Source organism: Triticum urartu, chromosome 2A (genome assembly GCF_056163025.1).
Source record: "Triticum urartu cultivar PI428250 chromosome 2A, HENAU_Tu73, whole genome shotgun sequence".
NCBI classification, from domain to species: Eukaryota; Viridiplantae; Streptophyta; class Magnoliopsida; order Poales; family Poaceae; genus Triticum; species Triticum urartu.
This window is the reverse complement of record NC_141874.1, coordinates 638287768-638359856: the sequence shown is the minus strand read 5'-3', so window position 1 is coordinate 638359856 and position 72089 is coordinate 638287768. Positions and strand designations below refer to the sequence as shown.

The 72089-nt window shown below is 43.1% G+C and overlaps 2 protein-coding genes across 3 annotated transcripts; both read right to left on the bottom strand.

The window, feature by feature from the left end:
• Positions 1-13591: 13591 nt before the first annotated feature.
• On the bottom strand, positions 13592-20661 carry LOC125528400 (uncharacterized). Of its 2 annotated transcripts, XM_087544670.1 has the most exons (11): positions 20523-20661; positions 19425-19476; positions 19247-19324; positions 16925-17007; positions 15879-16131; positions 15204-15798; positions 14970-15092; positions 14809-14886; positions 14645-14710; positions 14169-14207; positions 13592-14073 (listed from the first exon to the last, which is right to left on the bottom strand). In XM_087544670.1, exons 5-11 carry the CDS (start codon positions 16115-16117, stop codon positions 13927-13929), a joined length of 1287 nt encoding a protein of 428 aa, XP_087400796.1. In that variant the 5' UTR covers positions 16118-16131; positions 16925-17007; positions 19247-19324; positions 19425-19476; positions 20523-20661; the 3' UTR covers positions 13592-13926. The 2 variants fall into 2 exon arrangements, with proteins under 2 accessions (XP_087400796.1, XP_087400795.1); XM_087544669.1 differs by having other exon boundaries at positions 15879-17007.
• Positions 20662-20667: 6 nt separating this feature from the next.
• On the bottom strand, positions 20668-22235 carry LOC147986347 (uncharacterized). The gene is made up of 2 exons (XM_087544671.1): positions 21813-22235; positions 20668-20953 (listed from the first exon to the last, which is right to left on the bottom strand). The coding sequence occupies exon 1, from the start codon at positions 22174-22176 to the stop codon at positions 21814-21816; it is 363 nt and encodes a 120-aa protein (XP_087400797.1). The 5' UTR covers positions 22177-22235; the 3' UTR covers positions 20668-20953; position 21813.
• Positions 22236-72089: the final 49854 nt, after the last annotated feature.

Below are 72089 nucleotides of genomic sequence, written 5' to 3'. Positions count from 1 at the left end.
ATCAGAGAGGCTATGATGATGTAGAAGCCCTCCGTGATGACGGCCCTCTTCCGGGCGAGCACCGGAACAGGCCCCAAGATGGGATCTCGTGGATACAGAAAGTTGCGGTGGTGGAATTAGGTTTTTGGCTCATGTTCTGATCGTTTGGGGGTACGTAGGTATATATAGGAGGAAGAAGTACGTCGGAGGAGCACCGAGGGGCCCACGAGGAAGGGGGCGCGCCCTACGGGGGGTGCCCCCCACCCTCATGACCGCCTCTCCGATGCCTTCGCGTAGGGTCCAAGTCTCCTGGATCATGTTCGGTGAGAAAATCACGTTCCCGAAGGTTTTATTCCGTTTGGACTCCGTTTGATATTCCGTTTCTTCGAAACACCGAAATAGGCAAAAAACAACAATTTTGGGTTGGGCCTCCGGTTAATAGGTTAGTCCCAAAAATAATATAAAAGTGGAAAATAAAACCCAATATAGTCCAAAATAGTAGATAATATAGCATGGAGCAATCAAAAATTATAGATACGTTGGAGACGTATCAAGGGCGCGCTTGGGGGGTAGGCGCGCCCCCTACCTCGTGCCTTCCTAATTGCTTTCTTGACATAGGGTCCAAGTCCTCTGGATCACGTTCGTTCCAAAAATCACGTTCCCGAAGGTTTCATTCCGTTTGGACTCCGTTTGATTTTTTTTCTGCGAAACTCTGAAATAGGCAAAAAACAGCAATTCTGGGCTGGGCCTCCGGTTAATAGGTTAGTCCCCAAAATAATATAAAAGTGTATAATAAAGCCCAATAATGTCCAAAACAGAATATAATATAGCATGGACACCATAAAAAATTATAGATACGTTGGAGACGTATCAAGCATCCCCAAGCTTAATTCCTGCTCGTCCTCGAGTAGGTAAATGTTTAAACGGAATTTTTGATGTGGAATGCTACTTGGCATAATTTCAATGTAATTCTCTTAATTGTGGTATGAATATTCAGATCCGAAAGATTCAAGAAAAAAGTTTAATATTGACATAGAAATAATAATACTTCAAGCATACTAACTAAGCAATTATGTCTTCTCAAAATAACATGGCCAAAGAAAGTTATCCCTAAAAAATCATATAGTCTGGCTATGCTCTTTCTTCACCACACAAAGTATTTAAATCATGCACAACCCCCGATGACAAGCCAAGCAATTGTTTCATACTTTTGGTGTTCTCAAACTTTTTCAATCTTCATGCGATACTTGAGCGTGAGCCATGGACATAGCACTATATGTGGAATAGAATGGTAGTTGTGGAGAAGACAAAAAGGGAGAAGATAGTCTCACATCAACTAGGCATATTAACGGACTATGGAGATGCCCATTAATAGATATCAATGTGAGTGAGTAGGGATTGCCATGCAACAGATGCACTAGAGCTATAAGTGTATGAAAGCTCAACAAAAGGAACTAAGTGGGTGTGCATCCAACTCGCTTGCTCACGAAGACCTTGGGCATTTTGAGGAAGCCCGTCATTGGAATATACAAGCCAAGTTCTATAATGAAAAATTCCCACTAGTATATGAAAGTGATATCATAGGAGACTCTCTATCATGAAGATCATGGTGCTACTTTGAAGCACAAGTGTGGTAAAAGGATAGTAGCATTGTCTCTTCTCTCTTTTTCTCTCATTTGTTTATTTGGGCCTTTCCTTTTTTATGGCCTCTTTTTTTTATTTAGTCCGGAGTCTCATCCCGACTTGTGACGGAATCATAGTCTCCATCATCCTTTCCTCACTTGGGACAATGCTCTAAAAAAGATGATCATCACACTTTTATTTACTTACAACTCAACAATTACAACTCAATACTTAGAACAAAATATGACTCTATGTGAATGCCTCCGGCGGTGTACCGGGATGTGCAATGATGCATGAGTGACATGTATGAAAGAATTATGAATGGTGGCTTTGCCACAAATACAATGTCAACTACATGATCATGCAAAGCAATATGACAATGATGGAGCGTGTCATAGTAAACGGAACGGTGGAAAGTTGCATGGCAATATATCTCGGAATGGATATGGAAATGCCATGATAGGTAGGTATGGTGGCTGTTTTGAGGAAGGTATATGGTGGGTGTATGATACCGGCGAAAGGTGCGCGGTATTAGAGAGGCTAGCAATGGTGGAAGGGTGAGAGTGCGTATAATCCATGGACTCAACATTAGTCATAAAGAACTCACATACTTATTGCAAAAATCTATTAGTTATCGAAACAAAGTATTACGCGCATGCTCCTAGGGGGATAGATTAGTAGGAAAAGACCATCGCTCGCCCCCGACCGCCACTCATAAGGAAGACAATCAATAAATAAATCATGCTCCGACTTCATCACATAACGGTTCACCATACGTGAATGATACAGGAATCACAAACTTCAACACAAGTATTTCTCAAATTCACAACTACTCAACTAGCATGACTCTAATATCACCATCTCCATATCTCAAAACAATTATCAAGTATCAAACTTGTCTTAGTATTTAGCACACTCATAAGATTTTTTTTTACTAATTTTGAATGCCTAGCATATTAGGATTAATTTCCCAGTTTAAGTAAATTACCATGCTGTTTAAGACTCAAAATAATATAAGTGAAGCATGAGAGAATAATAGTTTCTATAAAACAAATCCACCACCGTGCTCTAAAAGATATAAGTGAAGCACCAGAGCAAAAACTATATAACTCAAAAGATATAAGTGAAGCACATAGAGTATTCTAATAATTTTCAAATCATGCGAGTTTCTATCAAAAGGTGTTTACAAAAAATATGATTGTGTCAAACTAACAAATAAAGACTTAAATAATACAAGACGCTCCAAGCAAAACACATACCATGTGGTGAATAAAAATATAGCTCCAAGTAAAGTTACCGATGAAAGTAGACGAAAGAGGGGATGCCTTTCGGGGCATCCCCAAGCTTTGGCTTTTAGGTGTCCTTAGATTATATTGGGGTGCCATGGGCATCCCCAAGCTTAGGATCTTGCCACTCCTTATTCCATAATCCATCAAATCTTTTACCCAAAACTTGAAAACTTCACAACACAAAACTCAAAATAGAAAATCTCGTGAGCTCCGTTAGCGAAAGAAAACAAAACACCACTTCAAGGTACTATAATGAACTCATTCTTTATTTATATTGGTGTTAAACCTACTGTATTCCAACTTCTCTATGGTTTATAAACTATTTTACTAGCCATATATTCATCAAAATAAGCAAACAACACACGAAAAACAGAATCTGTCAAAAACAGAACAGTCTGTAGTAATCTGTAGCTAGCGCAATATCTGGAACCCCAAAAATTCTAAAATAAATTGATGGACCTGAGAAATTTATCTATTAATAATCTGCAAAAAGAATTAACTAAATATCACTTTCCAAATAAAAATGGCAGCAATTCTCGTGAGCGCTAAAGTTTCTGTTTTTTTACAGCAAGATCAAAAAGACTTTCCCCAAGTCTTCCCAACAGTTCTACTTGGCACAAACACTAATTAAACACAAAAAACACAACCAAAACAGAGGCTATATAAATTTATTTATTACTAAACAGGAGCAAAAAGCAAGGAATAAAAATAAAATTGGGTTTCCTCCCAACAAGCGTTATCGTTTAACGCCTCTAGCTAGGCATAAAAGCGAAGATAGATCTAGGTATTGCCATCTTTGGTAGGCAATCCATAAGTGGCCCTCATAATAGATTCATATGGTAATTTAATTTTCTTTCTAGGGAAGTGTTCCATACCTTTCCTTAACGGAAATTGTAATCTAATATTTCCTTCCTTCATATCAATAATTGCACCAATCATTCTAAGGAAAGGTCTACCAAGAATAATAGGACATGAAGTATTGCAATCTATGTCAAGAACAATAAAATCTACGGGAACATAATTCCTATTTGCAACAATAAGAATATCATTAATTCTTCCCATAGGTTTCTTAATAGTGAAATCCGCTAGGTGCAAGTTTAAAGAGCAATCATCAAAATCATGGGAACCTAGCAAATCACACAAAGTCTTTGGAATCGTGGAAACACTAGCACCCAAATCACACAAAGCATAGCATTCATGATCTTTAATTTTAATTTTAATAGTAGGTTCCCACTCATCATAAAGTTTTCTAGGGATAGAAACTTCCAACTCAAGTTTTTCTTCATAAGATTGCATGAAAGCATCAACGATATGTTTAGTAAAAGCTTTATTTTGACTATAAGCATGTGGAGAATTTAGCACGGATTGTAACAAGGAAATACAATCTATCAAAGAGCAATTATCATAATTAAATTCCTTGAAATCCAAAATAGTGGGTTCATTGGTATTCAAAGTTTTGACCTCTTCAGTCCCACTTTTAACAATTTTAGCATCAAGATCTAAAGACTCTGAATTTTTGGAACGCCTTCTAGGTAAAGGTGGATCATATTCAGTCCCATCATTATCAAGATTCATATTGCAAAACAAAGATTTAATAGGGGACACATCAATAACTTTTAGATCTTCATCTTTATTTTCCAAAAAAAATTCCGGCTTAGCGGCCATCTTATTAACTAAGGTGGCCTGCTTATCCGAAACTTCAGCTATTGACTTCTCAAGATGAGCAATCTAAGATTTCAGACCATCAAATTCTTTAGACATATCATCGAGCTCTTTATTCATATAACCCATAAAGCCTTTTTGTTCCTTAAGCTCGTTTCTAAAGAAATTATTATGCTCAAACTGTAAGACCATAAAACTCCTGACGTTGCTTTCGATCTCTTCTAACCTTTTAAGGTGAAGATCACCAAATCTAGGTAGAGCCATTGTGACAGCCAAGCAATCCAACACACAAGCAAATAAGAAACGGACAAAAAGAGGCAAATAGGGAAAGAGAAGGAGGACGGAGAGAGAGGGCAAATAGAACGGCAAGGGTGATGTGGGGGAGAGGAGAACGAGAGGCAAATGGAAAATAATGTAATGCGGGAGATAAGGGTTTGTGATGGGTACTTGGTATGTTGACTTTTGCGTAGACTCCCCGGCAACGGCGCCAGAAGTCCTTGCTACCTCTTGAGCACTGCGTTGGTTTTTCCTTAAAGAGGAAAGGGTGATGCAGCAAAGTAGCGTAAGTATTTCCCTCATTTTTTGAGAACCAAGGTATCAATCCAATAGGAGGCCACGCACGAGTCCCTCACACCTACACAAACAAATAAAATCCTCGCAACCAACGCAATAAAGGGGTTATCAATCCCTTCACGGTCACTTACGAAAGTGAGATCTGATAGATATGATAAGATAATATTTTTGGTATTTTTATGATAAATATGCAAAGCAAATAAAGCAAAATAAAAACGGTGCAAGAAATAGCTTGTTGATGGAAGATTAATATGATAGCAAATAGACCCGGGGGCCATATGTTTCACCAGTGGCTTCTCTCGAGAGCATAAGTATTCTACGGTGGGTGAACAAATTACTGTTGAGCAATTGATAGAATTGAGTATAGTTATGAGAATATCTAGGTATGATCATGTATATAGGCATCACGTCCGAGACAAGTAGACCGACTCGTGCCTGCATCTACTACTATTACTCCACATATCGACCGCTATCCAGCATGCATCTAGAGTATTAAGTTCAAAAGAACAGAGTAACGCTTTAAGCAAGATGACATGATATAGAGGGATAAACTCATGCAATATGATATAAACCCATCTTGTTATCCTCGATGGCAACAATACAATACGTGCCTTGCTGCCCCTACTGTCACTGGGAAAGGACACCGCAAGATTGAACCCAAAGCTAAGCACTTCTCCCATTGCAAGAAAGATCAATCTAGTAGGCCAAACCAAACTGATAATTCGAAGAGAGTTGCAAAGATAACCAATCATACATAAAAGAATTCAGAGAAGATTCAAATATTGTTCATAGATAAACTTGATCATAAACTCACAATTCATCGGTCTCAACAAACACACCCCAAAAGAATATTACGTCGAATAGATCTCCACAAGAGAGGGCGAGAACATTGTATTGAGATCCAAAAAGAGAGAAGAAGCAATCTAGCTAATAACTATGGACCTAAAGGTCTGAAGTAAACTACTCACACATCATCGGAGAGGCTATGGTGTTGATGTAGAAGCCCTCCGTGATCGATGCCCCCTCCGGCGGAGCTCCGGAAAAGGCCCCAAGATGGGATCTCACGGGTACAAAAGGTTGCGGCGGTGGAATTAGGGTTTTGGATCCGTATCTGGTAGTTTGGGGGTACGTAGGTATATATAGGAGGAAGAAGTACGTCGGTGGAGCAACGTGGGCCCCATGAGGGTGGAGGGTGCGCCTGGGGGGTAGGCGCGCCTCCCTACCTCGTGCCTTCCTGGTTGCTTTCTTGACGTAGGGTCCAAGTCCTCTGGATCACGTTCGTTCCAAAAATCACGTTCCCGAAGGTTTCATTCCATTTGGACTCCGTTTGATATTCTTTTTCTGCGAAACTCTGAAATAGGCAAAAAACAGCAATTCTGGGCTGGGCCTCCGGTTAATAGGTTAGTCCCAAAAATAATATAAAAATGTATAATAAAGCCCAATAATGTCAAAAACGGAATATAATATAGCATGGAAGAATAAAAAATTATAGATATGTTGGAGACGTATCAACGTCGCCTGCGGGCGTCGTTGACCTCCTTGAAGGCGTCGCAGAGGAACTCCTCCCTCGCTCGCGGTGGGCTGCCAGGGATGATCAGGATTGAGCAAAAGCTCTGCTCTGACTTGGTCAGCGCTGGTAACGGCGGCGCCTGTGGGCGTCGTTCTCTTCCTTGGAAGCGTTGCTGTGGTTTTTTCCCTTCCCCCTGCAGCATTGGTTCCCTCAGTGTGGCACGCTCGGTGGTGCGTTTGGTGGTGGTGGTGCGGCCAGCTTGGGGCCGATGGTTGTGTGTTCTTCTTCATGTGTTTCTCTCTGACCGTCCTTCGCGTGGTCTCCGTCCTGTTCCTGTGCATGCTCAAGACCCTTCCATGGTTGCCGTTGTGCTGCGGCGAGCTTTGGGCTCTTGGTGTTGTCTTGATTCACCTTTGCTCAATGACGACGCAATGATGCCTCCCCAATCAGCTAATCGTTTCGACTGCCCGTGGCGGATCTCCTAGTCAAGGTTCGTGTCAAGTTTGGCACTTGTTGATTGTGGTTGATCCTCTGTTGTGCCGTGGGGCTCGGTACGCACGCCGGTGCGGTGCGTTAGGTTGTTTGCAGAGTCTTGGTATTGTGATCCCTATCGTGGTGTTGGTCTTTCGGCTTGTTTAACTAGGTCATGCCTTCTCTTGGGTGGCATTTTTTCTCATCTTCTGTAACCTTGTTACCTGTGCGGTTTTTCGGCCCGGTTTCCCTCATAAAAGGGGTCAACTTGTTTAGGTTTTCGATCCGGTTTTCCTTATAAACTGGATCAGCCAAAGTTAAGGGGTGACTCTTGGCTTTGGCAGCTTTTTGAGCAATATATTCACGTGGGGATCCTCTCCCCCCATGACCATTCAAATTCCTTTTTTGTATTTGTCTTTACTTGATATTGTTCTTCATAAACTTGATCATTTTTAATATGAATTTAGCTTGCAATATTTTAGACCCGAGCGAATATGATTATCGAAATGCCATGTCCCGAGAACTACCCCCCCCCCCAAACCCCCCCAAAAAAGAGAACTAACAAAACTGCATTCCCGTGTAAATTACCGGCCACTAGTCGGCTGCAATAATGCAGCGGTCGTCAGTCCACAAAAAAAAACTCTAATGTTTCCCGACCAAATTAAGCAAATACGGTCCGTACTGAAGATGATTCGGACCCCGGCATCGATTCGGATCACGCCCTTCTTAAGGCTTTGTTCGATTAATCCCAACCCCAGGTGGATTGGAGGGGATTTGCAGGAATTTTGGCTTGCAGGGGATTAATTCCCCCTCAATCCCTTTCAAATCCACCTCAACCAAACAAGCCCTAAAAGAAACGAGCGCGTGTATTGCGTCCGTGCCAACTGCAACGAGCCACCCGGACAGCGACGTTGATGTCGAGATGGCCGGTCCATACGCAATCACCCAATTGCTGCATGCGGTTAACCTGCAATTTAGGCAGTTTTCCGCCAAGGAGCTGACATGCTGCCCCCCGTCTCGTGTTCCTTGAGTGGGATGTTGCTTTGCTGCCGGTCCGTGCTACCGTGCTACCGTGCTAGTAGTCAGGTCAGGTGCACTCCTGCAAGGCTGCAACAAGCTTCGAGCCTTCCTGCAAGCACATGCGCGGTGTGATACGTTTTTTTTGTTCGGAATTGCCTAAGCCATATATAGTAGTTCCTCCATTTTTAAATATAAGTTCTTTTAGGGATTTTAATGTAGACTAGATACGGGTGTATATAGATGGATTTTAGAGTGAGATTCATCCACTTTGCTTTGTATGTAGTCCATACTGAAATCTTCTAAAAAGACTTATATTTAGAACCGAGGAAGTACCAAGTATCACAGGTTTTTTATGTCAAAAAAGCATCACAGCTTTTTACAAACACATCCTTACAGAAAAAGGAAATTACATCTTAATCCTTATGGGTGGCAAAGTTTTCTTCCTCCTACATTCACCGGCGGCACACCGTGAGAAATGCTTGTTCCCGCCTTCGGGTATCTGTCTCGGCGGAGCAAACTTGTTTAAGCCTAGGAGTTTGTGAAAATGTCACTCGAGAAGTCATCGATGTAGACCAGAAGACGCCGACGACCGAGATCTTTGTAGCAAATCACTATCCCGGAGAACAAAATGTCTATATGGCTCGTAAAAACTCCAAAGACAGCGAGTGGCGGCCGAATCCAGACGGATTCACTGAAGACCAAAACTGATCTAATCCCAGAATGCCCATAGGAGACACATCTTTCACACACCCTCCGCCAGTGATAAACACAAACGAATCTGTATTATCTCTTGACTATTAAAATCGGATAAGTTTAGTACCTCGTGCTGTTTTAGGTGGTTTTTATGCCGAGGTGCTGGTGGTGTGGTATACACCGCCTCACGGACGCACAAGCAGAGGAGCAGCAGTGCGCGTTTGTCTGCGACATATGCCTGTCTTACTTTGCCGATGGCGAGATGGTCCGGGTGCCAGCCTGCTCGACGGCGGCAACGCGACTTTCCGGCGAGAGTAGGCTTGTAGCGATGGCTTTTTTTTTTTGTGTGTAGCGCTGGCTTGATGTGGTCCGCTCGTAGATTATACATCTATAAATGCTCAAAAAAAAGATTATACATCTATAAAGTTACCAAGCTCCCAGGAAATAGAGCCCTGGGAGAGCTCGAGGCTTTTTTTTACCTGGTGGACCCCGTCGGTCAGGGTCAGGACGCAACTAGGGCCCGTCGCCGCCGCCGTGGACCTCTAATGTGTCGCTTCAATGCGCGACCTCCGAATCTCGCAACCCTCGGCCAGATCAACGCCGCTCACCACCACTAGATCGTCATTGTCGCACGATTTCTCTCTCCCAAGGCGCTACCATCCTCGAGACGCACTGGATCTCATGCTGATGGAGGTGGCCGTCTTCATGATGTTGGCGGGCTTGCCTGCCGCTGCTGGAGCCCCATATCCCAGAGATCGACGAGCACGCTAGCCGTCGTCGTAGCCGCCTCTCCATGGTCCCCGAGCCCCGCAACTACCTCCCCAGGCGCCGCTGAAGCCGAGCGCGCAGGCGGGTGAGGACGAGGGCAGCGCGTACGGCTGAGGCATTCCACGGGACGGCGAGGAATTCCAACAAACGAATGCGGCGGTGGCGCCAAGTCCGCCGGGACGAGGCAGCACCGAGCACATGCTTTGCCGCGTTTGGCCGTTGACGTGTTCCACGAGCTCTGGAGCTGTCTTCAGGACAGCCTACGGCGTACCCTGCTGCCCAGCCGAGGGTCACCTGTTAACGTCTGTAACCTGTCCCTGTTATTTTCTCCAGGCAGAGCATCACACAGTGAACCTCTTCGTGCTGGGAGTCGCGTGGCCGCGGAACACCGATACAACAGTTAAACAAGGAGTGTACACGACATTGCATTGTGGTTTTCTACAACTTGCTTCTTTTATGCTGCGTGCTGTGACAATCTAACCTTTGCATGCTCATGAATTCTTGCAGGTTTGCTACTACAAAGAAGGCGAAGTATATCTTTACCAAATTGTTCACTTTGATGTGAAATTCCGAAAGCCAATGTGGGTTGCCAAGATGTTTTCAATCTCTCCATCTCCTTTCTTTTGGTTTAATATGTAGCTGATTAATTATTATGTAATTTTTGCTGAAGCTAAGTAGGATTTAGGATTATTGTTTATTCCATGATGACATTCTGAACTAGCCAATCCCTTGTTTTTTCTGTTATAGTATACAGCAATGTTATCCATTAATATCCGGTGAACAAGTTTCTTCTTTTAACCATGCTCACAATGCTGATTGATGTACTCTATGCTCAATCCATACCAACCGGTTACTCAAAGAATTATATGTGTAGTTCAATTAGCTTTGTATATTTTATTTACAGTCTGTACCAGTCTGAATTGGCATTCAGCTTATTCTGTAAGCTATTGTAAATTTTCTGAGCCAAATAGTGTTCTTGTGAACATTGCATGTCCCTACCATTTAGGTAAAAGATGGTAGCATGTAATTCTTGTCAGAACTGAATTCATCATTCATTAGTAATTATTATCCTTCAATAATTTTCTTTTTGGCCTTAACATGCTTCAGGTTTCAATAATGTTCCAATCTCAAGTTACCCTTCAGCTGTTCTCATGTTGATTCTGCAGATTTTCTAAATATAATTTTGTGTCTTATGATTCTTACAGCTAAACATTGTTGTGGATTTATGTTCTCGCATAGTATTTGACTTCTTTTACATGATATACTGATCAGTTTTTTTTTTTGATAAATCATATCAATGTAAATTTGTATTCAAACTAGCATATAACATTTCTGAAGTATTTAGAGGACATGCATCACGCCCATGCCAAGAAGAAGAAATCCTCAGTCTTTTTTTGGAAATCTTCTTTTCAGAACTCCTTTTAAACTTTTCTTTTTTAAATTGGACTGAGAAAGTATGCTCGCCAATATGATTTCTACAGTAGAATCGGTCTCGGTCTAGCTGTTTGGGCCTGTGAAATGGACAATGTGACACAAGTGTGAACAAGAGATTGATATATCGAGTGTTCCACATGCAGTTTATCTATTGAAATATTTTCATAAATCATGTATTGTTCATTGGGTGGAATATAAACTGTAGTGCTCCTTCCTCATATATTTCTCCGATGCATTAAATATTTGCATCACTTTCTCAATCATATGGAAGATCACTGAACATACAGTTCATGGCCCATGATGATTCAGTTTATGGGAAATAACTTGAGAAAAAAGAGGGTGCGCCAAAAGGAAAATGTGACATAAACCAAACCGATAAGACCCAACGGCGCAGCAACGCGCGCGTTTGCTTCTAGTGTTGATGCATGTACGCAGCAAAAGCACAGCAGACAGCTAGCTTGCTTATGCACGTTAATTGATCTAAGCTGATTCCTCTCGCGCCAAAAGCACCGGCCAGTGTTAGCTCTCAACTCACACGCTCAGGTGCACTCTGATGAACACTAGGACTCGACTGGTTTGTGCAGCGAAAAACTAGACGCGCAGGCGCAGGTGGACACTTGCAGCAACATGCAGGCAGCTGCCGGACTCGACGTGTACGGCCTCCACACAAAATAGTGAGCTCCTGTCCTGCTAACTGAGTGAGAAGAAAACGGGAAATAATCAACGGCCTAACTAATTATTCAACAGCCAGAAGCGCATCAGGGAGAGCTTGCTTTATACACGACTGGATTGATGAGCTAGTATTCCCTTCGTCTCAAAAAATTTGTCCTTCAAATGAGTGTATCTATCATCAAATTAGTGTTAAAAACATCCATTTAAGAGATAAGCTTGGGACAAATTTTTTCGAACAAAGGAAGGAAGTACGAGGCTAGCTTTGTACAACAGAATGACCATGAGTTGGGCGCTGCCTCGGCCGGGAGGAGCGGCATCATGCCGAAAACACTGTACTCGGCAAAAAACCACCCAAAGCGACATGAGGGACTAAACTTATCTGATTTTGAAAGTTAAGAAACTAAACTTATCCGGTTTTGAATGTTCAGGGACAAAGATTTGCTGGTTTTGCAGTTGAGAGACCATTTCTATACTTTCAAAAAAGTTGAGGGATAAAAAATATACTTATCCTTTAGAAAAAGAAAACAAAGCACATTTTCATAGTTTTTCCCCTTCAACATGTGGGCCTACCATTATCTAGATCTTACAGGTTGAGGCTCCATTTGGATTGAAGCTAATAAAAATGAAAAGGAACAGAGGTAAAAATAAATAAAAACATTGTGGCCATAGAGTTGGATAAGAAATCCGGGAAATAATCTCACGTGGATTCTATATAGTAGTTAAAAAAATAAGAACATATCGACACTAGCTTCTGTTTTTGTGTATGTGGGTTCAAACATGCACAGATGAATCCCAACTTGGGTCATGGGATGCATGATTTAGCAACTTTTTTTGCGCATGCGAGAAACTTTCCACGTGATTGGGAAGGACAAATTCCTTCATACCGAAAAGCACAAAGGACTCTTTGGTTTATAGGGAAAGTGGAGGAAATACAGACACCTGTTTTTATGACACTATTCATCCATTTGATTTTAAAGAATAGATTTTCCCTTTAAAGAATTGTACATATGAAAAGTAGAGGATTTTTTTCCTTTGGTTTGAGTTTAAAAGGGAAAATGAAAGAATTTTACAATTCACTCAAACCACTTTCTTGCATTTCTATGCAAAGAATAATGCAAAGGCCATAAGTTGTTGTTAACGATCTAACCTTACTTTTACTTGTGTTTTAACGTTCATTAGACTGTGTTTTTACTGTATTCTCACTATTCTTGCAAATCAACACCATTTTTGTCAATTTTTTGCTAGTGTTTCACAACCCTTTGTTTAGCACATACTCCCTCTAAAATTCTATTATATTCTTGTGTTTTATTATTACTACATTTTTAAAATCCTACAAATCAAAACAAGGGCTAAAAGGCGGTAATTCCTTAGAACCCCTCCCATTTGGGCTTTTTCCCCGGCGTTTCAAACAGGCTCACGACGTGGCCCAATGGTTATCGGAAGTCCAGATGTCACAAATGAAAATGGCTAGTTTAGACGCAGGTCTCATTTGGCCCATAATTTGCCTACACGTCGCTACATATATTTCATCTTCTACTAAAAAAACATATATTTCCTCTTTTTACAACAACAACAACAAAGCCTTTAGTTCCAAACAAGTTGGGGTAGGCTAGAGGTGAAACCCATATCCAATGTGGCGCGTCGCTGAGAAGGTTACGCCCCAATGAAAATCTTTCAGGTTTCATCTTCATAAGAGTGGCTGAGTTTTTATGTTAGCTCACCAAGCCTATCACAACCCTCCTCCTTTATCCGGTTTAGGACAGGCTATGTTGCGACAACATAGGCGGAGTTATATATTTCCTCTTTTTCTTCTAAAAAAAACATATATTTCCTCTCTTTTTTTGGACGTGCATACCTGCATATCTATGCTAACAGCCGTGCCATCAAGTAGCAAATCAAATCAAAGGGTAAAATGCCATCGAAATATCGAGTACAAGCAGTGCGGTTCAACCTTCAAAAGACGGAAATAGTTATACTGTTCTCCTAATAGCGAGTGCTAAGCCTGAATCGGCACCGTTTTCGCACAAAGCCAAAGATCTAAGACCCCCAACTTTGTTATTCTATACTACACATCGGCCACCATACAATACAGCGGAAACAAAACTAGTATAGTAAAGTAAAAACAAGGAGAACGCAAGCAAAATAACCGACTATCCGTAAAGTCGTAAACACCCCAACCAATTCATGAGCGTGACAAGTAGAGGTGATAAAGGAAACATGCGATCGCTGGGATCATTGGTACCGGGAGCTCTTGTACACCGGCGTCCAGCAGTCCGGCAGGCTATTATCCTGGAGAACTTGCGGGGTGCACGAAACAGGGACCAGGCAAAGCCCTCTGCCTCTCAAATCCTCCTCTTTACCTCCCCATTGAAAGGGCACCTGAAAAGAGTTTATGATAGCAAGTCATTACCAGGTACGTTTAAGACGGTTTAGAAAAGAGAAAAATACATATCTCTGAAATTCAATGCCACTACCTCGTTTGTGCTATTCTTCATGTAGGGTTCACTCAATAGCTGTCCAAATCAGAAAAGGGGCAAGCAGTCAGCATGGTACTAACAGTTGGCATTATTACCTAACTTTAGAAAAGGTGTAGTGCTGGTTGTGACTCGTGACTGTGTGAGTGACATTATTCTTTATGTTAATTATTCTATAGACGACGACAACATCATCTTTCTTTAGACAAGACTTGACATGGCATGGAAATCCTCATTCTCGAAAGAAAAAGAATGGCATGGAAATCCGCCAACAAACAGGCATAGCAAGTCAAGGCAGCAAATGCTTAGTGAAGTGCAACGATAATGTGAAACCGTCGGTGTGAGTATTCATTGTATCTTATGCTACAGGACGTATCTACATGGCTCAGCTGCAGAACATTTTTTTGAAACCTTGGCAGTAACATCTGCAAGTCAAAACATACGGCTTATCTGAAAAGGATTATGATGATATCAACCTGTATCTGCTCATGTAGATATTCGATGTGCTTGATGGTTTCATACAACACTGATGCTCTATCTGTCTGATAAAATACAAATTTTAGATGGAGTTAGCAATAAAAAGAGAAGAATGGAAGGTCATCTCACTATTTTCACTTAGCAATACTTGCAGAATTTGTACCTTCCCATACGGTGAGATGATCTGCTGCAATGCTATGATCTTGTCTCTCTCTCCCAACTTCATATCAGGCACTTCTGCCTGTGTTTGGCTCAAAATAAGTTGATCGGATGCTTCTCAGAGAGTTTAAACCAGTTCGTCAAATAATCTTCATTGTTAGTTACCTTGGGAGGTGATCTACTTGAAGTATCTTTCTTCGACCTCTTTCCGTTGCCTGCCAACTTTTCCTCTGATTTTCTCTTCTTAGGATCACGTGCAGCACCACTTTGATCTGTACCAGTCCTTGCCTGCAAATTCAAGAATCATATGTACACAGGTAGATTGTAGAGCACATTGTAAACAGCAATAACTTCTACTCTGCCGTTACTTAGCAATACAATTTAGCATTCCAATCTTACCGAAACAGTACGTTGCTCATGCTGATTGGTATCTGACAATTCTGTTTTTGATCTGTAACCACTAGCATAGATTGCATCTGGTGAAATCCTAGCACCAAATGAAACCTGCATTACTCGGCCCTCCTGAAAAACCCTTTCACTCCCAGAGCCAGAATAACCCAGAGGGCTTCCATGAATTGCAACACTAGTAGGAAGCGTTTTCTGCAGGAATGCATTCATGGGAGCTCCAAGCTCCTGCTGCTGGGAACCATCTTTTACCTCGTGATTGTGGCTTGGCATGCAACCCATCATGCTCTCTTGCACAAAGGTACTGTTCCCAAGGTACACTGGTGGAGAGCTCGCAATCCCATCACAGCTGACGGGCAGAGCACTGGGGCCAGCGTACGGACCGCCACTGTCAAAACCATAGGAAGCTGATCCGGAGATGCTGTTGTAGTCGCTGCCGTCCATCCCTTTGAGGTAGTCGCATGCCGCCGAGGAGAAATCATCGAGCATTTCTGGCATCACCGTCCTCGCTTCGAGCAAGGAAAGGAAGTCCTTTCCGTGGCCACTGCTCCCGCCAAGCTCGTTGCTGCTCCCATGAGCTCCCATGCTACTGAAAAGGTTGTTTCATGGTCTAACTTCTGTCAGATGTCACTGAACAAGCATCAACAAGTGTGAGACGTGCATACTCACAGGTCAGTCTGGTTCCATAGATGCCTGCTTGGAAGGTGTGTGCGGGCTGGTGAAGAGGGGTCCTCGCAGAAGGTTGCCGGGTCAGTGGCCGCAGAGGCAAGGAGTGTGCCAGTGTGGGGGCTCCATAAGGGGAAGGGTGCATGCTTCTGTATGATCTCGTGACTCTCCCAGACGCTGCTGGCTGGTGAAGTGGAGGAACTGCTATAACTAACTGGAATCTCAGGTGCATGTTCGTCCATGAAATATGCTTTGGCTGCAGAAGATGTGATGGATAGGGTCATTTTATAGGTGCATGAAGTTCCCTTCTCTTCTCACCTTCCCATGGTGGTCTTTTCAGAGTGTATGCCGACGTGTGCCTGATGAGATCCTTTCAAATTCTAAGAGGTTGTCAATTTTACTTTTACTTGGCACGAGTTCACCTGACCTCGAGTGATCTACTTCTAGTAATCAGTATGGTGGAACTTGTGGGATGCAGTGAGATGGAATTGATTATTAAACCCCATAACTTGGTAAGCTTGGAGGGAATTTCAGATCCTAATGAGTGGGAAGGAGAACAATATCAAGAACATTTTGGTGGAAAATCATTATGTTACAGATAGGAAGGTACTTGCTACAGGCAGTGAGTCTCTCATTCTCCCACTTGCACATTCCTCTGAAAGGATGTGTGTGCCATCGTGCACCACACAGTCGACTTGTATGTTCAGTAAGCAGTTCTACTTTAGAGAACTAATTTCAAGAAAAATGAGCACACAATGTCGAGTGACTCAAGTAATATATCCTCATTACGAATATAGTTACACTAATTTGGACTCATATTTCCTTGAAAAGGTTAAAGTGGCATGATTATTATTTATTAAAATGATGCCATGGCACCTAAACCATAGCATAAAGGGACACCATAGTTTTTGGAAGCTGTATACTGTGGAGTCTGGACTGTGGAGAGGAGAGAGACTTCAGTCAACACAAGTAGAAAGACCCTGCCATCTTGTGCTGAGAGTGGACGAGGGGTGTTGGTGTGCCAGGGTAGGTTTCAAGTTAGTTCGAACCTGTTGACAATCCAACTCCAAGGGAAGGAGCATCTGGACATGCTCTAACATTTGAAAAAACATGCAATTTGGAGATCTGCGACCTGAAAAATCAGTACCACAGCTTTTTAAGTTCCTAGTGACAAGAAACTACAAAGATTTAGTAATCCTGACATAACACTTTGTAAAAGAAAAAAAATCACATGACCCCCCTCCATTCCACCGCAAGTCTAACAAAAGCATGATACTCATAAACTCAAGTTAGCTATTCCAGAAGCTAACTGGGGTAGCACATTGCCACATGATAAGGGTTGTAATGGGCCATATATTTTTTTCATTTACAGGCAGCACCGTGACATAGAGTTGTGCCGACTAGTATTTTGAATGTCCAAACTATAACCATCGAGGCATCAACAGATAATAGAAGATACCTAGGAGGCTAGGACAGGGTGGCATCAGACAAACAAAGATACTTTGCAAAGCATACTCCAAGTACACTTGAAAGGCGATAACTCTGAGGCCCAAACTCAAATGACAGAATCACTTTCTCTGAAACTCCTAGCATTCTCTAAAATTCTCAAGATATGGAAAGTAAACACCACTTCACCTCTTAAGCAATAAACTTGCAGACCAGTGGCGTAAGCATCTGCTCCCATCCTACCCTTTATAGAACACCCCAATATTATCATCTAATCTGACAAATAAATACTGGTTCCCAGATTGAATTAAGAGGCTCAAGTTGAACCGTTGAGGGGAAATACGCTTAAATAACAATCACCATCAGCAGACTGGTATCTGTATTTGGTTAGGGAAATGTAATCCAGATAAAAAGGGATGTTCGTAGGGAAAGTCATAGCAGACTACTTTTCTTTACGTAATTGTTTAACAACTATTAAACCAAAGGCCCTTTCTGGAAAGCAACAAAAAGCTAATGATGACACAGCTTGTATTATACACGTAAAGAAGGTAGGTAAGGAAGGAATATTTCTTTCTTCCAGAATCAGCAATAGTTCTGGTACTAAATGATACTTGGTTGAAATATCAAATTCATTCTAGAGATAAAATTGTTGATTCCCTGATAACTTGATCTTCTAAATTTAAATTTTAGGTTGAGCTTCTAGAATAAGCTGGGTAGGGGGCAGCTTATTTCCACAGCCGGCCATTAGCCCCAAAAAACTGTCCCTTACTTATTTGCTACAACATCCTTTAGAAAACCAAGACCAGATACCAGGAGCTATAACACCTGCCAATAAATCACCCTGGATGCATACAAGGATGGGGGGCCTTCCAACTTTCAGAGAAGAGAAAGACATAAAGCATGGATATCCAGTGGGAAGCATGCGTACCATTCATTCTAATAGAGAATAAGAGGTAAAGCATACCAAGAATTCCTTGTGGGCTTTAATGACCGAATAGGAATGAGCCTTTCTCTCCTCTATGTTGACCTCTTTCGTGTCAAGCACTAGGGATAACCTCATTTCAAAACTTAATGCAAAGACTTCTTACTCACATGTGACGACCTCAGGTTAGTGGAGGCCGAAAATGAAGGATTAAAGTTGGATGTCTCAGCGTGAACATAAGAAGGATCTACAAGCAAATGCGTTAGATACGGGTCCTTTGAGAATACACATCCTCCCTGACCAATGATTAACGGCAGTTCTGTGGAGCGGTTTGGTGGGATAGTTAATATTGAGATCATCTGTTGTGACGTATGAAGCGTACGTTGCCCATTATGGTCCAGATGAGCGCATTAGATTCAAAGGGCGGTGCAATGCACTTCAATCACCATACAAATTGCTGATGAAGCCGGTTCCGTCAGAAATTTAATAAGAAAGCCATACAACGACATGATGGTGTATGAGGCAACCTGAAGCTAGAGTCTAGACTTGATATATGTTCCTTTCCTCATAGCACCTTTGATGAGGAGCACCCAGACATCTACGAGTTGGTCCAACAAATCAAATCGGAGGCACGCTCCTGGGCTATGGCAGGCGCAGGAAGCCTCAACCTGCTGCTGCCCTATGTGAGTGCCTCTGAGATATTAATGTGTCTGCGTGCTGGGGTTCAGCTTAACTTTAGGCTTGTAAATACCAACTTTTCCATTTTATCAATACACTGAAGCACCAAGCTTTTACATTTCCTTAAAGGGCAAAAAAATGGGATGTAACCACCACCTCCTAGGAGGATTGTATCTTCTCATCTTTTCAATGCAATGAAACGCAAAGAGTCCTTTGCGTTTTCTCGAAAAAAAGGGGATGGTTGAGGTATTACTGATATTGCTTTCTCAAGCACGTAAAAGCATGTTAAGGCCAGATATAGTCATAGAGAAATAGAGAAAGTTACCTGGAAATGGTAGGAACAGGATCAACAATCAATTTTTTCCCGGACCTTATTGCTAGCACGCATGCCCAAAAGGCACAGCTGTAAAAGAGAAATCATGAATGAATAAAAAAATTATGCAAAAGGATACAAGTCATGGCTCGTCAGAGAGCAACTCAGCAGTAGCTATAAACCATTGTACCTGTGAAATTAGAGTAAAAGCAACTTTGACTCCTGTAGAACGACCATTATCCCTGGGCATAGTAACAATTAGTAAAGACTGTAAAATTTCATAACCATAGTAAAAAACTAAAAGGTATTTGATATTTTGAGAGTAAGTCGAAGCAAAACAGGATAGTGATAAACTAATTCAAACAAGAATGTAACCATGTCAATTGCCAACTGAACTGGAAAATCAGAAGATTAATACAAAGATAGATGACAATGGAAAGATACATTAAGTGAGGTCATGTTTTGCCAGAAAAGGTTTGAACAAAGCGGACAAAAAGACACATTACGAACAAGTTGTTCAGAAGTACGAAACTACCAAATGCAAGTGGAGGAACCTCAAAGAACTACACACTTTCCGTCAAACTGAATGAATTGGAACAGTTCAACAGAAAAAGATGCAACAGATCAACATGAGGCTCACATGAGAAAATATTTCAATTCACGCTCCTCGCAGAAAGAAAAAAAACAGAAATGAAAACCACAATGCAACTAAGGCACCCAGCAATCCTGTAAAAACGATGAGCTTCCAAACACTCGGGCATGAATTTAATCAGAAGCAATCTATAAACTGGTCTAGCTGCCATGTGGCATTGCTCCCTCCAAATTTCCAGTTTAGTAATTCTGTTCACTTTTGTCAGCCAACATCATTCCTACTGTTCTTAAAAATGCATGGTAGTACAAGACGAGCAGAATAAAATAATTCGAGGAATTATTGATGGGAGTAGAATGAGCATCAAACTTCTAAAAGTCTACCAAAAGATTAAAGCATTCTTAGAATAGTTTTTCATATTATTATCCTTTACACACTCTTTTAGACCCATACCACCAGATGATGGCCATACTGAAAAGAGGGATGCATATCACTGTCAATAAGTTTTTAAGTGATGCAGAAAGGCATTTTCACATGCCTGCCCACTGCCACAGGAACCCTAATATAAACACAGCATAACTTGCCTCAAACAGTGAAGCTCAAACATATACTTCTGGCAAACCTTGTGCCAGCCGCACCAAATAATGTAGTAAAGTGCAGTCTAAATCCACAATAACCCAAACAGAGGGCAGGAAGTACCTGATGTTACTACGCCGTCTGATGTTGATCAAGTTTGTCAGACTGTTGCTAGCAGAAGGTAAGGAACATACATTCTCCTTAGCGAGCAACAACTTGGGGACAGAGAATATGAAACCAAAAATAGTAGAGAAATAAAGGATACAGCTGAATGGAAAACACAGTTATAAATTGGCATGTACCAAGCATACACCATTTATCCAATTGACCAAAACGGATAACCGAGAGTGAACATGAGATTTATACCACATGTGTTTACTAGTACAAAACATGCAAGATAAAGGAATTGCTTGATCGCTGCAGAGACTAGCTCTATTACATATGCCACCATTGGACTAACAGTTGTCCAAAGGTGCACCTTCTGATACATTGAGAACAACTGAAGTGAGCCTTCTGTCCATCACAGCAGCAAACAACTAAGATGAGTTAATCACCTGTCAAGTAAGGAAAAAAATCAAGCTACATTCGGTTTGAACATGAGCATCAATACAAACACACCATTTCATTGTCATGTCATGCCATGATTTCTATACACAATCAAAAAATAGATGAAATGAGCTCATGGCCAGCAAAAGGAGAACACGGGGCAGTGGGTCTTCCTTCTTCCCATCAATGAAGAAAGAACAACAGCATAGTTAGTTTTGTCCTAAGTGTAACGTTTATCTACCAGAAGAAGGGACCAGAACAATGCCAAAAATAATACGAAGATAACCCGATCATAACCCACAAGTATCACTACCAGCTGAAGTTCGTCAGTTATTATGACAGTGAGTATTCACCTCTCTGCCATTGCTAAGCACCTGTTTAAGACTAACAAAACAGTATATAACATTCACACCTCATGACAACTATTATTATAGAAATTAAGAATAATCTCACTGTGACTCAATCCCCTTGGATATAGCAGTAAGCCTGGTCAGTGGATTTCTACATTACCCTGTTTACCAACATTTTAAGGATCCAACCAACCCTCAGGTATTTTAGCAACTTCCACATCTACACTCAAAAGTTGGATAACAGCAGCATCCGAAATTGTGGATTATATAAATAGATTGTTACTCTGGTATTGCCAATGTGCATCAAACATTGAACAAAAGTAGCAACACATCACATATGGCTGTTTCATAATTCATATCGATACCAAATCAAACTAAACAATCGAACATAAATCAGTTCCCCGACAACTTAATCCATGTGTTTCAACACCAGAAACCAATCTAATTCGCCTCGAGCGCAACAATCTAAGGCGACCGATTCCGCCGAATCAACAAACCCTAGATTCTAGCGCCTGACCTCACTTGCAGTAGCGGTCGGCCTTCTTCCTCACGCGGTCGTCGAGGGCCTGCTCGACGGTGCGGTCGCGGGAGGTGCGGGCGGCGTTGGACGGGTCGTACCCGAACTTCCTCGTCTCCACGGGGAACAGCTCCTCGTACTTCATCCGCTTCGCCGCGTCGATGGTGTAGTCGCCGCCGGCTTCGGCGCCCTCCGTGGCCGCAGCGGCAGCAGCAGCGGCGGCGGCTTCAGCGTCGGCGTCGGCGGGGACATCGTCGGCGGGCTTCTTGTTCTTCTTTTGCTTCTTGGGCTTGCGGAGGGTGGCGGCCTCGCCGCCCTTGAAGACGAGGCGGCCGGGCTTGGCTTTCTTGTAAACGTCCGACATGGGGGAAAAGGGTGAGTCGCACGGCTGACGCCGAGGTGTGCCTTGTATGTATGATGTGGTCGATGTCGGGCTCGAGTCGCCGGGTCGGTTGGCTACAGCTCGAGGCGCGATGGAGAATTAGAGTTTCTTTACCCTAAATTTTGTGCTCTTGTATTTCTTTTTTTTATAGTACTAGAAAAAAAAGCCCGTGCGTTGCAACGGATACAAATAAATAAATTTATGCTTAAAAGGCTAAAATAATATTTTACCACTCAAACAGTTTCAAGTACCAAAACAATTTTCTTTTGATTTGAGCAAAACAAACATGACAATCACTAAGCTGCCTTATAGTCAGAGATTGAATCACTAAGCCGCCCCTTGTAAGCAATCATGATAGAGTTGCGTGCAAGTGTAAGGTCAGAAAGGTTAACTTTTAGATGGGCAGACAAAATTAATGATGATCTTAACAATAGCCTTGTTATAGTACCTGACGGTATATGGATGACGAAACTTAAAATCTAGTAAGAAGTATTGCTCACAGGTTCCAGAACGTTTATCAAATGATTGGAACGTTCACATTGAGGCGCTGTCATCAGCAGCATGCATTATAGGAATAAAGTCAAAAGCAATAGCAATGCAAGTACTCAAACATGGAGGAATAAAGGTAAAAGTAATACAAACAGAGTACCATAGAGAACTGCCAATATCAATGGCAAATACTGAAGTGTAAGAAGCACCCCCTAGATTTCCTCTTGCAACCAGATTAACCAAGTTGATAAATAGACTTTTATCCTCGACTGACCATATACAATATTTGTTATAACAAAGTTAAATAAGCTACCATGCTTGTTTTAGAAGGCTAGAAGTTTCCACATTATTCTTATTGTAAAAAAAGAGGCATATCTATGTACATGATTATCATGGTGCTGCAGATTTTCAAATACGCATGCAAAACTAACGCCACCTGTAATCTGCCTTTGCCACACCTCATCTTGAAGCTCTTAACCTCACTATTTGTGCGCCTCCAGTTGCTGTCGTCGCAGCCATACAATCTGCCATTGTGCCATGGTGGTGGTACTGTCATGCTGCCGGTGGCGACGATGGTGTGCATGATCCATCAGGTAACGTAAGCATAAGCCATGCCACCGCCCACCGCAGCCGCAATACATGAAAGGGTCGTGCGACCACTGCATCCCACCAAGAAAGGATCATAGCATCCCGAGGAAAATGCAGCGTTGTACCCATATTCATGATCTGCATGTCTAGCGCGCGCCTCTGCCATGCCCGTCTCCTGCCCCTTTCCTAGCTCATGCCGCAGGAGCCGGCGTCGACTATTCCATCGTTGTGCTCCTCCAAGGCCGTGCACTTCTTGGAAGAGACGTACATGGCTGATGCAGCTCTCCCACACGGCGGCCGGACTTTGAGTTTGAGGCGTGCCCACATTTCTTGAGACGAAGCTCCTCTAGTTTTTTGTTCTGCTCGGAGCGGCGCTGGCCCTGACGGCGAGGATGTTGGAGATGGTGGTGTGCAGTGTCGGGTTGGGATCAGTCCGTCCGCGCTTGCCTTCGCCCCACACGTGCAATTGGGTTTGACGACGATGTGAGCCCTGATGGACTGGGATTCACCATTAATTGCCAATAGTTATGACCAATATTTGAAGCCACTATTGTGGAGGTTGTAGCTCGAGATCAACAATTCTAGCAATGACAACACAATGTAGAAAACAATTGATTTCATGTCAAATCTAACTCTTAGAAGGTCCCTAAAAAGGTATGGACGACCAATACTCCCGTGATTCAATTCCATCAACCATCCCTTAAAGCATTTGTAAGCTTGACTTTTCCGGATTGAGTCAACACATGGAAAAATCACATTGCTTACCCGAGAATCAGTGAAACTGTTTCGGATGATGGCTCCAACAAATGCTACAGATGATGGTTGCACGAATGAGAAATGGATGGCACAAGCGCCCTACTGCCATTAATGGAGCCGCGGAGCCATAAAACATATATGATCTGGTCGAGAGGCCAGAGAGGTAGAAGCAGACCCTCCACCATGCTCTACCTGATTAACCAAAGGATGTTCAGAAAGCCACGGTCCAGAACAAAATTTGATAACAATGATAATAAAACATGTAAAGTTGAAAAGGATTTTGTGAGTGTCTAGGGCCAACCTGCTCCAGCTCTAGCTTTCAATCCAATTCGTATTCCACCTTTTCTTGAGAGGGAAATTCATTTCCGTCATCTCAAGAATTTTTCCTGGACACTAAAAACTAAAAACAGTTGGATTCAAGGGCAAGCCGAGTGGATCCATTAATTCCCCCCAAAACTAAAAATTGCAAACATAAAAACTCATACAGCTTTACATGTTTTCCATTTTTTTCCCAAGATGGCAATCATAATGCATAAAGAGAGAGGCCAAAAGATTGACCAAATGCTTATGTAACTGCTACTTTTGGCCCCAAATGTATATTTAATTGCTATTGTGATCTTGACTTTTCCAGAATAAATCAATACAATCTTTTTCGGTGCATCAACCATCTTTCAACTGACAATTGATTCACTAATTGTTCTGAAAGTACATGGCATTAGTTCAAACCGAGGGGATTCAAAGATTGGAGAGAAATCAGACCAGGGGAGGGTAAGCGGATAAACTTCATGAAGATTTTGACTGCCGCTGCTGCCGTCCTCATGCCTCAACCGCGACCTTCCAAGCGCTCCACACCCCCGTACTTCCACCACCAGCGTCGTCGAGGCCTTGTTCGTAGGATCGCCCATGCAGCTGTCTCCTATGATTTGTGTGGATGAAGGAGTGGCTGGTGACGAAGCCGGCGGGGTTGGGGGAACCATTGTTGAGGTGGAAGCAACAGGGAGGAATCCCGGCGGTGGTAGGCAGGGGGAGCCGTCAACGGCCGCATCGTCGATTGTTGCCGGCGGTGGGAGGCCGCGGGTGTAGGGGCACTTTGGATAAAAGTAGGCGCCCCGACGGGGTAGTGATACGTCCATTTTGCATCATGCTTTTATATCGATATTTATTGCATTATGGGTTGTTATTACACATTATGTCACAATACTTATGCCTATTCTCTCTTATTTTACAAGGTTTTAGATAAAGAGGGAGAATGCCGGCAGCTGGGATTCTGGGCTGGAAAAGGAGCAAATATTAGAGACCTATTCTGCACAGCTCCAAAAGTCCTGAAACTTCACGGAAGACGTTTTCGGAATATATCAAAAATACTGAGCGCAAGAAGTTCACCAGGGGGCTACACCCTGCCCACGAGGGTGGGGGCGTGCCCTACCCCCTGGGCGCGCCCCCTACCTCATGGGCCCCCTGGTGGCCCTCCAATGGCCATCTTCTTCTGTATGGAGTCTTTCGATGAGAAAAAAATCATAAGCCATCTTCTCGGACGAAACTCCGCCGCCACGAGGCGGAACCTTGGCGGATCCAATCTAGGGCTCCGGCAGAGCTGTTCTGCCGGGGAAACTTCCCTCCAGGAGGGGGAAATCATTGCCATCGTCATCACCAACGCTCCTCTCATCGGGAGAGGGCAATCTCCATCAACATCTTCACCAGCACCATCTCCTCTCAAAACCCTAGTTCATCTCTTGTATCCAATTCTTGTCTCCAAGTCCGGGATTGGTACTAGTAGGTTGCTAGTAGTGTTAATTACTCCTTGTAGTTGATGCTAGTTGGTTTATTTGGTGGAAGATCATATGTTTAGATCCTATATGCATATTAATACCCCTCTGATTATGAACATGATTATGCTTTGTGAGTAGTTACGTTTGTTCCTGAGGACATGTGAGAAGTCTTGCTATTAGTAGTCATGTGAATTTGGTATTCGTTCGATATTTTGATGAGATATATGTTGTCTCTCTTCTAGTGGTGTTATGTGAACGTCGACTACATAACACTTCACCATTATTTGGGCCTAGAGGAAGGCATTGGGAAGTAATAAGTAGATGATGGGTAGCTAGAGTGACAGAAGCTTAAACCCTAGTTTATGCGTTGCTTCGTAAGGGGCTGATTTGGATCCATATGTTTCATGCTATGGTTAGGTTTACCTTAATACTTTTGTTGTAGTTGCGGATGCTTGCAATAGAGGTTAATCATAAGTGGGATGCTTGTCCAAGTAAGGACAGTACCCAAGCACAGGTCCACCCACATACCAAATTATCAAAGTACCACTTATTTCAGTACTTGCAGAGAATACCTTGCTGGAAACCGCTTATCATTTCCTTCTGCTCCTCGTTGGGTTCGATACTCTTACTTATCGAAAGGACTACGATAGATCCCCTATACTTGTGGGTCATCAAGACTCTTTTCTGGCGCCGTTGCCGGGGAGTGAAGCACCTTTGGTAGGTGGAATTTGGTAAGGAAAATTTATATAGTGTGCTGAATACTGTCACTTGTTACTATGGAAAGTAATCCTCTGAGGGGCTTGCTCGGGGTATCTGATACGTCCATTTTGCATCATGCTTTTATATCAATATTTATTGCATTATGGGCTGTTATTACACATTATGTCACAATACTTATGCCTATTCTCTCTTATTTTACAAGGTTTACATAAAGAGGGAGAATGCCGACAGCTGGGATTCTAGCTGGAAAAGGAGCAAATATTAGAGACCTATTCTGCACAGCTCCAAAAGTCCTCAAACTTCACGGATGATGTTTTCCAAATATATAAAAAACATTGAGCGCAAGAACTTCACTAGGGGGCCCACACCCTGCCCACGAGGGTGCGGGCGCGCCCTACCCCCCTGGGCGTGCCCCCTACCTCGTGGGCCCCCTGGTGGCCCTCCGATGACCATCTTCTGCTATATGGACTCTTTCGATGGGAAAAAATCATAAGCCATCTTCTCGGACGAAACTCCGCCGCCACGAGGCGGAACCTTGGCGAAGCCAATCTAGGGTTCTGGCGGGGCTGTTCTGCCGGGGAAACTTCCCTCCCAGAGGGGGAAATCACCGCCATCGTCATCACCAACGCTCCTCTAATCGGGAGAGGGCAATCTCCATCAACATCTTCATCAGCACCATCTCATCTCAAAACCATAGTTCATCTCTTGTATCCAATTCTTGTCCCCAAGTCCGGGATTGGTGCTAGTAGGTTGCTAGTAGTGTTAATTACTCCTTATAGTTGATGCTAGTTGGTTTAATTGGTGGAAGATCATATGTTCAGATTCTATATGCACATTAATACCCCTCTGATTATGAACATGTTTATGCTTTGTGAGTAGTTACTTTTGTTCCTGAGGACATGGGAGAAGTCTCGCTATTAGTAGTCATGTGAATTTGGTATTCATTCAATATTTTGATGAGATGTATGTTGTCTCTCCTCTAGTGGTGTTATGTGAACGTCGACTACATGACACTTCACCATTTTTTGGGCCTAGAGGAAGTCATTGGGAAGTAATAAGTAGATGATGGGTTGCTAGAGTGACAGAAGCTAAACCCTAGTTTATGCGTTGCTTCGTAAGGGGCTGATTTGGATCCATATGTTTCATGCTATGGTTAGGTTTACCTTAATACTTTTGTTGTATTTGCGGATGCTTGCAATAGAGGTTAATCATAAGTGGGGTGTTTGTCCAAGTAAGGGCAGTATCCAAGCACCGGTCCACCCACATACCAAATTATCAAAGTACCGAACGCGAGTCATATGAGCGTGATGAAAACTAGCTTGACGATATTCCCATGTGTCCTCGAGAGCGCTTTACACCATATAAGAGTTTGTCCAGGCTTGTCCTTTGCTACAAAAAGGATTGGGCCACCTTGCTGCACCTTATTTACTTTTGTTACTTGTTGCTCGTTACAATTATCTTATCACAAAACTATCTGTTACCACTTATTTGAGTACTTGCAGAGAATACCTTGCTGAAAACTGCTTATCATTTCCTTCTGCTCCTCGTTGGGTTCGACACTCTTACTTATCAAAAGGACTACGATAGATCCCCTATACTTGTGGGTCATCAAGACTCTTTTCTGGCGCCGTTGCCGGGGAGTGAAACGCCTTTGGTAGGTGGAATTTGGTAAGGAAAACTTTATATAGTGTGCTGAAATTTACTGTCACTTGTTACTATGGAAAGTAATCCTCTGAGGGGCTTGTTCGGGGTATCTTCACCCCGACCAGTAGAGCAAAGAGTTGCTCCTCAACCTACTGAACCTACCGAAAATGAAAATGCTTGCTTTGAAATTCCTTTTGGTATGGTAGAAAAACTGCTAGCTGATCCTTTTTTAGGAGATGGAACGAAACATCCTGATGAACATCTAATATATGTGGATGAAGTTTGTGGATTATTTAAGCTTGCAGGTGTACCCGGAGATGTTGTTAAGAAGAAGGTCTTCCCTTTATCTTTGAGGGGAGATGCATCGACATGGTATAGGCCATGTGACGATATGGAGTCTTGGAACTACAAACGATTGAAGTTGGAATTTCATCAAAAGTTTTATCCTATGCATCTTGTTCATCGTGATCGCAATTATATATATAATTTTTGGCCTCGCGAAGGAGAAAGCATCGCTCAGGCTTGGGGGAGGCTTAAACCAATGTTATATTCATGCCCCAATCATGAGCTCTCAAGAGAAATGATTATTCAAAAAATTTATGCTCGGCTTTCTGATAATAATCACACCATGCTCGATACTTCTTGTGCTGGCTCTTTTATGATGAAGACTATTGAATTCAAATGGGATTTATTGGAAATAATTAAATGCAACTCCGAAGATTGGGACCTCGACAATGGTAAGGAGTCAGGTATGACACCTAGTTTTGATTGTGTTAAATCTTTTATGGATACCGATATTTTTCGTAAATTTAGCACTAAATATGGACTTGACTCTGAGATAGTAGCTTCTTTCTGTGAATCTTTTGCTGCTTATGTTGATCTCCCCAAGGAGAAGTGGTTTAAATATCATCCTCCCATAGAAGTAAAAGTAGCTGCACCTATTAAAGTTGAATAAAAGTACTTATAATGGTCCTATTGTTCCTACTTCTTATGTTGAGAAACCACCTTTCCCTGTTAGGATAAAGGATCATGCTAAAGCTTCAACTGTGGTTCGTAAAAGCAATATTAAAACATATACACCTCCTGAGCAAGTTAAAGTTGAACCTAATATTGCTATTGTTAAAGATCTCTTGTTTGATAATATAGATGGGCATGTTATTTATTTCTGTGATGAAACTGCTAGAATTGCTAAACCCCGTGATACAGATAATCCAAGACCTGTGGTAGGTATGCCTGTTATTTCTGTTAAAATAGGAGATCATTGTTATCATGGCTTATGTGATATGGGGGCTAGTGCTAGTGCAATACCTATTGAATTATTCAACAAAATTATGCATGACATTGCACCTATTGAGTTAGAAGATATTGATGTCACAATTAAACTTGCTAATAGAGATACTATTTCACCAATGGGAATTGTTAGAGATGTTGAAGTCTTGTGTGGGAAAACTAAATATCATGCTAATTTTCTTGTTCTTGGTTCCCCACAAGATAGCTTCTGTCCCATTATATTTGGTTGACCCTTCTTAAATACTTTTAATGCTACCATAGATTGTAAAAGAGATGTTGTTACTGTCGATTTAGATGATATGACTCATGAATTTAATTTTTCTAAATTTTGTAGACAACGTCGTGAAGAAGAATTACCTAGTAAACATGAAATTATTGGTTTTGCCTCTATTGCCGTACCTCCTAGTGATCCTTTAGAACAATATTTGCTAGACCATGAAAATGATATGTTTATGAATGAAAAAGGGAATTAGATGAAGTATTCTTTAAACATGAACCTATTCTGAAACATAATTTACCTGTTTCAATCCTAGGAGATCCTCCTCCACCCAAGGGTGATCCCGTGTTTGAGCTTAAACCGTTACCGGATACTCTTAAATATGCTTATCTTGATGAGAAAAAGATATATCATGTTATTATTAGTGCTAACCTTTCAAAACATGAAGAAGAGAGATTATTGAAAATTCTGAAGAAGCACCGTGCTGCTATTGGGTATACTCTTGATGATCTTAAGGGCATTAGTCCCACTCTATGCCAACATAAAATTAATTTGGAAGAAGATGCTAAACCAGTTCGTGATCATCAACGTCGGCTGAATCCTAAAATGAAAGAAGTGGTAAGAAAGGAGATACTAAAGCTCCTTGAGGCAGGTATAATTTATCCCGTTGCTGATAGTCAGTGGGTAAGCCCTGTCCATTGTGTCCCTAAAAAGGGAGGTATTACTGTTGTTCCTAATGATAAAGATGAATTGATTCCTCAAAGAATTATTACTGGGTATAGGATGGTAATTAATTTCCGCAAATTAAATAAGGCTACTAAAAAAGATCATTACCCCTTACCTTTTATCGATCAAATGCTAGAAAGATTATCCAAACATACACATTTTTTCTTTCTAGATGGTTATTCTAGTTTCTCTCAAATACCTATGTCAGCCAAAGATCAATCAAAGACTACTTTTACATGCCCTTTTGGTACTTTTGCTTATAGACGTATGCCTTTTGGTTTATGGAATGCACCTGCTACCTTTCAAAGATGCATGATGGCTATATTCTCTGACTTTTATGAAAAGATTTGTGAGGTTTTCATGGATGACTTTTCCGTCTATGGATCTTCTTTTGATGATTGTTTGAGCAACCTTGATCGAGTTTTGCAGAGATGTGAAGAAACTAATCTTGTCCTGAATTGGGAAAAGTGCCACTTTATGGTTAATGAAGGTATTGTTGGGGAACGTAGCATAAATTCAAAATTTTCCTACGTGTCACCAAGATCTATCTATGGAGAGACTAGCAACGAGGGGAAGGAGAGTGCATCTACATACCCTTGTAGATCGCTAAGCGGAAGCGTTCAAGAGAACGGGGTTGATGGAGTCGTACTCGTCGTGATTCAAATCACCGATGATCCTAGCGCCGAACGGACGGCACCTCCGCGTTCAACACACGTACGAAACGGAGACGTCTCCCACGCCTTGATCCAGCAAGGAGGAGGGAGAGGTTGATGGAGATCCAGCAGCACGACGGCGTGGTGGAAGTAGCGGGATTCCAACAGGGCTTCGCTAAGCGCTGCGGGAGGAGGGAGATGTGTCACGGGAGGGAGAGGGAGGCGCTAGGCCTTAGATTGGTTTGCTCCTCCTTTTCCCCACTATATATAGGGCCAAGGGAGAGGGGGAGGCGCAGCCCTTGCCCCTTCCTCCAAGGAAGGGTGCGGCCAAGGGGGGGAGGAGTCCATCCTCCCCAAGGCACCTCGGAGGTGCCTTCCCCTTTTAGGACTCTCCCCTTTTTTTCTCTCTTGGCGCATGGGCCTCTTGGGGCTGGTGCCCTTGGCCCATATAGGCCAAGGCACACCCCCTACAGCCCATGTGGCCCCCGGGGCAGGTGGCCCCACCCGGTGGACCCCCGGGACTCTTCCGGTGGTCCCGGTACAATACCGATGACCCCGAAACTTGTCCCGATGGCCGAAATAGCACTTCCTATATATAATTCTTTACCTCCGGACCATTCCGGAACTCCTCGTGACATCCGGGATCTCATCCGGGACTCCGAACAACTTTCGGGTTACCGCATACTAATATCTCTATAACCCTAGCGTCACCGAACCTTAAGTGTGTAGACCCTACGGGTTCGGGAGACATGCAGACATGACCGAGACGTTCTCCGGTCAATAACCAACAGCGGGATCTGGATACCCATGATGGCTCCCACATGTTCCACGATGATCTCATCGGATGAACCACGATGTCAAGGACTTAATCAATCCCGTATACAATTCCCTTTGTCTAGCGGTATGTTACTTGCCCGAGATTCGATCGTCGGTATCCTTATACCTTGTTCAATCTCGTTACCGGCAAGTCTCTTTACTCGTTCCATAACACATCATCCCGTGATCAACTCTTTGGTCACATTGCGCATATGATGATGTCCTACCGAGTGGGCCCAGAGATACCTCTCCGCTTACACGGAGTGACAAATCCCAGTCTCGATTCGTGCCAACCCAACAGACACTTTCGGAGATACCTGTAATGCACCTTTATAGTCACCCAGTTACATTGTGAAGTTTGATACACCCAAAGCACTCCTACGGTATCCGGGAGTTGCACAATCTCATGGTCTAAGGAAATGATACTTGACATTAGAAAAGCTTTAGCATACGAACTACACGATCTTTGTGCTAGGCTTAGGATTGGGTCTTGTCCATCACATCATTCTCCTAATGATGTGATCCCGTTATCAACGACATCCAATGTCCATGGTTAGGAAACCGTAACCATCTATTGATCAACGAGCTAGTCAACTAGAGGCTCACTAGGGACATGGTGTTGTCTATGTATCCACACGTGTATTACGATTTTCGGATAATACAGTTATAGCATGAATAAAGACAATTATCATGAACAAGGAAATATAATAATAACTAATTTATTATTGCCTCTAGGGCATATTTCCAACAGTCTCCCACTTGCACTAGAGTCAATAATCTAGTTCACATCGCCATGTGATTAACACTCACAGGTCACATCGCCATGTGACTAACACCCAAGAGTTTACTAGAGTCAGTAGTCTAGTTCACATCACTATGTGATTAGCACTCAACGAGTTTTAGGTTTGATCATGTTGCTTGTGAGAGAGGTTTTAGTCAACGGGTCCGAACCTTTCAGATCCGTGTGTGCTTTACAAATCTCTATGTCATCTCCTAGATGTAGCTACCACGCTCTATTTGGAGCTATTCCAAATAACTGTTCTACTTGGAACTATTCTAAATTGTTGTTCCATTATATGCATCCGGTATCTCTACTCAGAGCTATCCGGATAGGTGTTAAGCTTGCATCGACGTAACCCTTTACGTCGAACTCTTTATCACCTCCATAATCGAGAAAATTCCTTAGTCCACTAGTTACTAAGGATAACTTTGACCGCTGTCCTGTGATCCATTCTTGGATCACACTTGTACCCCTTGACTGATTCATGGCAAGGCACACTTCAGGTGCGGTACACAGCATAGCATACTGTAGAGCCTATGTCTTAAGCATAGGGGACGACCTTCGTCCTATCTCTCTATTCTGCCGTGGTCGAGCTTTAAGTCTTTACTTCATACCTTACAACTCAGGCAAGAATTCCTTCTTTGACTGATCCATCTTGAACACCTTTAAGATCACGTCAAGGCATGTGCTCATTTGAAAGTACTATTAAGCGTTTTGATCTATCCTTATAGATCTTGATGCTCAATACTCAAGTAGCTTAATCCAGGTTTTCCATTGAAAAACACTTTCCAAATAACCCTATATGCTTTCCAGAAATTCTACATCATTTCTGATCAACAATGTGTCAACAACATATACTCATCAGAAATTCTATAGTGCTCCCACTCACTTCTTTGGAAATACAAGTTTCTCATAAACTTTGTGTACACCCAAAATCTTTGATCATCATCAAAGCATACATTCCAACTCCGAGATGCCTACTCCAGTCCTTAGAAGGATTGCTGGAGCTTTGCATACTTATTAGCATCTTTCAGGATTGACAAAACCTTCCGGTTGTATCACATACAACCTTTCCTCAAGAAAATCGTCGAGGAAACAATGTTTTGACATCCTATCTGCAAGATTTCATAAATAATGCAGTGACTGCTAATATAATTCCAACAGACTCTTAGCATCGCTACGAGTGAGAAAATCTCACCGTAGTCAACTCCTTGAACTTGTCAGAAAACATCTTAACGACAAGTCGAGCTTTCTTAATGGTGACACTTACCATCATTGTCCGTCTTCCCTTTAAAATCCATCTGTACTCAACAGCCTTACGACTATCAAGTAGTTCTTCCAAAGTCTACACTTTGTTTTCATATATGGATCCTCTCTCGGATTATATGGTCTCGAGCCATTTATCGGAATCCGGGCCCACCATCGCTTCTCCATAGCTCGTAGGTTTATTGTTGTCTAGCAACATGACTTCCAAGACAGGATTACGTACCACTCTGAAGTAGTACGCATCCTTGTCATCCCACGAGGTTTGGGAGTGACTTGATCCGAAGTCTCATGATCAATATCATAAGCTTCCACTTCAATTGGTGTAGGTGCCACAGGAACGACTCTTTGTGCCCTGATATACACTAGTTGAAGTGACGGTTCAATAACCTCATCAAGTCTCCACCATCCTCCCACTCAATTCTTTTGAGAGAAACTTTTCCTCGAGAAAGGACCCGATTCAGAAACAATCCCTTATTGCTTTCGGATCTGAGACAGGAGGTATACCCAACAGTTTTGGGTGTCCTATGAAGATGCATTTATCCGCTTTAGGTTCGAGCTTATCAGCCTGAAACTTTTTCACATAAGCGTCGCAGTCCCAAACTTTTAAGAAATGACAGCTTAGGTTTCTCTAAACCATAGTTCATACGGTGTCATATCATCGGAATTACGAGGTGCCCTATTTAAAGTGAATGTGATTGTCTCTAATGCTTAACCCATAAACTATTGTGGTAATTCGATAAGAGACATCATGGTATGCATCATATCCAATAGGGTGCAGTTATGATGTTCGGACACACCATCACACTATGGTGTTCCAGGCTGTATTAGTTGTGAAACAATTTACACAATGTCTTAATTCTGTGCCAAACTCGTAATTCAGATATTCATCTCTATGATCATATCATAGATATTTTATCCTCTTGTCACGACGATCTTTCAACTTCACCCTGAAATTACTTGAACCTTTCAATAATTCAGACTCGTGATTCATCAAGTAAATATACTCAACATCTACTCAAATCATCTGTGAAGTAAGAACATAACGATATCCACTACATGCCTCAGCACTCATTGGACTGCACACATCAAAAATCTATTACTTCCAACAAGTTGCTTTCTAGTTCCATTTTACTGAAAACGAGGCTTTCAGTCATCTTGCCCATGTGGTATGATTTGCATGTCTCAAGTGATTCAAAATCAAGTGAGTAGAAAACGGTCCATTTGCATGGAGTTTCTTCATGCATATATACCAATAGACATGGTTCGCATGTCTCAAACTTTTCAAAAACGAGTGAGTCCAAAGATCCATCAATATGGAGCTTCTTCATGCGTTTTATACCGATATGACTTAAGTGGCAGTGCCACAAGTATGTGGTACTATCATTGCTATCTTATATCTTTTGGCATGAACATGTGTGTCACTATGATCGAGATTCAATGAACCATTCATTTTAGGTGCAAGACCATTGAAGGTATTATTCAAATAAACAGAGTAACCATTATTCTCCTTAAGTGAATAACCGTATTGCGATAGACATAATCCAATCATGTCTATGCTCAACGCAAACACCAATCTCGATGGTAGAGGGAGCGTGCGATGCTTGATCATATCAACATTGGAAACACTTCCAACACATATCGTCAGCTTACCTTTAGCTAGTCTCCGTTTATTCCGTAGCTTTTATTTCGAGTTACTAACACTTAGCAACCGAACCGGTATCTAATACCCTGGTGCTACTAGGAGTACTAGTAAAGTACACATCAACACAATGTATATCCAATATACTTCTATCGACCTTGCCAACCTTCTTATCTACCAAGTATCTAGGGTAATTATGCTCCAGTGGCTGTTCCCCTTATTACAGAAGCACTTAGTCTCGGGTTTGGGTTTAACCTTGGGTTTCTTCACTAGAGCAGCAGCTGAATTGCCGTTTTATGAAGTATCCCTTCGTGCCCTTGCCCTTCTTGAAACTAGTGGTTTCACCAACCATCAACAATTGATGCTCCTTCTTGATTTCTACTTTTGTGGTGTCAAACATCACGAACATCTCAAGGATCATCATATATGTCCCTGATATATTATAGTTCATCACGAAGCTCTAGCAGCTTGGTGGTAATGACTTCGGAGAAACATCACTATCTTATCTGGAAGATCAACTCCCACTTGATTCAAATGATTGTTGTACTCAGACAATCTGAGCACAAGCTCAACAATTGAGCTCTTCTCCTTAGTTTGCAGGCTAAGAAAATCGTCGGAGGTCTTATACCTCTTGACGTGGGCACGAGCCTGAAATTCCAATTTCATCCCTCAAAACATCTCATATGTTTCGTGATGTTTCAAAAAAAACGTCTTTGGTGCCTCAACTCTAAACCGTTTAACTGAACTATCACGTAGTTATCAAAACGTGTATGTCAGATGTTTGCAACATCCACAGACAACGTTCGAGGTTCAGCACACTGAGCAGTGCATTAAGGACATAAGCCTTCTAAGAAGCATTGAGGACAATCCTCAGTTTACGGACCTTGTCCGCATAATTGCTACTATCAACTTTCAACTAAATTTTCTCTAGGAACATATCTAAATAGTAGAACTGAAGCGCGAGCTACGACATAATTTGCAAAGATCTTTTGACTATGTTCAGGATAATTAAGTTCATCTTATGAACTCCCACTCAGATAGACATCCCTCTAGTCATCTAAGTGATTACATGATCCGAGTGAGCTAGGCCGTGTCCGATTAACACGTGAGACGGACTAGTCAACGTCGGTGAACATCTTCATGTTGATCGTATCTTCTATACGACTCATGCTCGACCTTTCGGTCTCTGTGTTCCGAGGCCATGTCTTCACATGCTAGGCTCGTCAAGTTAACCCTAAGTGTTTTTGCATGTGTAAATCTTGCTTACACCCGTTGTATGTGAACGAAAGGATCTATCACACCCGATTAACACGTGATGCTTCGAAGCGACGAACTGTAGCAACGGTGCACAGTTAGGGGAGAACACTTCTTGAAATTTTAATGAGGGATCATCTTATTTACTACCGTCGTACTAAGTAAATAAGATGTATAAACATGATAAACATCATATGCAATCAAATAGTGACATGATATGGCCAATATCATGTAGCTCCTTTGATCTCCATCTTGGGGCTCCATGATCATCTATTACAAGAACATGATCAATCTCATACATTACATATATCATTCATCACATCCTTTTGGCCATATCACATCACATAGCATACCTTGCAAAAACAAGTTAGACGTCCTCTAATTGTTGTTTGCATGTTTTACGTGGCTGCTATGGGTTTCTAGCAAGAACGTTTCTTACCTACGCAAAGACCACAACGTGATATGCCAATTGCTATTTACCCTTCATAAGGACCCTTTTCATCGAATCCGATCCGACTAAAGTGGGAGAGACAGACACCCGCCAGCCACCTTATGCAACTAGTGCATGTTTGTCGGTGGAACCGGTCTCACGTAAGAGTACGTGTAAGGTTGGTCCAGGCCGCTTCATCCCACGATGCCGCCGAATCAAGATAAGACTAGTAACGGCAAGCATATTGAACAAAATCAACGCCCACAACTACTTTGTGTTCTACTCGTGCATAGAATCTACGCAATAGACCTAGCTCATGATGCCACTGTTGGGGAACGTAGCATAAATTCAAAATTTTCCTACGTGTCACCAAGATCTATCTATGGAGAGACTAGCAACGAGGGGAAGGAGAGTGCATCTACATACCCTTGTAGATCGCTAAGCGGAAGCGTTCAAGAGAACGGGGTTGATGGAGTCGTACTCGTCGTGATTCAAATCACCGATGATCCTAGCGCCGAACGGACGGCACCTCCGCGTTCAACACACGTACGGAATGGAGACGTCTCCCACGCCTTGATCCAGCAAGGAGGAGGGAGACGTTGATGGAGATCCAGCAGCACGACGGCGTGGTGGAAGTAGCGGGATTCCAACAGGGCTTCGCTAAGCGCTGCGGGAGGAGGGAGATGTGTCACGGGAGGGAGAGGGAGGCGCCAGGCCTTAGATTGGTTTGCTCCTCCTTTTCCCCACTATATATAGGGCCAAGGGAGAGGGGGAGGCGCATCCCTTGCCCCTTCCTCCAAGGAAGGGTGCGGCCAAGGGGGGGAGGAGTCCATCCTCCCCAAGGCACCTCGGAGGTGCCTTCCCCTTTTAGGACTCTCCCCTTTTTTTCTCTCTTGGCGCATGGGCCTCTTGGGGCTGGTGCCCTTGGACCATATAGGCCAAGGCACACCCCCTACAGACCATGTGCCCCCCCGGGGCAGGTGGCCCCACCCGGTGGACCCCCGGGACTCTTCCGGTGGTCCCGGTACAATACCTATGACCCCGAAACTTGTCCCGATGGCCGAAATAGCACTTCCTATATATAATTCTTTACCTCCGGACCATTCCGGAACTCCTCGTGACGTCCGGGATCTCATCCGGGACTCCGAACAACTTTTGGGTTACCGCATACTAATATCTCTATAACCCTAGCGTCACCGAACCTTAAGTGTGTAGACCCTACGGGTTCGGGAGACATGCAGACATGACCGAGACGTTCTCCGGTCAATAACCAACAGCGGGATCTGGATACCCATGATGGCTCCCACATGTTCCACGATGATCTCATCGGATGAACCACGATGTCAAGGACTTAATCAATCCCGTATACAATTCCCTTTGTCTAGCGGTATGTTACTTGCCCGAGATTCGATCGTCGGTATCCTTATACCTTGTTCAATCTCGTTACCGGCAAGTCTCTTTACTCGTTCCATAACACATCATCCCGTGATCAACTCTTTGGTCACATTGCGCATATGATGATGTCCTACCGAGTGGGCCCAGAGATACCTCTCCGCTTACACGGAGTGACAAATCCCAGTCTCGATTCGTGCCAACCCAACAGACACTTTCGGAGATACCTGTAATGCACCTTTATAGTCACCCAGTTACGTTGTGACGTTTGATACACCCAAAGCACTCCTACGGTATCCGGGAGTTGCACAATCTCATGGTCTAAGGAAATGATACTTGACATTAGAAAAGCTTTAGCATACGAACTACACGATCTTTGTGCTAGGCTTAGGATTGGGTCTTGTCCATCACATCATTCTCCTAATGATGTGATCCCGTTATCAACGACATCCAATGTCCATGGTTAGGAAACCGTAACCATCTATTGATCAACGAGCTAGTCAACTAGAGGCTCACTAGGGACATGGTGTTGTCTATGTATCCACACGTGTATTACGATTTTCGGATAATACAGTTATAGCATGAATAAAGAAAATTATCATGAACAAGGAAATATAATAATAACTAATTTATTATTGCCTCTAGGGCATATTTCCAACAGGTATTGTCTTGGGGCATAAAGTTTCTGAAAGAGGTATTGAAGTTGATAAAGCCAGCGTTGATGCTATTGAAAAGATGCCATGTCCCAAGGACATCAAAGGTATAAGAAGTTTCCTTGGTCATGCCGGGTTTTATAGGAGGTTCATTAAGGACTTCTCGAAAATTTCTCGGCCCCTGACTAATTTATTACAAAAAGATATACCATTTGTCTTTGATGATTATTGTGTAGAAGCATTTGAAATACTTAAGAAAGCATTGATCTCTGCACCTATTGTTCAGCCACCTGATTGGAATTTACCCTTTGAGATTATGTGTGATGCTAGTGATTATGTTGTAGGTGTTGTTCTAGGACAAAGAGTTGATAAGAAACTAAGTGTTATTCAATATGCTAGTAAAACTCTAGACAATGCTCAAAGAAATTATGCTACTACTGAAAAAGAATTCTTAGCAGTTGTATTTGCTTGTGATAAGTTTAGACCCTATATTGTTGATTCTAAAGTAACTATTCACACTGATCATGCTGCTATTAAATATCTTATGGAAAAGAAAGATGCTAAACCTAGACTTATTAGATGGGTTCTCTTGCTTCAAAAATTTGATTTACATATTGTTGATAGAAAAGGAGCTGAGAACCCCGTTGCAGACAACTTGTCTAGGTTAGAAAATGTGCTTGATGACCCACTACCTATTAAAGATAGCTTTCCTGACGAGCAAATAAATGTCATAAATGCTTCTCATACTACTCTATGGTATGCTGATTATGCTAATTACATTGTTGCTAAGTTTATACCACATAGTTTCACATACCAGCAAAAGAAAAAGTTCTTTTATGATTTGAGGCATTACTTTTGGGATGACCCACATCTTTATAAAGAAGGAGTAGATGGTGTTATTAGATGTTGTGTACCTGAGCATGAATAGGAACAGATCCTACGCAAGTGTCACTCCGAAGCTTATGGAGGGCACCATGCTGGAGATAGAACTGCACATAAGGTACTACAATCTGATTTTTATTGGTCTACTCTCTTCAAGGATGCCCGTAAGTTTGTCTTATCTTGTGATGAATGTCAAAGAATTGGTAATATTAGTAGACGTCAAGAAATGCCTATGAATTATTCACTTGTTATTGAACCATTTGATATTTGGGGCTTTGACTATATGGGACCTTTCCCTTCCTCTAATGGTTATACACATATTTTAGTTGCTGTTGATTACGTTACTAAGTGGGTAGAAGCTATTCCAACTAGTAGTGCTGATCATAACACTTCTATTAAAATGCTTAAAGAAGTTATCTTTCCAAGGTTTGGAGTCCCTAGATATTTAATGACTGATGGTGGTTCACATTTTATTCATGGTGCTTTCCGTAAAATGCTTGCTAAATATGATGTTAATCATAGAATTGCATCTCCTTATCATCCTCAGTCTAGTGGTCAAATAGAATTGAGTAATAGAGAACTCAAATTAATTTTGCAAAAGACTTTTAATAGGTCTAGAAAGAATTGGTCCAAGAAACTTGATGATGCATTATGGGCCTATAGAACTGCATATAAAAATCCTATGGGCATGTCTCCGTATAAAATGGTCTATGGAAAAGCATGTCACTTACCTCTCGAACTAGAACACAAGGCTTATTGGGCTATTAAAGAACTAAATTATGATTTTAAACTTGCCGGTGAGAAGAGGTTATTTGATATTAACTCACTTGATGAATGGAGAACCCAAGCCTACGAAAATGCCAAGTTGTTTAAAGAAAAGTTAAAAGGTGGCATGATAAAAGAATACAAAAGCGTGAGTTTAATGTAGGTGATTATGTATTGCTATACAACTCTCGTTTAAGATTTTTTGCAGGAAAACTTCTTTCTAAATGGGAAGGTCCCTACGTTATCGAGGAGGTCTACCGTTCTGGTGCCATAAAAATCAACAACTTCGAAGGCACAAATCCGAAGGTGGTAAATGGTCAAAGAATCAAACATTATATCTCAGGTAATCCCATAAATGTTGAAACCAATATTATTGAAATCGTAACCCCGGAGGAATACATAAGGGACACTTTTCGGAACGCTTCAGACTCCGAAAAGGAATAGGTATGTGGTACGGTAAGTAAACCGACTCCAAAACAGCTTTTAAGGCAATATTCTCCGTTTTGGAATATTTAGAAAAATAGAAAAATAAGTAGCAGTCCGGAAAGGACACGAGGGCTCCACGAGGGTGGAGGGCGCGCCCCTACCTTGTGGGCACCTCATGTGCTCTCCAGACTCCGTTTTCTTACAGGACACGTATTTTGGTCGGTAAAAATTCATTATATAACCTCCCGGGAGTTTTGATTCACGTATCACGCAAAAATCTCTTGTCTTTGTTTCGAGTTGTTTTTCTGACAGATCTAGATTATCATGACGTCTCCAAGTGCACCCAAGGACAAGTTCTTCGAGAAGGTCATCAACCCTTACCTAGCGGAGGTGCAGCGACATCCTCAAACCATTGAGATGCGTGATGGGTTGTTGCACATCCGTGATGCTGAGGGACCGAAGGGGACCGGAGGCGTGGTGGCGAGGCTCGAAGCAATGGAGCAACAAGTTTTCAAGTTTTAGGGGATGGTGGAGCGTGGACTCAACTCCAACTACATGATGATCGCAGAGTTCACCAACAAACACAAGCTGGATGCCGACAACATCGGGGAGACAATCTTCAAGCTTCACGAGAAAATTGAGCACCTCCAATCTCAAATCTATGACCTGCAAAACCAAAACTGTGAGTATGAATATAGATTCAAAAGGATGAGTTTGGCTGCAGATTTGAGGACCCCGGAGACTCGGTCATCCTTCTATGATGGTGAGCCTATGCCTTGGAAGAAGGACGATAAGCCTACGCCATCAACAAATCCACCTTCTTCACCAACAAAGAAGAATTGAGTATCTGGTATGGGCACTCCACTTGGCAACTGCCAAGCTTGGGGGAGTGCCCCGGTATCATATCACCATCACTTTTATCCTTACCGTTTTTCTTAGTTCGATCCTTTTGGTAATATTTTGATCTAGTGGAATAAAAGTTCTTAGTATGATCTACTTGTGAGTTTTGCTTTATTATCCTTCTATGTAATCGATCCCGTGAGCTGTATAATAAAGATTAGTGTTGAGTCAAGGGCTTGATTATTTTGCCATGATCCTAAGTGAATAAAGGAAAAGAGAAAGAAATAAAAAGAAACAAAGAGATCATGTGACTCTTATGGAGAGTAATGAGCTCACATAGAAAGAGTATGATGAATAAAAGTTATTGAGGGTTGACAAACATAGTTTTGGTCATCGTTGCAATTAATAGGAAGTAATAAAGAAAGAGAGGTCTTCACATATAAATATACTATCTTGGACATCTTTTATGATTGTGAGCACTCATTAAAATATGACATGCTAAAGAGTTGACGTTGGACAAGGAAGACAACATAATGGGTTATGTTTTCTTACATCTGAGATAAATTATATTGTCTTGGATCCTTCAACATGTCGAGCTTGCCTTTCTCCCTCATGCTAGCCAAATTCATTGCACCAAGTAGAGATACTACTTGTGCTTCCAAATACCCTTAAACCAGTTTTGCCATGAGAGTCCACCATATCTACCTATGGATTGAGTAAGATCCATCAAGTAAGTTGTCATCGGTGCAAGCAATAAAAATTGCTCTCTAAGTATGTATGATTGATTGGTGTGGTAGAAATAAGCTTTATACGATCGTGTGATATGGAAGTAATAAAAGCGACATACTGCATAATAAAGGTCCATATCACAAGTGGCAATATAAAGTGATGTTCTTTCACATTAGGATTTTGTGCATCCAACCATAAAAGCGCATGACAACCTCTGCTTCCCTCTGCGAAGGGCCTATCTTTTATTTTTAACTCCTATACTGCAAAAGAGTCATGGTGATCTTCACCCTTCCTTTTTACATTTTATCCTTTGGCAAGCACAATATGTTGGAAAGATCCCGGTATATATGGCTAATTGGATGTGGGTTTTCCTGAACTATTATTGTTGACATTACCCTTGAGGTAAAACGTTGGGAGGCAAAACTATAAGCCCCTATCTTCCTATGTGTCTGATTAAAACTCCATACCCATAAGTATTGCGTGAGTGTTAGCAATTGTGAAATACTATATGATAGTTGAGTATGTGGACTTGCGGAAAAGCTCTTGTACATTGACTCTTTCCTATGTTATGATAAATTGCAATTGCTTCAATGACTGAGATTATAGTTTGTTAGTTTTCAATGAAGTTTACATTCATACTTGATATTGTGATTGAATTATTACTCTAGCATAAGATATCATATGACAAGAATTATATAAGTTGCTGCTCTAAGAATAATCATGATGCCCTCATGTAACACCCCGGATGTAACTTACCCAATATGTACTCCAACTCTTGTCGTTTCCGGCCTTAAGTTATTTTATTTTCTCGGGTTCGGGTTTTTGTCTCCGTGTGTTGTTGTCGTTGTCATGCATCTCATATCATGTCATCATGTGCATTGCATTTGCATACGTGTTCATCTCATGCATTCGAGCATTTTCCCCGTTGTCCGTTTTGCATTCCGGCACTTCGTTCTCCTCCAGTGGTCATTTCTACCTTTCTTTCGTGTGTGGGGATTAAACATTTCCGGTTTGGACCGAGACTTGCCAAGCGGCCTTGTTTTACTACCGGTAGACCTCCTGTCAAGTTTCGTACCATTTGGACTTCGTTTGATACTCCAACGGTTAACCGAGGGACCGAAAAGGCCTCGTGTGTGTTGCAGCCCAACACCCCTCCAAGTTGGCCCAAAACCCACCAAAACCCTCTCCATCATCTAGAGCGTTCGATCACGATCGCGTGGCTGAAAACCGCACCTCATTTGGACTCTCCTAGCTCCCTCTATGCCTATATAAAGACCCCCTCCGAAAAGTCTCGTTCCCCTCTAATCAAACCCTAAAAATCCCCGTCGCCGCCGGACATGTCCGTGTCCTAGTAGACGAAATTCTGCCGCCGCGCCCGGCCTGTCAGGGAGCGCCACGTGTCCCGCCGGGGGCTCCCGCCGCGCCGGCCCGCTCGGCCCAGGGAGGGCCCCCGCGAGCCCGCGCCTGCCGCCGCCCTCGTACCTTGTCGCGCCGCCCGGGGCTTCTTCTCCCCGCGCTCCGGCGGCCGAGCCACCTCGCCGCCCTTCGACGCCGGCCGCCATGGTCGCCGTTGCCGGCCGCCGCCGCCTCGCCCGGTCGCCGCGCCGCCCGGCCGCCGTGCCGCCTCCACAGCGCCGCCCCACTCCGACGCCCTTCGTCCTCTCCTCGCCGGCGCCAAGTTCAGCTCCGGCCGGATCAGGCGACACCAACTCCGGAACAGCTCCGGCGATCTCCTCGGTTCGTGGACCGATCCGATCTGGAACCGGACAAACCCTAGATCCGTTCTCGGTTGACTTTTCCCTCTCTCCCCTAATTATTTTGCCATGTTCGTTGTGCTATAACTTTGCATCCGTAGCTCCGTTTTTGGCATATAGCATATCAAAATGTTCGTCTCAGAGAGCACATCATTTCATCTCATTGCATAATTTTCATTTGAGTTCATCTTGATGCCCGAAATGCTGTTAGAAGAGTGCTACTTGAGATAATTGTCAGATCTGTTGCTCCATTTAGATATTTGTCATTTTTGTCATGATTAATGTGTGCATGATATGCCCTGGTGCTCTACATATGTTTTGTTAAGGGTTTTTCCATCTTTCCAGAGGTGCAACCCATGTATTTTTGTGATGTGTGTGGTGACTAGCACAAGCTTGCAAAGTGAGGCACTTGGTAATGCTGATTTCAGGGACTTAGCATTTCCACTAAGTCCTTGATCTGTTTATCTCATATGGCCATATGTTCATGTTGTTTCCTAGTGATCCGTGCCTCTTTTGAGGATGATCAGTAAGGATGTTTTGTTAATCTTGTAGTGCTCTATCCATCCATGTCTTTGTTTGTAATTATGGAGCACCCTAGCTTGAGTCAATCGAGCTCTACTTTTGTCATTTTGTGAATCTGGGCAGATTGTCTACTTGTTAGCGATTTTGCCGAGGATGTTGTAGTTGATCCGTGCATGCTATGTCATTGTTCTTGCCATGTCTAGCTTGCATTTTGTGTATTCTTGATGGGTGTATGCTTAGATTGCCATGACTTGCTCTGTAGTGAGTGCATCGAGCTCGTAAACATGCCTACTTGATATCTGTTTTCAGCATGCTCCAGTTTTCACTAAGTCTGAGAACTGATTGTGTTTTTGCCATGTTCACATGCTTGCAAATGTATTTTCTGATCCCTTTTGGCTCAAGGTCACTATGTTAAGCTCTTTGAGTAGCTCCATGCCATGCTTTACTTTGCCATGTTCAGGTCCTGTAGCATATAGTTTTGTTGCTCCGAAGAGTGCTATCTGATCTGAAATTCCAGACAAGTGTTAATTTCACTAAGTCTGAGAACTGTTTACCATATGCATTTTTGCCATGCTTGTTTGAACCTGTTAAGGGATGATTTGGCCGTAGCTCAGTGCTAGACTTTTGTTAAGCATCACGAATGCATCCCTGCCATGTATTTTGTTGCCATGTTTGGGTGCTGTAGCATGTTCATCTCATTGCATTTAGATGGCTACTTGCTGTAAATCGCAGAACGTGGTCATATTTGAATTGCTTGCCATTTCCAAACCGTAACTCCGATTCCGGCGTTCTTTATATCGTTTTCAAGAGATTTCATCTCATCTTTCCAGTGGCACACTTGGATTTCCAATTTGAGGCCAGGTTCATGCTTTCCTTGTCACATCTTGCATATGCATCCCGCATCGCATCCCGCATATCATACCATCCTTGCATCATATTGTTTGATCCTTGCACGTGGTTGATTGTGTTTCCGTTTGCTTGTTTGTCTTGTTTGGGTAGAGCCGGGAGACGAGTTTGATAACGAGGAGCCCGTTGAGTTTGCTTTCGAGGATCCAGTCAACTCTGACAACTTTGCAGGCAAGATGATCATACCCTCGAAATCACTACTATCTTTGCTTTGCTAGATGCTCGCTTTTTGCTATGCCATGCTACGATGCCTACCACTTGCTTTCAAGCCTCCCAAATTGTCATGTCAAACCTCTAACCCACCATGTCCTAGCAAACCGTTTATTGGCTATGTTACCGCTTTGCTCAGCCCTCTTATAGCGTTGCTAGTTGCAGGTGAAGATTGGAGACCGTTCCTTGTTGGAACATTTATTTACTTGTTGGGATATCATTATAGTATCTTGTTATCTTAATGCATCTATATACTTGGTAAAGGGTGGAAGGCTCGGCCTCTCGCCTAGTGTTTTGTTCCACTCTTGCCGCCCTAGTTTCCGTCATATCGGTGTTATGTTCCCGGATTTTGCATTCCTTATGCGGTTGGGTTATAATGGGAACCCCTTGATAGTTCGCCTTGATTAAAGCTTTTCCAGCAATGCCCAACCTTGGTTTTACCATTTGCCACCTAGCCTCTTTTTCCCTTGGGTTTCCGGAGTCCGAGGGTCATCTTATTTAAACCCCCCCGGGCCAGTGCTCCTCTGAGTGTTGGTCCAACCGAGCGATGTCCGGGGCTACCAGGGGCAACACTGGGCTGGCCTACCCGACGTCTGGCTCATCTGAGTGTGCCCTGAGAACAAGATATGTGCAGCTCCTATCGGGATTTGTCGGCACATTCAGGCGGTGTTGCTGGTCTTGTTTTAACCCGTCGAAGTGTCTTGAAGAACCAAGATACCGAGTCTGATCGGAACGTCTCGGGAGGAGGTCTATTCCTTCGTTGACCGTGAGAGCTTGTCATGGGCTAAGTTGGGACTCCCCTGCAGGGATTTGAACTTTCGAAAGCCGTGCCCGCGGTTATGGGCAGATGGGAATTTGTTAATGTCCGGTTGTAGATAACTTGAACCTTAACTTAATTAAAATGAAACAACCGTGTGAGTTACCGTGATGGTCTCTTCTCGGCGGAGTCCGGGAAGTGAACACGGTGTTGGAGTAATGTTTGCGCAGGTTCTCCTCTAGTTTCTCGCTCGCGCTTTGCCTCCTCTTCTCGCTCTCTTTTGCGAACAGGATAGCCACCATACATGCTAGTCGCTTGCTGCAGCTCCACTTATATTTGCCTTGCCTTACCTATTAAGCTTAAATAGTCTTGATCGTGAGGGTGCGAGATTGCTGAGTCCCTGTGGCTCACAGATTACAATTAAATCAGATGAAGGGCCTGATGATTCCGCTCCAGGTGACACGCTTGAGCTCAAGTGGGAGTTCGATGAGGACTCTCAACGATACTACGTGTCTTTCCCTGATGATCAGTAGTGGTGCCCAGTTGGGGGTGATCGGGACCGTGTCGCATGTTGGGTTATCTTTTATTTTGGCGCCGTAGTCGGGCCATGAGTGTTTGAATGATGTAATGTTATTTATGTACTTGATTGACGTGGCGAGTGTAAGCCAACTATGTTATCTCCCCTTTATTATTTATATTACATGGGATGTTGTGAAGATTGCCTAACTTGCGACATTGCTTTCAATGCGGTTATGTCTCTAAGTCGTGCCTCGACACGTGGGAGCAATAGCCGCATCGAGGGCGTTACAAGTTGGTAATCGGAGCCTTCCCCGACCTTAGGAGCCCCATTGCTTGATCGTTTTTAGCGGCCGAGTTGTGTCTAGAAAAATGTTTTGAGTCATTTAGGAATTATATATCGGAGAGTTTAGGAATTCTTTTTACTTCCCAGTCTCCTCATCGGTCTGGTAAGGCATCCTGACGTAGAGTTTTGACTCTTCTCTTCTCAAATTTCACTAAAAAAAATTAGGATCACGCGGGTATCTTGGAATCGTTCCGATGGTTTTGTGACGAGAACATTGTCTTGGTGCCTCCTGTCAGGGGTTTTGTGGAGGTGTCCCGGGGACTTGAGCTCCGAGGTGTTGTCGCCATAATTTTATCATTGCAATTCTGGAATACCTGAGTTTAGTATGCCGACATCAAAAATCTCTTTTATGCAGTTCGTTGGTGAGATAACCTCGACGCCACCCAGTACTGGGGCGGGAGTTCGGGAGTATCGCCATAACTTGTATAACGGATGCTTTTCGAAGGTTGAGGTAGATGGTTTCAGAAGTTTTTCTCAGTTATGTGTTGAAGGATGGATACAGCTGGATGTAGGATTTGCTAGATTTGGGTGAGATATTATGCTTCCCCTGTATCCCCAACACCTGATTGCATAACCGGAAAGGTTCGGGAGTTTCATAGGTGGGAATTCTCGTAGCTCTAGTTCTTCTTCCACGGGTATTTGGTTTGAGATTGGGATTTCTTACCGAGTATTCGTTCTTGATCCGTACCTTGTTGATTTGTTTCTCTACCTAATTCTAAGTGGCTTCTCAATTTATGGATATGTGACCATTTCAAGAGGAATGCATTCGTTCATTTTGTTCGGATGTGAAGACTTTATGTTGCAATTTTCATTCCGTTGGATTCAGCTTGTTTTATCTGTCTATGTGCTAATGGATGTCAACCTCTTCAGGATGGCTCCTCCAACGCGCACGACTCCGAATCCTGATCCGCCACCACCTCCACCTCCTCCGGAGGCATGGCAAGCTGTGATGGCTACAACCAATGCAAACACACAGTTGATCATGCAAATTCTTCAAGAGCGCAATCAAGGTAACCAAGGGAACCAAGGCAACAATCAGAATCACTTTGCTACACTCAACCAGTTCCTTGCTAACGGGCCTAAGACTTTCAGCAATTGTGTTGAGGCAACCGATGCTGACGATTGGCTCGTGGATCTGTGCAAGCATTTCGAGTGCATAACGTCAGGCCTGAGGACTTCGTCAAGTTTGCTTCTTTCCAACTCAAAGATCAAGCTGCAGAATGGTTCCAACAGTACAAGGATTCCAGAGGTGGACGTGTGATCACTTGGGATGAATTCCGTCAAGATTTCCGAGCTCATCATATTCCTCAGAGCGTGGTTGAAAGTAAGCGTGAGGAATTCCGCAACCTGAAGCAAGGCTCTTTGTCTGTCTATGACTACAACAAGTTGTTTCAGAAGCTCGCCCGCTTTGCTAAGCAGGACGTCCCTGATGAGAAGAGCATGATATACCAGTTCAGGGGTGGTCTCAGAGAAGAAATTCAGCTAGCTCTTGTTCTCTTTGAGCCCTTGAGGTACGATGAGTTCTACAACATGGCATTGAAGCAAGAGGCCGCTCAACTGAGGTGTGATGCTTCCAAGAAGCGAGTCAGAGACACTACTCCGTCTTCCTCTACTCAAGTGGCCAAGCAGTAGAAGTATTGGCTTCCTCCTCCTCCGTTTTGTCAGCCGTATCAGCAAAAGAGCAAAGGTGGTAGTGGATCTTCTCACCCACCCAACCCTGGCTTTCAGAACAAGACTTCGTCTCAAGCTCCAAGATAAGCGGTCACGTGCAACAAGTGCCAACAGAAGGGTCACTATGCCAACAAGTGTCTCAACCAGAGGCGTCTTCCTCCTCCTCCTGTCAGATCGGCAAGTACAGCTATGGTCAAGCATAACACCAAGTCCTCCAAGGTCAACTTGATGAATGCAGCTCAGGCAGAGGACTCGTCAGATGTCATCATGGGTAACCTTCCTGTTAACGATGTTCCTGCAAAAGTTCTTTTTGACACTGGTGCATCGCATTGTTTCATCTCGAGACCATTTGTTTCTAAGCATGAGTTGCCTTTACAAGATTTGCCTAGACAGTTATCTGTTGTTTCTCCGGGTAAATTCATGAATGCAAGCGCTATGGCCCCGGATGTTACTATCACGTTGGGCGATTACAAGTTTCTCTCTTCTCTGGTGGTTCTTGGTAACTCGGATATTGATCTTATTCTCGGAATGGATTGGCTTTCTAAGCACAAGGCGTATCTTGATTGTGCAGCCAGGCAGATTCAATTGACTCATTCGTCTGAGGATGTAATTGTCTTTGCCGCTCGTGATGATACCATCCGTCTGTTTTCTCTCAATGAGAAGGGTGAACTGGATGCTATCTCGCAAATTCCAGTCGTTTGCGAATATCAAGACGTCTTTCGAGAAGAGCTTCCAGGAATGCCTCCGCACCGGCCAGTTGAATTCATCATCGATCTTGAGCCTGGCATGGAACCTGTGTGTAAGCGTCCTTACAAGCTCGGACCTGAAGAGTTGAAGGAGCTGAAGAAGCAACTCGATATTCAAGAAAGAATGGGTCTCATCCGGCCTAGTTCTTCTCCGTGGGGTTGTGGTGTTCTTTTTGTGAAGAAGAAGGATGGAACGGACTGACTTTGTGTTGATTACCGTCCATTGAACAAGAAGACCATCAAGAACAAATACCAACTTCCCAACATCAACGAGCTGTTCGAACAACTCAAAGGTGCCCAAGTATTCTCCAAGCTTGATCTCCGTATGGGTTATCATCAGATTCGAATCCGTGAACAAGATATTCCCAAGATGGCTTTCAGGACAAGCTATGGGTCATATGAATACACTTTCATGTCTTTTGGCCTCGTCAACGCTCCTCCGACTTTCTCTCGCATGATGAACTTCATCTTCAACGCCTACACCAATGACTTCGTTTTGGTCTATCTCGACGACATTTTGGTTTTCTCGAAGAACAAGGAAGATCATGCCAAGCACTTGCGTTTGGTACTCGATAAGTTGAGGGAACACAAGTTCTACGCCAAGTTCTCCAAGTGCGAATTTTGGCTCGATGAGGTTCTTTATCTTGGTCATATCATCTCTGCCAAGGGCATTGCGGTGAATCCTGAGAAGGTGTCTGCAATTGTGAATTGGGAACCTCCTCAGAACGTGAAGCAACTCCGTAGCTTCCTCGGTCTCGCAAACTACTGTCGAAGATTCGTTGAAAACTTTTCTAAGATCGCGAAGCCTCTCTCAAATCTTCTCCAGAATCACGTCAAGTACGTTTGGTCTCTGGAGTGTGACATTTCTTTCAACACTTTGAAAGAGAAATTGATCACTGCTCTAGTTCTCACTCCGCCTGATGAATCCAAACCGTACGAGGTCTTTTGTGATGCCTCTCTCCAAGGTCTTGGCGCAGTGTTGATGCAAGAGAAGAAAGTTGTTGCTTATACCTCTCGCCAGTTGAAGCCCAATGAGAAGAACTACCCCACTCATGATCTTGAGTTGGCGGCAGTTGTGCATGCTCTTTTGACTTGGAGACATCTCTTATTTGGAAGAAAAGTGGACATCTTCACTGACCACAAGAGTCTCAAGTACATCTTCACTCAGCCTAATCTCAACCTCAGGCAAACTCGATGGGTCGAAATGATTCAAGAGTATAATCCGAGTATCGAGTATACTCCAGGCAAGGCCAATGTGATTGCTGACGCATTGAGCAGAAAGGCTTACTGCAACAGTCTGATTCTCAAGCCTTATCAACCCGAGCTGTGTGAAGCTTTCCGCAAACTTAATCTGCAAGTTGTTCCTGAAGGTTTCCTCGCCAACCTTCAAGTCTCTCCTACCTTGGAAGATTAGATTCGCCAAGCCCAGCTTCTTGATGCTATGGTGAAGAAGGTGAAGATTGGGATTGCCAAGAGTCAACCCAAGTACAAGTGCTACCGCCTTGATGACAAGGATACTCTCTTCTTCGAGGATCGTATTGTTGTTCCCAAAGGTGACCTTCATAAAGTGATCATGAATGAGGCTCATAATTCTCTCCTCTCCATCCACCCTGGGAGCACAAAGATGTATCAGGACCTCAAGCAGGCTTATTGGTGGACTCGAATGAAGCAAGAGATTGCTCAATTCGTGAACGAATGTGATGTCTGCAGAAGAGTAAAGGCAGAACACCAAAGGCCAGCTGGTCTCCTCCAACCTCTTGCCATTCCAGAATGGAAGTTTGACCACATTGAGATGGACTTCGTGACTGGGTTTCCAAAGTCCAAACGTGGCAATGATGCTATATTCATTGTCATCGACAAACTCACCAAAGTGGCTCACTTTCTGCCTATCAAAGAGTCAATCACTGCAGCTCAATTGGCGGAACTCTATACCTCCCGAATTGTCTCTCTACACGGTATCCCACAAGTGATCTCTTCAGACCGTGGCAGCATCTTTACCTCCAAGTTTTGGGATTCTTTTCAGAAGGCCATGGGCACCAACATCCGTTTCAGCACAACTTTCCATCCTCAAACTAGTGGTCAAAGCGTGTCAACCAGATTCTTGAAGATATGCTCAGGGCTTGTGTGATCTCCTTCGGCATGAAGTGGGAGGATTGTCTTCCTTATGCTGAATTCTCCTACAACAACAGTTTTCAAGCAAGTTCGGGCAAGGCCCCATTTGAAATTCTGTATGGCAGGAAATGCCGTACCCCTCTCAACTGGTCTGAAACCGGTGAACGTCAGCTTCTCGGAAATGACTTAATCACAGAGGCAGAGGAAATGTGCAAAGTCATTCGAGATAACCTCAAAGGAGCCCAATCCCGTCAGAAGAGCTACTATGATAGTAAGCACTGTGATTTGGCTTTCGAGATCGGAGATCATGTTTACCTCCGTGTCTCTCCTATGAAAGGCACTCGTCGCTTCGGTATCAAAGGGAAGCTTGCCCCTAGATACGTGGGACCTTTCAAGATCGTCAGCAAGAGAGGCGATCTCGCCTATCAACTCGAGCTTCCTTCAAACTTTTCAAATGTTCATGACGTGTTCCATGTCTCTCAGCTCCGAAGTGCTTCAAGACTCCTGACCGCATCGTCAACTTCGAGGACATTGAGCTCCAAGAAGATCTCTCTTATCGTGAGCACCCCATTGCTATTCTTGAAGAGACTGAACGCAAGACTCGCAACAAGTCAATCAAATTCCTCAAAGTCAAGTGGTCACACCATTCCGACCGTGAAGCTACCTGGGAACGCGAGGATCACCTCCGTTCTGAGTACCCGGCGTTCTTTCAGTCCTAGATCTCAGGACGAGATCCTTTTGTAGTGGTGGAGTGTTGTAACACCCCGGATGTAACTTACCCAATATGTACTCCAACTCTTGTCGTTTCCGGCCTTAAGTTATTTTATTTTCTCGGGTTCGGGTTTTTGTCTCCGTGTGTTGTTGTCGTTGTCATGCATCTCATATCATGTCATCATGTGCATTGCATTTGCATACGTGTTCATCTCATGCATTCGAGCATTTTCCCCGTTGTCCGTTTTGCATTCCGGCACTTCGTTCTCCTCCAGTGGTCATTTCTACCTTTCTTTCGTGTGTGGGGATTAAACATTTCCGGTTTGGACCGAGACTTGCCAAGCGGCCTTGTTTTACTACCGGTAGACCGCCTGTCAAGTTTCGTACCATTTGGACTTCGTTTGATACTCCAACGGTTAACCAAGGGACCGAAAAGGCCTCGTGTGTGTTGCAGCCCAACACCACTCCAAGTTGGCCCAAAACCCACCAAAACCCTCTCCATCATCTAGAGCGTTCGATCACGATCGCGTGGCTGAAAACCGCACCTCATTTGGACTCTCCTAGCTCCCTCTATGCCTATATAAAGACCCCCTCCGAAAAGTCTCGTTCCCCTCTAATCAAACCCTAAAAATCCCCGTCGCCGCCGGACATGTCCGTGTCCTAGTAGACGAAATTCTGCCGCCGCGCCCGGCCTGTCAGGGAGCGCCACGTGTCCCGCCGGGGGCTCCCGCCGCGCCGGCCCGCTCGGCCCAGGGAGGGCCCCCGCGAGCCCGCGCCTGCCGCCGCCCTCGTACCTTGTCGCGCCGCCCGGGGCTTCTTCTCCCCGCGCTCCGGCGGCCGAGCCACCTCGCCGCCCTTCGACGCCGGCCGCCGTGGTCGCCGTTGCCGGCCGCCGCCGCCTCGCCCGGTCGCCGCGCCGCCCGGCCGCCGTGCCGCCTCCACAGCGCCGCCCCACTCCGACGCCCTTCGTCCTCTCCTCGCCGGCGCCAAGTTCAGCTCCGGCCGGATCAGGCGACACCAACTCCGGAACAGCTCCGGCGATCTCCTCGGTTCGCGGACCGATCCGATCTGGAACCGGACAAACCCTAGATCCGTTCTCGGTTGACTTTTCCCTCTCTCCCCTAATTATTTTGCCATGTTCGTCGTGCTATAACTTTGCATCCGTAGCTCCGTTTTTGGCATATAGCATATCAAAATGTTCGTCTCAGAGAGCACATCATTTCATCTCATTGCATAATTTTCATTTGAGTTCATCTTGATGCCCGAAATGCTGTTAGAAGAGTGCTACTTGAGATAATTGTCAGATCTGTTGCTCCATTTAGATATTTGTCATTTTTGTCATGATTAATGTGTGCATGATATGCCCTGGTGCTCTACATATGTTTTGTTAAGGGTTTTTCCATCTTTCCAGAGGTGCAACCCATGTATTTTTGTGATGTGTGTGGTGACTAGCACAAGCTTGCAAAGTGAGGCACTTGGTAATGCTGATTTCAGGGACTTAGCATTTCCACTAAGTCCTTGATCTGTTTATCTCATATGGCCATATGTTCATGTTGTTTCCTAGTGATCCGTGCCTCTTTTGAGGATGATCAGTAAGGATGTTTTGTTAATCTTGTAGTGCTCTATCCATCCATGTCTTTGTTTGTAATTATGGAGCACCCTAGCTTGAGTCAATCGAGCTCTACTTTTATCATTTTGTGAATCTGGGCAGATTGTCTACTTGTTAGCGATTTTGCCGAGGATGTTGTAGTTGATCCGTGCATGCTATGTCATTGTTCTTGCCATGTCTAGCTTGCATTTTGTGTATTCTTGATGGGTGTATGCTTAGATTGCCATGACTTGCTCTGTAGTGAGTGCATCGAGCTCGTAAACATGCCTACTTGATATCTGTTTTCAGCATGCTCCAGTTTTCACTAAGTCTGAGAACTGATTGTGTTTTTGCCATGTTCACATGCTTGCAAATGTATTTTCTGATCCCTTTTGGCTCAAGGTCACTATGTTAAGCTCTTTGAGTAGCTCCATGCCATGCTTTACTTTGCCATGTTCAGGTCCTGTAGCATATAGTTTTGTTGCTCCGAAGAGTGCTATCTGATCTGAAATTCCAGACAAGTGTTAATTTCACTAAGTCTGAGAACTGTTTACCATATGCATTTTTGCCATGCTTGTTTGAACCTGTTAAGGGATGATTTGGCCGTAGCTCAGTGCTAGACTTTTGTTAAGCATCACGAATGCATCCCTGCCATGTATTTTGTTGCCATGTTTGGGTGCTGTAGCATGTTCATCTCATTGCATTTAGATGGCTACTTGCTGTAAATCGCAGAACGTGGTCATATTTGAATTGCTTGCCATTTCCAAACCGTAACTCCGATTCCGGCGTTCTTTATATCGTTTTCAAGAGATTTCATCTCATCTTTCCAGTGGCACACTTGGATTTCCAATTTGAGGCCAGGTTCATGCTTTCCTTGTCACATCTTGCATATGCATCCCGCATCGCATCCCGCATATCATACCATCCTTGCATCATATTGTTTGATCCTTGCACGTGGTTGATTGTGTTTCCGTTTGCTTGTTTGTCTTGTTTGGGTAGAGCCGGGAGACGAGTTTGATAACGAGGAGCCCGTTGAGTTTGCTTTCGAGGATCCAGTCAACTCTGACAACTTTGCAGGCAAGATGATCATACCCTCGAAATCACTACTATCTTTGCTTTGCTAGATGCTCGCTTTTTGCTATGCCATGCTACGATGCCTACCACTTGCTTTCAAGCCTCCCAAATTGCCATGTCAAACCTCTAACCTACCATGTCCTAGCAAACCGTTTATTGGCTATGTTACCGCTTTGCTCAGCCCTCTTATAGCGTTGCTAGTTGCAGGTGAAGATTGGAGACCGTTCCTTGTTGGAACATTTATTTACTTGTTGGGATATCATTATAGTATCTTGTTATCTTAATGCATCTATATACTTGGTAAAGGGTGGAAGGCTCGGCCTCTCGCCTAGTGTTTTGTTCCACTCTTGCCGCCCTAGTTTCCGTCATATCGGTGTTATGTTCCCGGATTTTGCATTCCTTACGCGGTTGGGTTATAATGGGAACCCCTTGATAGTTCGCCTTGATTAAAGCTTTTCCAGCAATGCCCAACCTTGGTTTTACCATTTGCCACCTAGCCTCTTTTTCCCTTGGGTTTCCGGAGTCCGAGGGTCATCTTATTTAAACCCCCCCGGGCCAGTGCTCCTCTGAGTGTTGGTCCAACCGAGCGATGTCCGGGGCTACCAGGGGCAACTTTGGGCTGGCCTACCCGACGTCTGGCTCATCTGAGTGTGCCCTGAGAACAAGATATGTGCAGCTCCTATCGGGATTTGTCAGCACATTCGGGCGGTGTTGCTGGTCTTGTTTTAACCCGTCGAAGTGTCTTGAAGAACCAAGATACCGAGTCTGATCGGAACGTCTCGGGAGGAGGTCTATTCCTTCGTTGACCGTGAGAGCTTGTCATGGGCTAAGTTGGGACTCCCCTGCAGGGATTTGAACTTTCGAAAGCCGTGCCCGCGGTTATGGGCAGATGGGAATTTGTTAACGTCCGGTTGTAGATAACTTGAACCTTAACTTAATTAAAATGAAACAACCGTGTGTGTTACCGTGATGGTCTCTTCTCGGCGGAGTCCGGGAAGTGAACACGGTGTTGGAGTAATGTTTGCGCAGGTTCTCCTCTAGTTTCTCGCTCGCGCTTTGCCTCCTCTTCTCGCTCTCTTTTGCGAACAGGATAGCCACCATACATGCTAGTCGCTTGCTGCAGCTCCACTTATATTTGCCTTGCCTTACCTATTAAGCTTAAATAGTCTTGATCGCGAGGGTGCGAGATTGCTGAGTCCCTGTGGCTCACAGATTACTATTAAATCAGATGAAGGGCCTGATGATTCCGCTCCAGGTGACACGCTTGAGCTCAAGTGGGAGTTCGATGAGGACTCTCAACGATACTACGTGTCTTTCCCTGATGATCAGTAGTGGTGCCCAGTTGGGGGTGATCGGGACCGTGTCGCATGTTGGGTTATCTTTTATTTTGGCGCCATAGTCGGGCCATGAGTGTTTGAATGATGTAATGTTATTTATGTACTTGATTGACGTGGCGAGTGTAAGTCCGGGATTGGTGCTAGTAGGTTGCTAGTAGTGTTAATTACTCCTTATAGTTGATGCTAGTTGGTTTAATTGGTGGAAGATCATATGTTCAAATCCTATATGCACATTAATACCCCTCTAATGATGAACATGTTTATGCTTTGTGAGTAGTTACTTTTTTTCCTGAGGACATGGGAGAAGTCTCGCTATTAGTAGTCATGTGAATTTGGTATTCGTTCGATATTTTGATAAGATGTATGTTGTCTCTCCTCTAGTGGTGTTATGTGAACGTCGACTACATGACACTTCACCATTGTTTGGGCCTAGTGGAAGGCATTGGGAAGTAATAAGTAGATGATGGGTTGCTAGAGTGACAGAAACTTAAACCCTAGTTTATGCGTTGCTTCGTAAGGGGCTGATTTGGATCCATATGTTTCATGCTATGGTTAGGTTTACCTTAATACTTTTGTTGTATTTGCGGATGCTTGCAATAGAGGTTAATCATAAGTGGGATGTTTGTCCAAGTAAGGGCAGTACCCAAGCACCGGTCCACCCACATACCAAATTATCAAAGTACCGAACGCGAATCATATGAGCGTGATGAAAAGTAGCTTGACAATATTCCCATGTGTCCTCGGGAGCGCTTTACACCATATAAGAGTTTGTCCAGGCTTGTCTTTTGCTACAAAAAGGATTGGGCCACCTTGCTGCACCTTATTTACTTTTGTTACTTGTTGCTCGTTACAATTATCTTATCACAAAACTATCTGTTACCACTTATTTCAGTACTTGCAGAGAATACCTTGCTGGAAACCGCTTATCATTTCCTTCTGCTCCTCATTGGGTTCGACACTCTTACTTATCGAAAGGACTACGATAGATCCCCTATACTTGTGGGTCATCAATATCTTCACCCCGACCAGTAGAGCAAAGAGTTGCTCCTCAACCTACTGAACCTACTGCAAATGAAAATGTCTGCTTTGAAATTCCTTCGGGTATGATAGAAAAACTGGTAGCTAATCCTTTTGCAGGAGACGGAACAACGCATCCTGATGAGCACCTAATATATATGGATGAAGTTTGTGGATTATTTAAGCTTGCAGGTGTACCCGGAGATGTTATTAAGAAGAAGGTCTTCCCTTTATCTTTGAAGTAAGATGCATTGACATGGTATAGGCTATGTGATGATATGGGGTCATGGAACTACAAATAATTGAAATTGGAATTTCATCAGAAGTTTTATCCTATGCATCTTGTTCATCGTGATCGCAATTATATATATAATTGTTGGCCTCACGAAGGAGAAAGCATCGCTCAAGCTTGGAGGAGGCTTAAATCAATGTTATATTCATGCCCCAATCATGAGCTCTCAAGAGAGATGATTATTCAAAATTTATATGCTCGGCTTTCTGATAACAACCGCACCATACTCGATACTTCTTGTGCTGGCTCTTTTATGACGAAGACTATTGAATTCAAATGGGATTTATTGGAAAGAATTAAACGCAACACTGAAGATTGGGACCTCGACGAAGGTAAGGAGTCAGGTATGACACCTAAGTTTGATTGTGTTAAATCTTTTATGGATACCGATGTTTTCCGTAAATTTTGCACTAAATATGGACTTGACTCTGAGATAGTAGCTTCTTTCTGTGAATCTTTTGCTACTTATGTTGATCACCCCAAGGAGAAGTGGTTTAAATATCATCCTCCCATAGAAGTAAAAGTAGCTGCAGGTATTAAAGTTGAAGAAAAAACAATCACTTATAATGATCCTATTGTTCCTACTTCTTATGTTGAGAAACCACCTTTCCCTGTTAGGATAAAGGATCATGCTAAAGCTTCAACTATGGTTCGTAAAAGCAATATTAGAACATATACACCTCCTGAGCAAGTTAAAGTTGAACCTAATATTGCTATTGTTTAAGATCTTTTGGCTGAGAATATTGATGGGCATGTTATTTATTTCTGTGATGAAACTGCTAGAATTGCTAAAACTTGTGCTAAAGATAAACCTAGACCTGTGGTAGGCATGACTGTTATTTCTGTTAAAATAGGAGATCATTGTTATCATGGCTTATGTGATATGGGTGCCAGTGCTAGTGCAATACCTATTGACCTATATAGAGAAATTATGCATGATATTTTCACCTGTTGAGTTAGAATATATTGAAGTCACAATTTAACTTGCCTATAGAGATACTATTTAACCAATTGGAATTGTTAGATATGTTGAAGTCTTGTGTGGGAAAACTAAATATCCTTCTGATTTTCTTATTCTTGGTTCCCCACAAGGTAGCTTTTGTCCCATTATATTTGGTAGACCCTTCTTAAACACTGTTAATGCTAAGATAGATTGCAAAAAGGATGTTGTTACTATCGGGTTAGATGATATGTATCATGAATTTAATTTCTCTAAATTTAGTAGACAACACCGTGAAGAAGAATTACCTAGTAAGGATGAAATTATTGGTCTTGCTTCTATTGCCGTACCTCCTAGTGATCCTTTAGAAGAATATTTGCTAGACCATGAAAATGATATGTTTATGAATGAAAGAAGGGAAATAGAAGAAGTATTCTTTAAATAGGAACCTATTCTGAAACATAATTTGCCTGTTGAAATCCTAGGGGATCCTCCTCCACCCAAGGGTGATCCCGTGTTTGAGCTTAAACCGTTGTCTGATACTCTTAAATATGTTTATCTTGATGAGAAAAAGATATATCCAGTTATTATTAGTGCTAACCTTTCAGAGCATGAGGAAGAGAGTTTATTGAAAACTCTGAAGAAGCACCGTGCTGCTATTGGGTATACTCTTGATGATCTTAAGGGCATTAGTCCCACTCTATGTCAACATAAAATAAATTTGGAAGAAGATGCTAAACCAGTTCGTGATCATCAACGATGGCTGAATCCTAAAATGAAAGAAGTGGTAAGAAAGGAAATACTAAAGCTCCTTGAGGCGGGTATAATCTATCCCGTTGTTGATAGTCAGTGGGTAAGTCCTGTCCATTGTGTCCCTAAGAAGGGAGGTATCACTATCGTTCCTCATGATAAAGATGAATTGATTCCTCAAAGAATTATTACAGGTTATAGGATGGTAATTGATTTCCGGAAATTAAATAAGGCCACTAAAAAGGATCATTACCCCTTACCTTTTATCGATCAAATGCTAGAAAGATTATCCAAACATACACATTTTTGCTTTCTAGATGGTTATTCTGGTTTCTCTCAAATACCTATGTCAGCCACGGATCAATCAAAGACTACTTTTACTTGCCCTTTTGGTACTTTTGCTTATAGACGTATGCCTTTTTCGTTTATGTAATGCACCTGCTACCTTTCAAAGATGCATGATGGCTATATTCTCTGACTTTTGTGAAAATATTTGTGAGGTTTTCATGGACGATTTCTCCGTCTATGGATCTTCTTTTGATCATTGCTGGAGCAACCTTGATCGAGTTTTGTAGAGATGTGGAGAAACTAATCTTGTCTTAAATTGGGAAAAGTGCCACTTTATGGTTAATGAAGGTATTGTCTTGGGGCATAAAGTTTCTGAAAGAGGTATTGAAGTTGATAAAGCCAAGGTTGATGCTATTGAAAAGATGCCATGCCCCAAGGACATCAAAGGTATAAGAAGCTTCCTTGGTCACGCCAGATTTTATAGGAGGTTCATTAAGGACTTCTCAAAAATTTCTTGGCCTCTGACTAATTTATCACAAAAAGATATACCATTTGTTTTTGATGATGATTGTGTAGAAGCATTTGAAATACTTAAGATAGCATTGATCTCTGCACCTATTGTTCAGCCACCTGATTGGAATTTACCCTTTGAGATTATGTGTGATGCTAGTGATTATGCCGTAGGTGTTGTTCTAGGGCAAAGAATTGATAAGAAATTAAATGTTATTCAATATGCTAGTAAAACCCTAGACAATGCTCAAAGAAATTATGCTACTACTGAAAAGGAATTCTTAGCAGTTGTATTTTCTTATGATAAGTTCAGACCTTATATTGTTGATTCTAAAGCAACTATTCACACTGATCATGTTTCTATTAAATATCTTATGGAAAAGAAAGATGCTAAACCTAGACTTATTAGATGGGTTCTCTTGCTACAAGAATTTAACTTACATATTGTTGATAGAAAGGGAGCTGAGAACCCCGTTGCAGACAACTTGTCTAGGTTAGAAAATGTGCTTGATGACCCACTACCTATTGATGATAGCTTTCCTGATGAGCAATTAAATGTCATAAATGCTTCTCATACTACTCCATGGTATGCTGATTATGCTAATTACATTGTTGCTAAGTTTATACCACCTAGTTTCACATACCAGCAAAAGAAAAAGTTCTTATATGATTTGAGGCATTACTTTTGGGATGACCCACATCTTTATAAAGAAGGAGTAGATGGTGTTATTAGACGTTGTGTACCTGAGCATGAATAGGAACAGATCCTACGCAAGTGTCACTCCGAAGCTTATGGAGGGCACCATGCTGGAGATAGAACTGCACATAAGGTATTGCAATCTGGTTTTTATTGGCCTACTCTCCTCAAGGATGCCCGTAAGTTTGTCTTATCTTGTGATGAATGTCAAAGAATTGGAAATATTAGTAGACGTCAAGAAATGCCTATGAACTATTCACTCGTTATTGAACCATTTGATGTTTGGGGCTTTGACTATATGGGACCTTTTCCTGCCTCTAATGGATATACACATATTTTAGTTGCTGTTGATTACGTTACTAAGTGGGTAGAAGCTATTCCAACTAGTAGTGTTGATCATAACACTTCTATTAAAATGCTTAAAGAGGTTATTTTTCCAAGATTTGGAGTCCCTAGATATTTAATGACCGATGGTGGTTCACATTTTATTCATGGTGCTTTCCGTAAAATGCTTGCTAAGTATGATGTTAATCATATAATTTCATCCCCTTATCACCCTCAGTCTAGTGGTCAAGTAGAATTGAGTAATAGAGAGCTCAAATTAATTTTGCAAAAGATTGTCAATAGGTCTAGAAAGAATTGGTCCAAGAAACTTGATGATATATTATGGGCCTATAGAACTGCATATAAAAATCCTATGGGTATGTCTCCGTATAAAATGGTTTATGGAAAAGCATGTCACTTACCTCTCGAACTAGAACACAAGGCATATTGGGCTATTAAAAAGCTCAATTATGATTTTAAACTTGCCGGTGAGAAGAGGTTATTTGATATTAGCTCACTCGATGAATGGAGAACCCAGGCCTACGAAAATGCCAAGTTGTTTAAAGAAAAAGTTAAAAGATGGCATGATAAAAGGATACAAAAACGTGAGTTTAATGTAGGTGATTATGTATTGCTATACAACTCTCGTTTAAGATTTTTTGCAGGAAAACTTCTCTCTAAATGGGAAGGTCCTTACGTTATTGAGGAGGTCTATCGTTCCGGTGCCATAAAAATCAACAACTTCGAAGGCACAAATCCGAAGGTGTTGAACGGTCAAAGAATCAAACATTATATCTCAGGTAATCCCATAAATGTTGAAACCAATGTTATTGAAACCGTAACCCCGGAGGAATACATAAGGGACACTTTCCGGAATGTTTCAGACTCCGAAAAGGAATAAGTATGTGGTACGGTAAGTAAACCGACTCCAAAATAGTTTTAAGGCAATATTTCTATGTTTTGGAATATTTAGAAAAATAAGAAGCAATCCGGGAAGGACACGAGGCCTCCACGAGGGTGGAGGGCACGCCCCCTACCTCGTGGGCACCTCGTGCGCTCTCCGAACTCCATTTTCCTGCATAATACGTATTTTGGTCGGTAAAAATCCATTATATAATCTCCCGAAGGTTTTGACTCCTGTATCACGCAAATATCCTCTGTTCTTGTTTCGAGCTGTTTCCTATCAGGGTCGTCAAGGCCGGGCATCATGTCGTCCCCTCCTCCAACAATGGTGACAACAATGCTTGGCTAATGAAGATAGAGCTGAAGAGGGAAGAACCCATGGAGATCAATAAGGATGAAGGGATCAAGAAGGCCACGGAGGATCACGCTCCGGCAGCAGAAGACATCCTTCAACTTGATCACAATCTTCTTACCCCAACTGAGATCGAAGCTTTCAAGATGATTGAGTTAGCTCGTATACAGAACAAGTATCTCACCCGTGAATTTTTTTTGTTGAAGGAGCATATTGTTGCACTCAAGGGCATTATCCGCAAGATGGAGGACCTCTTACGCTCGATGTGTGACTATCCATCATCATCTCCATCTTCTCCACCAACAAAGAAGAACTGAGCATCGGGTATGGGCACTCCCCGTGGAAACTGCCAAGCTTGGGGGAGTGCCCCGGTATCGTATCACCATCACTTTTATCTTTACCGTTTTTCTTAGTTCGATCCTTTTGGTAATATCTTGATCTAATAGAATAAAGTTTATGGCATGATCTAGTTTTGAGTTTTGCTTTATGATCCCTCTATGTAATCGAGTCCGTGAGCTATATATAATAAAGATTAGTGTTGAGTCAAGGGCTTGATTATTTTGCCACGATCCTAATTGAATAAAAGAAAAGAGAAATCAATAAAAAAGGGAAACAAAGAGACCATATGGATCTTATGGGGAGTAATGAGCTCACATAGAAAAAGTATGATGAATAAAAGTTGTTGAGAGTTGACAAACATAGTTTTGGTCATCGTTGCAATTAATAGGAAGTAATAAAGAAAGAGAGGTCTTCACATATAAATATACTATCTTGGGCATCTTTTATGATTGTGAGCACTCATTAAAATATGACATGCTAAAGAGTTGAAGTTGGACAAGGAAGACAACGTAATGGGTTATGTTTTCTTACATCTGAGATAAATTATATGGCCATGGATCATCCAACATGGTTGAGCTTGCCTTTCTCCCTCATGCTAGCCAAACTCATCGCACCAAGTAGAGATACTACTTGTGCCTCCAAATACCCTTAAACCAGTTTTGCCATGAGAGTCCACCATACCTACCTATGGATTGAGTAAGATCCTCCAAGTAAGTTGTCATTGGTGCAAGCAATAAAAATTGCTCTCTAAATATGTATGACTTATTAGTGTGGGAGAAAATAAACTTTATACGATCGTGTGATATGGAAGAAATAAAAGCACCAGACTGCATAATAAAGGTCCATATCACAAGTGGCAATATAAAGTGACGTTCTTTCGCATTAAGATTTTTTGCATCCAACCATAAAAGCGCATGACAACCTCTGCTTCCCTCTGCGAAGGGCCTATCTTTTACTTTTATCTCCTACCTTGCATAAGAGTCATGGTGATCTTCACCTTCCTTTTACATTTTATCCTTTGGCTAGCACAGTATGTTGGAAAGATCCTGGTATATATGGCTAATTGGATGTGAGTTTTCATGAACTATTATTGTTGACATTACCCTTGAGGTAAAACGTCGGGAAGCAAAACTATAAGCCCCTATCTTTCTCTATGTCAGATTAAAACTCCTAACCCATAAGTATTGCGTGAGTGCCAGCAATTGTGAAAGACTATATGATAGTTGAGTATGTGGACTTGCTGAAAAGCTCTTATATATTGACTCTTTCCTATGTTATGATAAATTGCAATTGCTCCAATGACTGAGATTATAGTTTGTTAGTTTTTAATGAAGTTTACGATTCATGCTTGAAATTGCGATTGAATTATTACTCTAGCATAAGAAATCATATGACAAGAATTATGTAAGTTGTTGTTCTAAGAATGGTCATGATGCCTTCATGTCCGTATTTTACTTTTATCAACACCTCTATCTCTAAACATGTGGACATATTTTTCAATTTCGGCTTTCGCTTGAGGACAAGCAAGGTCTAAGCTTGGGGGAGTTGATACGTCCATTTTGCATCATGCTTTTATATCGATATTTATTGCATTATGGGCTTTTATTACACATTATGTCACAATACTTATGCCTATTCTCTCTTATTTTACAAGGTTTACATAAAGAGGGAGAATGCCGGCAGCTGGGATTCTGGGCTGGAAAAGGAGCAAATATTAGAGACCTATTCTGCACAGCTCCGAAAGTCCTGAAATTTCACGGAAGACATTTTCAGAATATATAAAAAATACTGAGCACAAGAAGTTCACCAGGAGGGCCACACCCTGCCCACAAGGGTGGGGCGCACCCTACCACCTGGGCGCGCCCCCTACCTCGTGGGCCCCCTGGTGGCCCTCCGATGGCCATCTTCTGCTATATGGAGTCTTTTGACGAGGAAAAAAAAATCATAAGCCATCTTCTCGGACGAAACTCCGCCGCCACGAGGCGGAACCTTGGCGGATCCAATCTAGGGCTCCGGTAGAGCTGTTCTGCCGGGGAAACTTCCCTCCAGGAGGGGGAAATCATCGCCATCGTCATCACCAACGCTCCTCTCATCGGGAGAGGGCAATCTCCATCAACATCTTCACCGGCACCATCTCCTCTCAAAACCCTAGTTCATGTCTTGTATCCAATTCTTGTCTCCAAGTTCGGGATTGGTACTAGTAGGTTGCTAGTAGTGTTAATTACTCCTTGTAGTTGATGCTAGTTGGTTTATTTGGTGGAAGATCATATGTTCAGATCCTATATGCATATTAATACCCCTCTGATTATGAACATGATTATGCTTTGTGAGTAGTTACGTTTGTTCCTGAGGACATGGGAGAAGTCTTGCTATTAGTAGTCATGTGAATTTGGTATTCGTTCGATATTTTGATGAGATGTATGTTGTCTCTCTTCTAGTGGTGTTATGTGAACGTCGACTACATAACACTTCACCATTATTTGGGCCTAGAGGAAGGCATTGGGAAGTAATAAGTAGATGATGGGTTGCTAGAGTCACAGAAGCTTAAACCCTAGTTTATGCGTTGCTTCGTAAGGAGTTGATTTGGATCCATATGTTTCATGCTATGGTTAGGTTTACCTTAATACTTTTGTTGTAGTTGCAGATGCTTGCAATAGAGGTTAATCATAAGTGGGATGCTTGTCCAAGTAAGGATAGTACCCAAGCACTGGTCCACCCACATACCAAATTATCAAAGTACCGAATGCGAATCATATGAACGTGATGAAAACTAGCTTGACAATATTCCCATGTGTCCTCGGGAGCGCTTTTCTCTATATAAGAGTTTGTCCAGGATTGTCCTTTGCTACAAAAAGGATTGGGCCACCTTGCTGCACTTTATTTACTTTTGTTACTTGTTGCTCGTTACAAATTATCCTATCACAAAACTATATGTTACCACTTATTTTAGTACTTGCAGAGAATACCTTGCTGGAAACCGCTTATCATTTCCTTTGCTCCTCGTTGGGTTCGACACTCTTACTTATCGAAAGGAGTACGATAGATCTCCTATACTTGTGGGTCATCAGGTAGGAGGCAGCGGCGCGCGGCGGTGCCGGGCTGGGCGTGGCAGGAGGAGGCGGCGCGGGGATGCGGCGGCAAGATGGAGGTGCAGATGGGATCGGGAGGCAAGTTCGTGACTCGTGAGGGTGTCTTTTTTTGTTTTCTCTCGTGTGTACCAGTTCGATTGACTTATCACGAGGACTGCGGGTTGAATACCCAAAACAACAGGGACCTTTTCATAAAAACACCGTGACGGTGAACCCGACAGACTCAACCCGTGCTTTATTATTAGGGAAAAGATAGACACAAACGCTCATACATACGTATGTACACTTATCCCTATGAATGCACACACATTCTATCCCTATGAGCACCTTCGAGAGACGGAGCCGGCATATCATCTTGAGATATACGAAGTCACCATAGGCGCCTCACCGTCGACGGGAACGTCTCCTTACACTGAAAACGTATCGCCGGAAATTCTGAAATAAATCTAGAAATAATGCAAGCATCAGGATTTGAAACCTGGTGAGCTAAGAAAATTACTGTCCCTCTAATCATCCACGGGTTGGTTTGCCTCTTCGATTTGGTTTGTCTTCCTTTGAATTTTGAGTTGATAAGTGTTACCCCAGTGGCACGAAGCACTCATGCTTTTACAACTTGATATCCGAAAAGAAAAATAGAAAACTAAAAAAATAAAACTTGCCATCCAAAATTAAATTTGTCATGCTTGAGGCCATCTTCAACGGCAATCATAAAAAAACCTCTCGTATCCGTTCGCAGACATGGGGTACCAGTTCGCGTACATGGATGCGGGAGATAGCCACGAAACGCTAGCCGCATACATTTCAAACTATGTTTCAACAAATTGGATGAAATTCATGCAAACACGGACGGATTTCGTACAAACATGAATTTCATACAAACACGATGGATTTAACTACATTTAGAACAAAAGGAAAAGACCCACCCCTAAACCTATCCTACGGCAGCGGCGCCCGGCGTCCAAGTCGTGTTGTCCTCCTTCCGCCGTTTCCGTGAGCACCGGTGATAAGACCGGTGAAGTGAAGGTGCGGTCTCCGGTGAGGAAGAGTAGAACACGGAAGATGAACCAGCCCACATGGGATACCATGCCCCGCCTCCTCCCGTGGGCTACTCATCCTCGGAGGAGTCCACGCCTTGTCTGTCGCTGGTGGATGTGAGGTCCACGAGGGAAATGGTGGCGCCTTGGCTGTCGTCGTCCCACCCGGTCGGCTGATGATTCGTCGGTGGTGCATAGGAGGCACAACTGGCTATGTTCTCCTCCACGATCGCCTGCAGCTGCGCCTCCGCGGCTGCCGCTTCCTGCCGAGCAGCGGCTTGAGCATGGACGGCATCGTAGATGTCATGCTGCTCCACGACAAAATTTGGGTTCGCCGCCGCCATGGCCACCACGGCCTCCTCGCTCGTGCGCTCGCCGTAGATCTGGCCCTCCTCCAGCCGATGCTGCTCTAGGAGGAACATGTTGTACCGATGTTCCTCATGTGCCTGTTGGAATGCCAACAAAGGCGCCGATGCAGGCTACACCTCTGTCATGGCGGCGTTGAATTGCGCCTGCGCCTACTCCATGCTGAAGTCGTGTGCACAACAGGCACGGGAGCCGGGGCAGAATTGTCGGAGCCCGTCTCCATCAGGTGTTGCCCTCATCGTCAGGCGAGTTGGCCAGCAAGCCGGCCTCGACCCGCCTGGCACAGCGGCTATGTCGGCCACCACGTGCTTCATCTCTGGCGATAGACTGTCCCACAGTGCTTTCCCACTGGCGGTCATGGCAGATACAGTGCAAGGGAGGAGGATGTGGAGGGGTTGGTGTTGTGGTGTGGTGTTAGCCACGTGTGGCTGCCTTTATATAGCGGATTCCAGTGAGGCCAGGCGTCCAGGTGCGTCAATGCGCGGTGCCAGAGTGGGTTTCTCGGCCGGCCAGCCTGCTTAATGGTGGCAGATAGACGAACAACAGTATTGAACGGGCGTGGTAGATATCCATCCCGTCTCGTCCAGTCACGCGTCTCTGGCATTGAACACGCGCAGACATCAAAGACGCATCGCGGGCAGTGCCCTTGGTCGGCATGCCGCTTCAATTTGCGGAGGTAGTGAGAGGTCGCATCCGCCCTGAGCCGTCTTCAATGTTGAACGACATGCTCTATAGCGGCATGAATGCGCGCAGCTGGCGCCAGGAGGGAGCGCGCGCAAGAGGGGGGAGTTTTTGGTGGGCCAGGGCAGTCATAAAACGGGCTTGGACTCGGTCTGGACTCCCGCTAACCTCCCCACGTTTGTCTCCGATTTGCGGGAGAAATCGCGTCTGGACCGCTCTGTGGACCGATACAGGTCGGCGTTGGATGGCTTTCGTTGTTCGGTCTTAGGCAGGCTGGGTGGCCACTGCCGACCCCAACCATCGAGCCACGGCGCATCGTCATTTTCAGTTTACTAAAAGATGAATAACTATCACTCCTAAGGGCATCTCTAAAAGGAGACCCTCAAAGCTTCCATGTATGCGGTGTCCGGATTATTTGTATCAACTTTTGTCATTCAATAGAGACCCATCGGTCCGCTGTAGTCTAGGCGTCTGTTTTTCAGAAAATCCGAGACAAACTTTGGGAGCTATATCGGAGTCCGGACATCCACTTGACCAAACAAAAGTAATCACGTGGTCCTTCTCTTTTTACATGCATGGTTCCCCTCCCCTCTCTCTCCTCCCAATTGAATAGCACACCACAATATCCGCCACATGCATGGTCCCCCTCTACTCTCTGTGTGTGTGTGTGTAACATCCCAATTTTCAATTTGGATGATATTTAGATCATTCATATGCATTCATCATTTGTGCATTTTGGAATCTGTTTTATTTGAACTTTTGATCCTAGAAACTTTAAGCAACTCAAGGACCAATTGAGAGAGTTGGAGGTTTTCTCAAAAATCCATTTTTGAATTTTCAAAATTTGCAATTTGGATCAAAGTGATATTCAAAATATTTTTCCAATAATTTCAAACAAAATAAAATAATGAGAGAAGATAATATGACTTCTTAAAAAATAGCAAAGAAATATTGGAAATTTAATTTTGAATAAAAATATATTTAATTTCGTATTTGCAAGTTTATTTATCTATTATTAGTACTAAAATGTTTGTTTTTATTTTAGGCATTTAGGTCGAGAAAAATGTTCACATTAGTCCAAATATTAGGAGGGAATTATGTGAATTTTTGTAGAATTTTTTTTCAAAAAAATTATTATGTTTTTCGTATTTTTCGTCTCTTTGGAAACATTATTTTTCTTTTAAAATAAAATTTTAGGTCGGGCCTACCGAACTGGGCTGCGCCCAGCCCAGCCGGCCGAGCCGCCGCCCCGACCGACTCCCTGTCAGAGTCCAGCCGGCGCACGACGCCGCCACCGCCGTGGCCGACTTGGCCTTCGCCTCGCCGCCTTTGCCCCTCCGCCAAGACACTTCCGCCCCCCCCCCCCTTTATAAGGCCAGCCCCGGACCCCCTCTCCTCCTCCCAAGCCGCACCACCGCCGCCTCGCATCTCGCCGTCGCCGCCCCGCGCTGCACGCCACCGCCACCCACGCCTTGCCCCGCCACCGTGTGGAGCCTCCGACGCCGGAGCCGCCGCCCGAACCGGTAAACCGCCCGGTCCGGTTTATTTTTTTAGGTTTTCGTTTTTTCTCTTAAAAACCCAGACCGGTTAGTTATTTAGCGAAAGTTCGTTCGTTAAGCTTCTCTAGCGAACGATTTCATTCATTAGTCTCCCGTAGCGGACGTTCGCCCGATAGGTTTTTCTTTTTCTGTTTTATTTTCGGCCAGGGACCTATCCGTGAATATTTTCTTCGCAGATTAGCCCCTCGTTTTCAAACGATCACAACTTTTTGCTCGCTTATCCAAATCCAACGAAACCAATGCCAATTTCTTAGTTATGATCTCCTCTGTCTAGATAACCAACTTAGACATATTTTTGAAAGTTTAAATTTTGGTTTCAAACTGATTTGAATTTGAACTTCTTTTGTTCATAACTTGAGTTTCGTAACTCCGATTTAGTTGATTCTTTTTGCAAATTGAAGCTTTTGATCTAAACTTTATGTTAAGAACTAATCCAAATAATTTTAATACTATTAAAAATTGTTTTCTATTCGCAAGAGTTATTTTGCCTATTTTCGAAGTTTTTCGAGATCTTTTCTTCGCAATTTATGCTTGAGTGCTTATGTATGCTATTGTTTGTCTATGATGGATTTTCTGGAGTGCGAAGCTTGTTAATACGAATCTCTAGGAATTACCGATTTTCAGCAAGGCAAGATACACTTTGATCATACCCTTCGATGATCAATATGCACGTCCACGGTTCCGCTATCGGTCATTGAATGAAGGAGTTTCGTTCATGTCTATGTTTTACTGAACCTATGGGGTCAAAAGCTTAAGGTAATCACGATCTATTGAGTGTTAGTAGGATAAGAATATCGAGGATTTATTTGTGGAATTGTTTCATTAATATACAAAATAGCTTCGAGAGGAACTGGAAGCGTTTCGGGGTCACATGAAGGGTTTCAGAGATTATCAGGCAATGTCGGGTATTACCGATAAATAATATATTAGTGGAAAATGTTTCCAGGGATGTTAAATTAATAATAAAAAGCTCTAGTAATTGTTAGGAGGATTTTATATTTAATTATTTTTAATATCAACGGGCCTTAAAAGGCCAAGAGGTGGAAGGGAGGCGCCCCCTTCTCCCCGTGGAGAGGGGAGAACGAGGCTGAATTGGAAGGGAAGACCCCTCCCCTTGGTCGACCAAGGGAGGGAGACTTTCCCTCCCTCTTGTGGCGCCCCTAATCCTCCTCCTCCTGCGACTTATATATACTAGAGGATTTCGCACCTTTCGTATACAAGTTTTGGAGACTCCTCTAGTTCAACAAGTTCTAGTTCTAGTTCTAGTTGATCCTAGTTGATCTAATTAGAGCTATGATACGTCTCCAACATATCTATACATTTTTTATTGTTCCATGCTATTATATTATCTGTTTTGGATGTTAATGGGCTTTATTTTACACTTTTATATTATTTTTGGGAATAACCTATTAACCCAAGGCCCAGTGCAAATTGTTGTTTTTTTGCCTATTTCAGTGTTTCGCAGAAAAGGAATATCAAATGGAATCCAAACGGAATGAAACCTTCGGGAACATGATTTTTGGAACAAACATGATCCACAGGACTTGGAGTGGACGTTAAGAAACGAACGAGGAGTCCACGAGGCAGGGGGCGCGCCTACCCCCTGGGCCCGCCCTCCCCCCTCATGGCTCAACCGACCTACTTCTTCCTCCTATATATACTCATATACCCTGAAAACATCCAGGAGCAGCACGAAACCCTATTTCCACCGCCGCAACCTCCTGTACCCAAGAGATCCCATCTTGGGGCCTTTTCCGGAGCTCCGCCGAAGGGGGCATC

Bases quoted from the DNA above. Each gene is read 5' to 3' on its own strand.
- LOC125528400 (XM_087544669.1), bottom strand. From the start codon at position 16,159: ATGACCCTATCCATCACATCTTCTGCAGCCAAAGCATATTTCATGGAC. The intron at 15,799-15,878 runs GTGAGTATGCAC...CAACCTTTTCAG, and splicing joins CTATGGAACCAGACTGACCT to TAGCATGGGAGCTCATGGGA. The intron at 14,208-14,644 runs GTTGATATCATC...TGATTTGGACAG, and splicing joins ATCTACATGAGCAGATACAG to CTATTGAGTGAACCCTACAT.
- LOC147986347 (XM_087544671.1), bottom strand. From the start codon at position 22,176: ATGTCGGACGTTTACAAGAAAGCCAAGCCCGGCCGCCTCGTCTTCAAG.